General features: G+C 40.8%; 5 protein-coding genes across 9 annotated transcripts; 3 read left to right on the top strand and 2 right to left on the bottom strand.

Annotated features, from left to right (window-relative positions):
• Window positions 1–2,742: 2,742 nt before the first annotated feature.
• On the top strand, window positions 2,743–17,112 carry tfdp1a (transcription factor Dp-1, a). Of its 4 annotated transcripts, XM_074658923.1 has the most exons (13): window positions 2,743–2,905; window positions 5,154–5,242; window positions 5,478–5,544; window positions 7,197–7,318; window positions 8,397–8,518; window positions 8,666–8,831; window positions 8,970–9,116; window positions 9,216–9,284; window positions 9,484–9,635; window positions 12,543–12,709; window positions 13,965–14,043; window positions 14,145–14,202; window positions 15,919–17,112. In XM_074658923.1, exons 2-12 carry the CDS (start codon window positions 5,231–5,233, stop codon window positions 14,194–14,196), a joined length of 1,155 nt encoding a protein of 384 aa, XP_074515024.1. In that variant the 5' UTR covers window positions 2,743–2,905; window positions 5,154–5,230; the 3' UTR covers window positions 14,197–14,202; window positions 15,919–17,112. The 4 variants fall into 4 exon arrangements, with proteins under 4 accessions (XP_074515024.1, XP_074515020.1, XP_074515021.1 ...); XM_074658919.1 differs by lacking the exon at window positions 14,145–14,202 and having other exon boundaries at window positions 2,747–2,905; XM_074658920.1 differs by lacking the exons at window positions 2,743–2,905; window positions 14,145–14,202 and adding an exon at window positions 4,284–4,352.
• Window positions 17,113–19,462: 2,350 nt separating this feature from the next.
• On the top strand, window positions 19,463–22,918 carry LOC141782495 (rhodopsin kinase GRK1-like). Its single transcript, XM_074658918.1, has 7 exons — window positions 19,463–20,484; window positions 21,205–21,332; window positions 21,541–21,698; window positions 21,791–21,874; window positions 21,996–22,120; window positions 22,231–22,432; window positions 22,607–22,918. The coding sequence occupies exons 1-7, from the start codon at window positions 19,789–19,791 to the stop codon at window positions 22,894–22,896; spliced, it is 1,683 nt and encodes a 560-aa protein (XP_074515019.1). The 5' UTR covers window positions 19,463–19,788; the 3' UTR covers window positions 22,897–22,918.
• A 1,610-nt stretch (window positions 22,919–24,528) lies between these two features.
• On the bottom strand, window positions 24,529–27,708 carry mettl21cb (methyltransferase 21C, AARS1 lysine b). Its single transcript, XM_074658924.1, has 4 exons — window positions 27,582–27,708; window positions 27,281–27,444; window positions 27,080–27,197; window positions 24,529–25,959 (listed from the first exon to the last, which is right to left on the bottom strand). Exons 1-4 carry the CDS (start codon window positions 27,706–27,708, stop codon window positions 25,562–25,564), a joined length of 807 nt encoding a protein of 268 aa, XP_074515025.1. The 3' UTR covers window positions 24,529–25,561.
• Window positions 27,709–32,715: 5,007 nt separating this feature from the next.
• LOC141782493 (uncharacterized) lies at window positions 32,716–37,528 on the bottom strand. 2 transcript variants are annotated; one of them, XM_074658916.1, is made up of 7 exons: window positions 37,367–37,528; window positions 34,982–36,123; window positions 33,952–34,495; window positions 33,694–33,776; window positions 33,430–33,570; window positions 33,157–33,268; window positions 32,716–33,033 (listed from the first exon to the last, which is right to left on the bottom strand). In XM_074658916.1, exons 1-7 carry the CDS (start codon window positions 37,401–37,403, stop codon window positions 32,966–32,968), a joined length of 2,127 nt encoding a protein of 708 aa, XP_074515017.1. In that variant the 5' UTR covers window positions 37,404–37,528; the 3' UTR covers window positions 32,716–32,965. The 2 variants fall into 2 exon arrangements, with proteins under 2 accessions (XP_074515017.1, XP_074515016.1); XM_074658915.1 differs by having other exon boundaries at window positions 33,952–36,123.
• A 5,862-nt stretch (window positions 37,529–43,390) lies between these two features.
• jam2b (junctional adhesion molecule 2b) lies at window positions 43,391–54,589 on the top strand. The gene is made up of 10 exons (XM_074658126.1): window positions 43,391–43,627; window positions 47,065–47,130; window positions 48,199–48,309; window positions 48,461–48,610; window positions 50,981–51,162; window positions 51,264–51,372; window positions 51,466–51,573; window positions 52,793–52,811; window positions 52,897–52,939; window positions 53,082–54,589. The coding sequence occupies exons 1-10, from the start codon at window positions 43,585–43,587 to the stop codon at window positions 53,118–53,120; spliced, it is 870 nt and encodes a 289-aa protein (XP_074514227.1). The 5' UTR covers window positions 43,391–43,584; the 3' UTR covers window positions 53,121–54,589.
• Window positions 54,590–55,327: the final 738 nt, after the last annotated feature.

The following is a 55,327-nucleotide window of genomic DNA, read 5'->3' as shown; positions in this document are numbered from 1 at the left end:
ACAACGATATATGACTTTTATACTGGATCTACAGTATGTGTAAAATGGTGAAAAAAGATGGAAACATTTTAATGATGGAGGGATGAAAAAAGGAGTGATAGCACGTAGAAAGCTACCATTGCTGCAATGCTATCATGCATTTTCCAACACTAGGGACATAAACCTTTAAAAAAATCACTATGAGACATGGTCCCTCCAAAGTGGCACAACCAACCCCCTGGATCATGGACTATATATGTTTGTGTTGGACAATGTGGGACACGTTACCAAGGCTGAGAGGTAGTCTACAGATATAATGTAACTTAAAGGGACTGTTTGTAAGAATCAGAAATGCTTGTTAACAGCGACACCTGTGGCCGTTAAGTTAATGAAAGTCAGCGTGGTGCTCGCGATTGCTCGCTCTAAATAGACATGAACGAGCATCGCTCAAAACAGTGAGGCAACACACGTCAGCTAAAACCACAATACCACTCTATATTTCGCCTGCTTGGCAGTAATGTTAGCTGACCAGACGAAGGTCTCTCCATGAATCAATGCTGATCCTAGAGTTGGCTTTTCCTGCCTCAGCCTCCCGACCACGGCCGGAGGGAAAATGCAAAAATGTTTTGCCCCATTCACTGTTGTGTAATATTTAGTGAACAATGAGGAATTAACGTCCCCGTATAACATGAGAAAATATAAGAAAAATGAAATATCAGTCTGTGAGGGCGGACTCAGCTGAGTTTTATCTCATGTGAAAAGGAATACACCCTTCAGCAGTGTGAAGGGTGTATAGATAACTGATAGAGTATCTGTGCATGTCAGTCTTCCTTTTTGTGTTGTTTTACAGTGAAAATGCATGAATGGCAGCCTGGTCTGAGTACACTGGAACACTTGAATCAACACATCACAAAAAACAAAAACTGTACACTATAAAGTAGGATTTGATTTAGGGCTGTTGTTGCAATAGTTTTAGGTTATAATGTTCAGTTTGAGTTGAAACTGTTTTAAAGAGGTGTGTTAATTCAACTTTGTGGTCATTTTGGAGGATTTTGTGGTGCTGTTGAACTGAATTGCATTATACTGAGAGGTGTTTCTTACATATCAAACCCACTTATATCAACGAGGGTTGCGTAAATAATAGAAACATCTCTCAGTATAATGCAATAGGCCTACAGAATAGAAGGAATGTTTGACTTTTCATTCGCTAACTTTGTGAATCTCATTGGAAATTGACTAGCTGTTGAAGCGCATGTAGCAGACAACATACCGTATACCTCTAGTGCACCTGCATCTAATAACTCACTAGTTATGAGCTCCATGATGATCTGAGAGTTAAGAGGTCCTAAAATACAATGCAATTCTGAGAGACTCAGCAGGCATCATGGTAGACAAATGTCTAAAATAGGCATTACAGTAACAGAATATTGATTCATATTTGATCAGCGCTGCCTAGTTTGACTGTTTGATCGGAGTTCACGAGTGATTGACAGCTGCTCAGAGATGACAGGCTCCAGCTCGGCTCTGATTGGTTGTTTTCCTCCGGTCTGTGAAATCTTGCAAATGCCATTAGGAGCACTGGAGGACACAGAGGAACATGATTTTTTTTCCAGATTACCCGTCTCATACACCACTGACTAGACAGAGTGATCAGGAAGGCCAGCTTTGTCCTGGGATGCCCCTTCGACCCAGTGTAGGTGGTGGGAGAGAGGAGGATGATGGTTAAGCTGTCATCCATGATAGAGAATGACTCCCACCCCATGAAGGACACCATCTCAGCACTGGAGAGCTCCTTCAGCGACAGGCTGCTCCATCCAAAGTGTGTGAAGGAGCTCTATCGCAGGTCCTTCCCTCCTGCAGCTGTCAGACTCCAAAACCAGCACTGCTCCCAGTAGACCACAACCAGCACTGCTCCCAGTAGACCACTTACATTTACACACCAAAAACTGACAATAACCTGATATTTTCAGGTGGAATTTAATTAATTCATTCATTCATTCATTCTCACTGTGCAATATCATTTTACACTTGTGCAATTTTGTTAGTTGTCTGTTTATTGTCAATACTGTATAAACTGCTCCTATTTTTATACTTCCTTCTATTTAAATGGTTCATATGTTGTTACACTTTGTTTAGCTCTTTTTTTACTGTGTTAGCTGATGCATCTTGTTTTTTGCACTATCCCCTTTGCTGCTATTTCGCTAACATCAAATAAATAAAAGGTTCAATGTTGGATAAATACAAAGTCCCTTTAACATTTATGGTAAAAAGAAGTTGTTGCTTGTTCTGTTTTTATATGTTTTTGTATTTTGACATAATATGCTATGGTCCAACCACTAATGAATCATATTGACCTCTATACTCTGTGAATAGTATTAACTTGAACCTATAGGTCCTGTGTTGTGTGTTGGGTTGTGTCTTGAATATTGTGTTTTGTTGCTGTCGCTTTTGATGTTGTGGTCATTGCTGGTAAAGATTGTAATGTGATTGTGTACTGAAATGTAGTCTAACAGTTCAAAGTGATTTAAGTGGACTCCAGGAAGAATAGCTGGGCTTCAGCCACAGCTAATGGAGATCTGAATAAAAGATAAACACTGCACATTTCTAATATAGGCACTAATAAAGGAATATCTTATCTTTCTGCCCACTGCAGCTTTAATAAGAAGCACAGGAGTAACACGTGTCCTCCTGTACAGCAGATGGCGGTACATGTATATCTGAAGCTGGTTTGGTAGGAGAAGCAGGTTTGTGGGCATGAACTAACTCGACTGCTCTGCTTTCGTCTCCTCGCTGCCGTCCAATCAGACTCCTCTAAACCGAGACACCGCCAAGATCAGATTGTGAGACGCGCTGCTTGTAGCTCAGCTAGCAGAGAGAGGGCAGAAAGGAGGCTAACAGACGAGCTACTCACTGGTGAAGTGCATCGGTAAGTAAGCTGTATTTAATAAACTACTCGGCTGTCGCAAATGAAAGCTATTGATGTTAAATATCTGGTATTGTGTTTTTAAATGTCTTGCCTGCAAACAGACAGAAAGCTCACATAGTAATGTTGCAGCTAGTTCTGTCAGTGTTGTGGATGACAGCTGTGGATTAGCACATTAGCTGCTAAGTTGGCTAACAAAGCGCCGGTTGGTCCTGGCTTTACCAACCGCTATTGCCAGTTAGCTCGTTGCTAAGATACTCATTGCTAACTAGCAGAACACTTACCAGTCGGTTACTGCACTTTATGCTTTCACTTTAACGAATCCTCTGACAAAGTTGGCTTACTTACCCGTTATCGTTTGCTACATAACGCTAATTGGTTAGTTTAACATAACTAACGGTTGATTATGATCGAGTTGATTGACGTTAACGTCTGACGTCCTGAGACATTATAAAAAGCAACCGTTTAAAATGTGTGTTCCAACGGCTGAACAAATCACCCTAGTAACGGTTACTTAGCTACAGTTATTCATCGTCAGGTTGATATAGTATTCATAGAAAGTAATCAGGCTAGTTAGGTTTGTCTGTATGTACTTATTATTATAATGCGAACAAGCTCAGTTATTATGTGTGTTTGTTGACAAGTAACGCTATCTGACAATAAGAGACCAAAGACTGTCAATAAACCACAATAAAACATCCACTCAGCAGAAAGTAACAGATATATTAGAAGCTGTCATTTTACAGTTACAGTCTGAATTAAACTCACATTGCTTCTTTTTCATTGTTAACTTTATCTGTTAACTTTATTCTTCATTTGAAAACGACCACTTTTAATAATACAGCTTCAATTCCCCACCAAAACAGGCAAATCCTGGCATTACTAAATGTGTGAAATTCAGGTGTCAAAGCAGCAAACAGAGTGAAACACAGGAGAGGTATAAAGATATACACAAAATATAAAAACAACACATATATCTGCAACCATGTTGGACTCAAACCACTGGCGCACTTTACACTATACATCCTATAAACCACTTTATAGACTGCACATATGTACATATTGCATTTATTTATTGAGGGATTGCACACACTATGTTCACCCATTCACTCTGTATCTTTTACATCTCTAATAATGCATGTTTAAAGTCCTTAAAGTCCTCATAGTTCTCATATGGGGGTCAGTCTTGGTAGTGGAGCCTGATTTCTACCAGCATCCTGACATTACTAAATGTGAAAAACACAGAAAGTTGAGGATAACAAAAAAAATGAACTCCAGAGTTAAACACTCACAACAATAATATACATATTTAACCCGCTGAATTAAGCACATAATGAATGATAAAGTAGTATTTTAGTTAGTTTCCTGTCTGGTAGGGATTTAGACCTCCTCTTCCTCCATTCTCTCTCTAATGCCAACAACAACAGCCCGTCGAAGAAACAAGCATCGAGTAAGTGCACAGAAACATTACATTAGAACTTCATTCACCAACCATCAATGCACACGCGTTATCTCAAAATGTTAACTTAACTTTGTCTGTAATCTGCAGCACGGAACCAAACGATCTGCTAAATGTGATCCTTTCAAAACGTGCAGTGAGCTAACTAGCTACTAGCTGACTCTAATGCTAACAGTGAGCTAGCTGCATTCAACAAAAGAGTGTTCATTATACTATGGTTGTGTGATGTGTGAATGATGTTACTACCGCACGCTACAGGGATATCTGTAACCACGTGGTGCTATCTCGTTAGTTGTGTTAGTAGTTTAGCGCTGGTGGGATAAAAGTTAGCATGGTTTGCGTGACCTGTAGCAGAAGTTAGACGATGCCTCTCCTCTCCTCCGGACGTGCTCGGTACCTGAAGTAGTAGGCCTTGTGCACACTTCGTGGAGTAAAAAGTTGTGAGCATCAAGGGGTGTTTTATTGTCTGCATACATGCTGCATCCAGAAATGCCCTCTCAATGGTTCATACAGTCGAGATTGGTCTGAAATACACACATTTACACGTCAATTTGAGTCTTGTACGAACAATACCCGGTTACTCAAGCTAGTGCTGTAGCTTTAGTACAGTGTGCTGGCAGCAAGCACTTCAAATGGGCCTCAGGAATAATAACTTTGGTTTAATTAAACACCAAAAAAACAGAGTGAATTATATTTAGACTTGGGGAAATATTATGGAAAATGTGATGTTTTTGTTGGAAGTGGAAACTGCACCACTATGATTTAATGGTTTGCCTTCTTTCTGTCTTTTAGGGGTCTGAAAAGTGACAAATAGAAGAACATTTCTTTTTTTTTAGTCTGAAGCTTCGCTCCTCCGGTCCTTTGGGATCATGGCTAAAGATGTAAGTAACTATATACATGTTTTTTTGTTGTTTTTTTTTCTACTGGGAAGATGTTTAGTTTATAGGCACTGTATCTCTGATGTTAGATGAAGGTAAATGTGTTAAATTGCTATAAATTAAGAGATTCCCCCCCCCATAACCTCATGTTTCTTCTTTTGTACTTTTCTTTAACTGGACTCATGCAGCATCTTTAATGTTGTGATGTTTGAGTGTATTAAGTTCTTGTCCTTTGCAGGTTGGTCTGATAGAAACAAACGGAGAGCTGAAGGTTTTCATCGATCAGAATCTGAGCCCTAGCAAAGGTATTACTAGAAATTGCCGTAGACAGCAGATGCACACGGTGCACATTATTTTCTTTACATCAACGTCACTGTGTCCTGACTGACACTTTTTTGCAAATATTTCACTTTAACTACTAATACAAAGATTGTCTAATGTTTTCAGTTAATTTAATTAGGGATGCGCATGCGCCGATACGACTCTGTATCGATCCGATACTGGCCAAAATCACTGGATCGGATATTGGAGGGAAAAAAAGTATAATCCGATCCATTTCCGTCACATACGCTCTTCTATGTCAGCATTTGTGCCGGGGCTGCCCCGGGCTCAGTCCGTCACCTACACTCTTTTAAATCTGTGCTGCTGGGTCATTTTGCTGGGGCTAAAGCCCCGAATGTTTTGAGTGTAGCCTTGACAGAAAACGTAATGTGCGATAGTGTTCATTACAGAACCGACTGTAAACGTAAATTCAGGTCTCTAAACCAACTGTGTGTGCTGGGGTCTGACGGTGAGCAGTGATTGACTCACAGCGGGAAGAGGAGAGGAGAAATGGCAGTGTTTTGTCGTCTTCATGATTGTAGCTGCTGTTTTATTTTATTTTATTTTATAAACCTTACATTGCATAACATTACGACATCCAAAACAAATTAAAAAGGTAAACGACTCATTTTACTAGATGTAAAAACTCTGAGATGTGAAAACACTTTGGAGACAGACTGCAACAGTAGATGATGGAGAGGTAAACAGTGCACACACTACACTGTATTAACTCTATCTGAAAATGGTGTGCATGTGAGTGAAAGGAAATCCATTTAATATATCAATAAACTAATATTAACATACAGAGATGGAAGAAAAACTCAGATCTCTACTTGAGTAAAAGTAGTGATACTCCAGTGTAAAATACTAGCTACAAGTCAAAGTTCAGTATTCAAAATATTAGGCTACTCAAGTAAAAGTACACAAGTATTAGCATCAACATATACTTAAAGTACCAAAAGTAAAAATACTCAATATGCAGAATAATGTGTATTATATTATTGTATTCTAATCCTTGATGCATTAACGTATTCATTGCTTTAATGTTGCAGCTGGTAAATGTGGAGGTCATTTTTAATGATTTAATATACTGCTGGGTAGTTTAATCTATAATAATACATCTTCATTTATTAGTTAATTATATTTTGTATTAATAACATGAATTTGCGAAGTAATTAAAGCTATTCATTTATAAAAGTTAAATAAATTAAACTTAATTGTTTTAAGAGAGGGAAAAAGACGGTAACGGATTGTTATCGCTATCGGCAGATACTGAAGTTTGCGGTATCGGTATCGAGCCATCTCTATATTTAATGGTGTAAAAGTAAAGTCTAACTTCTTACCTTTCCAGTCAAATTTCGTTTTAATCATGTACTTTAACTTTGTCTTTACCGAGTCGGGCAAAAGTACGCTATTGCCGGCGATTTAGATTTAGTTCTGCTACCTGTCAGATTGGATGTGTTCGACAATAGAAGCAGACGTCACATACAGTCTGGTTTAAATGATTGCTTGTCCCACAAAGGAAACAGTGTTTCTTCAGGTGTAGGCCTATGTGCTTGTCGTTGGACGACAGGGGGCAATGGAGTATCAATCCAGAGCTTTACTCACTACTGGTCTTCTCATGTCTTCTATTTAGGTGTCCTATCTTTGGTTACTGTCCAGCCTACAGCTGTCCCCGTGGCCAAACAGCTACTACCCAAAACTCTTGGGCCATCCAATGTGAACATTGCTGCACACATGCAACATCTGCCACACATGGTGAGTGATGCTCCACACAACTACCTCACTATATGGTTCTTACAATGCCAGACTTTCTTAACCACATCTGTATGAGAGTTTAGAACTTCTCAGTAGATATAAAAAAAGTTCAGTTTTCTAAATTGTCAGTGACCCGCAGATGCATCTGTGTATAGTTTTGCTTGCTGGGTTTCTGTGCGGTGTCTTACTGTTGTGTAAGCCCCTCCATTATCATAGTGAGGTGACCGGGCGGCAGGTAGATGGAGGCAGTTGATCCTAAGCTTATCAACTCTCCAGTCAGCAGGATTACACCCATCATCCCATTATATACATAGAATGTATACATAACGGGAATCAGCTTAGATATCACCTTAGTGAAGGAAGAGTGAAGGAATGGATCACCTATCTCCTAAATGACTCAAATTACTATTGAGGATGACATTTTAAGCAGTTTCTTTAATTGATTTTCAGCCATGTTCACGACCAATAATTGATAAATTAAATAAAGATTTCTGAAATACTTAATGTGTTCTACCTCTATTAAAGCTTTCTTTAAACAATTGTCTTTGGCTATTGTTGCGGCCCAATCCAAATTTATTGGGGAATTTGAAACATAAATAATGTGAAATTTGTTGAGTCACAATTTAAATAAAGCATTTGTCATTCAACCTTGCCGCTTCTGCTCCACCTGTCATTATTCAACAAATGGCCAAACAAATTCAAAGGACTAAACAATAATTCTAGTTTGTATTGAGAGTAATTACATACAGCGTTCCTATTATTATGAGCTCAACCCATCCTTGTATCAACAAAACGGGGCTGTAGCCTACAACATCATGTGTGAATGAAGTCGTCAAGGACAACATCCTGTCTCTTAATGTCGACAAGACAAAGGAGATAATTGTGGTCTTCAGGAGAGCAAGGGACGGCCACTAGCAACTGCACACCAGTGGTTCCACAAAGGGTCAAAATCAAACAGATTCTTTGGTGTTCACATAACCAATGACTCCCAATGGTCCCTGAACACCAGCGAGCCACAACTCGAGATCCACTATGATTTAATATTTACTTTCCTTTCTTTTGCTTTGTCGTTTTGTAGGTGATAGGAACGCCCCAGAGGCCTACAGTGTCTAATACCATTTTGGTAAACAGTCCACATACACCCAGTTCCCAGTTCCTCACTCAAAGTCAACCATCGGACGCCTCTCCGTGGTCATCAGGGTAAGTCCTTAAAAGGTCCTTAACTGTGGAGTGTAGTGTAGTGTTTTTAGCTTTAACAAGTCAGGGATAAAAAAAAAAAATGACAAACTAATCATTGTGTTTGATGTGAAAATCGAGTGACGTGGGGGGGATCTGCTGTGTCCGTAGAAAACGCGGCAAGAAAGGGGAAAAGAATGGGAAGGGCTTGCGGCATTTCTCCATGAAAGTGTGCGAGAAGGTACAGAAGAAAGGAGTAACGACCTACAACGAAGTGGCAGATGAACTGGTCGCAGAATTCAGCTCTGCAGACAGCCACATGTCACCCAATGACGCAGTGAGTGCTGCAGGACATTTTCTCAGTGATGCAGAAATATTATAAGAATCGCATATAGTGTAGTGCTAGATTGTCGGGTTATCTTAACAATTTTGAGGTTTTTGTTAATATTTTTGAATCTTGTTTTTTCCATTTTAGCACGTGTACGACCAGAAGAACATTCGGCGGCGTGTGTACGATGCACTTAATGTGCTTATGGCCATGAACATTATCTCGAAAGAGAAGAAGGAAATCAAATGGATTGGCCTTCCCACCAACTCAGCGCAAGAGTGCCAAAACCTAGAGGTAGAAACACACAGTGAAGACCGTTCTCTCAGTAGCTTGTGTCTTGCCATTTTACCCATGTTATAATTCTTCGTCATTATTCCTTTATTTCAACTGCAGGTGGAGAGACAAAGGCGGCTGGAGAGGATTAAGCAGAAACAATCGCAGCTTCAGGAGCTCATACTGCAGGTGGGAATGAACTGAGTGTTTGCACTTGTTTGTACCAGGGGGGTCTTCAGTTGCTTTGCTGGAGACATTTACAGCGGGACTGGTACAAACAGTGGTAAAATCCAGCTAAAGCATTGCTGAACAAAGTAGAAATGTTGAATGTTCTAAGCTCTCTGTAGCTGCTTCAAAGTTTTCATCTTTCTTTGATCTCGTCTTACAGCAAATAGCTTTTAAGAACCTGGTTCAGCGGAACAGACAGACAGAGCAGCAGGCAAACAGACCTCCACCTCCCAACTCCATCATCCACCTCCCCTTCATTATCGTCAACACCAGCAAGAAAACTGTCATCGACTGCAGCATCTCGAACGACAAGTATGTGATTGTGCTACTCTTCAGTTTCAGCACTTTTATGTGAGAACTTGTAACTTTACCTTCAGGGCTCATATTGTTTTTTTTATATTGATAGCAAATAACATTGTATATTGTAGGGATACATTTAAACTATTTACCTCTCTAGCTAGGTTTTCATTTAAGGGTTATTATCACTAGCAATCCTGGGTTAGTTGGAGAAAATACCTACTAGTCGAGGCAAATTGTTACTAACCCAATACACATTTCCTGTGACATAGTTGCAAGGTCTGAAATTAAGTTGTTTTTTTTCCTCACCTAACACTGTGGCAGGCCACTAAACATTTCTACCAGCCACTCATTTTTTTTTGTCTGCCACTTCTGAAATCTATTTAGAATGCTTTAGATTTGTAAACACTGAGTCAGTGCTACCAGACAGTAGAAACATGGAATATATCATGTAACCTAATTCACTGACGGTTTTAACTAATATAATATATAAATCCTATTTCTTAAAGGAACAGTGTGTAACATTTTGGGGGATCTATTCGCAGAAATGGAATATAATATTCATAACTACTAAGCTTAGAATGAGCCCTTCATATCTATATAGGGAGCGGGTCCTCTTCACGGAGTCTGCCATGTTGTTCCACCATATCTCTACAGTAGCCCAGAACGGACAAACCAAACACTGGCACTAGAGAGAGACTTTCACGTTTTTATGTTACCTGAAGGCCACCGTAGTTCTCCGACACGCTTGTGAAACTGCAGTAATGTGAGCAGCAGAGTGTAAAACCGTGGTTCCGCCAGCTGCCGTCTGACTTCTGTTGCCCCTAAAGTAGTGTTATTATGATAAGGATGGCCTCTGAGCGAGGCGAACGGTGTTACCACAGTTTTGCCCTTGGCGGCTCATGTTACCACAGTCTTGGAAAGAGAGGGGTGAGTGGAGGGGTACTCGGTTGGTTTCAATCTGAAACCACACCATTAGATAACGCCAAATCCTACACACTGTACCTTTTAATAAAGGAAAACATTTTTGCCATGGTGGCAGGTGACCTGGAATTTTTACCTGCCACAGCCAAAATGTACCTTGTATTTGGCAGGTGCCATTTTCATTCCCTGCATAGTAGGGCTGGGCGAGATGGAGAATATCAAATATTACAATATTTTTTGCCGAATACCTCGGTATCGATATTGCAACGATATTGTAGGGTTGACCATTGATGCTTTAACAAATAGTTACAGAATGAGATTTTTGATAAATAATAATCAGTAATGTGGATATAATGACTAAATGGGTAAAGGCAAATGGAACAGCTAGAACAGTCTGGTAAGTTCAGATAATTACATCACTTTACTGTAACGCAGCCTTTAAAACCAGGAAAAGACAACGTTTATGCCATATCACGATATTTCAATATCCAAAATCTAGGACGATATCTTGTCTCATATCACAGTATTGATATATTGCCCAGCTCTACTGCATAGTTGTGTTTAGTGTCTTTTGGGGCTAGTAAAATGTATTGTTTGCAGGTTAATGGTTTTCCAGCCCTACGTCTTATTATTTGGAAATATTGAGTGCCAAGTTATTAAGGTCAGGCATCAGGATGAGCCTGATAAACGGAGACACAGTTTCCTGAGAAGGTGACTCAACAGTTCAGTATGTAGCTGTTAGCAGCTGACTTTGAATGTGAGACCTTCCCTCTGGCATCTAAAATAATTGAGGCTAATGTTGGATGGAAATACACCCACCTTTTCATGCAACATACTGTCATCCAGCACTTGTTAAAATGTTTTAACGGCTAACTATGGATAGATGAACAGTCCACTGACATGCCACTGAAGCCCTGTCCTGTCCTGTCCTGTCCTGCTCCCTAGCCCTTCAAACCCTGCACATGCCATGAATAAGGATTGTATGATACCGATGGTACTGCGGTGCACGGCTCGAATGTAGCTCTGTAGCAGTTTTTGGCTTAATGAATTACTGCAGTCTGGATTTTATTACCCTCGATGCAACCATAGAGGGATGATTGCATGCCTTTTGATGGTAAAAAGGAAATGGATTAAAACAGTAGTCCTTTCAGCACAGGTTAGGAGTATCACTAAACCGTCTGCAACAAACACATGCACTTAAAAGCACTACTCTTCAGTGCTTGTTTGAACATTATTTAGGTGGGAAATGTAAATAATACATACTAAATAAACTGCATAGAAATCAGTCATTGAAGCCCTAATGCACTGCTACAATTCCTCTCTCATTGTTGCCTCTGAAACCTTTATAGGACACTAGTGTAGACTAGTTTTTAACTCTTTACACAATAACCCTTGTTCAGACTGGCTGCAGCATTGGCCTATGAGAGCACAAGAAAAGAGGGGAGGAATAAACCAGGCTGGTTAGCTGGTAAATTCTGTTTAACTGAAATAAACAAAACCAGCCACACTTTGAAGCAGTTCTTGTACGCAGCCAATTGTGAGGAAATTGTAACCTTAAGGCTTTTTATGGCTTTAGAGTGTTTCAGAGTAACTCACCAAGTCTAAAGAACCAAGTGGTTTATAAACTTCCTCTCAGCCAACAACCTTAAAAAAATCTCCTGACTCCAAAATGTATCATTTAGGATGGATTCAGGGTAAAGTACTCTTACATTCTCTTCATAATGTCTCTTGGTTTCTATTAGCAGTTTTTGATGGCCGTCGGTGTATTTTGTATCTCTTGCCATCCGTACTTGAGAACTTACATTGTGGCACTTTTGTTAATTGATTGCCACCATCCTGCACTGTACTGCTCCTTAAAACATGGTTCATTTGTTTCCAAATTGCCTATTTTACTCAAAGCACCTTAAAGTTAAATTGGGAATAGATTTTTTCTTTAAAAAAAAAATTAATAATTCACCCTTTCTTATGTCTCCTGTTCTTCCTCTCTCGCTTCTGCAGGTTCGAGTATTTGTTCAATTTTGACAGCATGTTTGAGATCCATGATGACATCGAGGTGCTGAAACGTATGGGCATGGCCTGTGGTTTGGAGGTGGGAAAGTGTTCTCCAGAAGATTTGAAGGTTGCACGCAGCCTGGTGCCCAAAGCTCTGGAGCCCTACGTTATAGGTCAGTGCCACAGCCTCCAGTGTACATTTGGATCTATTAGTCAGTTGTTGGTAAGCTACTGTTAATGCAAACGTAGTCTGATTCACCGGACTGTGGGTATAAGCCTGCCATTGGCGGCCTATTTCAGCTGGCCTTCTCTTCTGCACCGTTGCTGCATCCTGAGCTTTAGCGCCACCCAAGACAAATGTGATTGGTTCAAAGTAGGGCTGTCAATCGATTAAAATATTGAATTACATGATTGTCCATAGTTAAGCGTGATTAATCACAAATTTATCACACATTTTTTATTTGTTTATAATGTACCTTAAAGGGACATTTGTCGACTATTTAATACTCTTATCAACATGGGAGTGGGCAAATATGCTTGTTTTATGCAAATGTATGTATATATTTATTACTGGAAATTGATTAATAACACAAACCAATGACAAATATTGTCCAGAAACCCTCACAGGTACTGCATTTAGCAATAATAAAAAAAAAAAAAAGCTCAAATCAGAGATATAGCCTTCTCTTTAGACAGTGCTGTGGAGATGAGGCTGGCTATGAGAGACTAGTGCAAACCAAACACAAACATTATTCTGCTTCACATTAAAAGCTCTTACTTGAACAGGCCTTTTAGTGCAAAGCAGCTACAGGAAGTGCAGCCTCTGACAGTACCAGAACAGTGTTTGTTGAACGTGGTCGTGGACATTTTTCATAGCTTTTTTGGTCAGCGGCTCAGTTTTAAGCCTCAGTTATACTACTGAACAGACACGGACAGCGGAGGACACCACGGACCTTTAGGAGTTCTGTTTTTTCACTGTCCTCTTGGAGGACGCGTTCCAGGCATGCGCAGTTGATCGCTGCGCTACCAATTGTAGCGTAGTGGCAACAAATTGATGGTACGCCCTCTAATGCTGAAATTTACAAGTGTCTTAAGTTCATGGAAGTATGACATACTATGAGTAAATGCTTTGCTTCTAAAATTACATTATTTAACCTTCAAAGCAAGTCCTGCCACTCACCCAGTCTAACTTTAGTCTTTACCTGCAGTGGATGAATGTCTGTGGAGGAGAAGATTATTATTGTATTTCCTGAGATCCCTTCTCTTTGTATGTCCCTTGCCTCCAGTATTACAGATACAAAGTTACATACATTGTTGGATAAAGTTGTACCGTGCTAATTTATGCAATGTTTGCGGAGGAGAGTGATGACGTTAGGAATCATCAAAGTCATATTTCTTTATGTTGATGTAGTTCCTTTTTTTCCCCAGAGATGGCAAAGGGTCCCATCAGTAACGTCTACATCACTGGAGGGTCCTCAGCAAATGGAGCCCGTTACCCTGCAAGCAGGTGAGACATCTTTCCTGTAATTCAACCTAGAAATGTGACATATGGCAGATGTTGTTATGCTGTTCGATCACCTTTTCCACCATTCACCCTCATCCTACCAGCCTATTTAACAACATAGGACTACCGACTGGGGTCCCTGGGGACCCAAGATAAACTACTGTAAGCAAAATGTTGACTTATTTCTTCTCAAAACATATTAGTTATGTAAATAATGTCATCTGTAGACAATAAACAGATTATTAATATTTTAGGAAAGTTACAGTTGATTTACATATTGTGTAAAATGAAAATTGACAGGGCATGAAAAAATCTGTGTCAGTCGGTCGTTACTCTGCACCCAGTCGGTCGCTACTCTCCATCCAGTCGGTCGCTACTCTCCATCCAGTCGGTCGTTACTCTCCACCCACCCAGTCGGTCGTTACTCTCCACCCACCCAGTCGGTCGTTACTCTCCACCCACCCAGTCGGTCGCTACTCTCCACCCGGTCGGTCGCTACTCTCCACCCACCCAGTCGGTCGTTACTCTCCACCCACCCAGTCGGTCGTTACTCTCCACCCACCCAGTCGGTCGTTACTCTCCACCCACCCAGTCGGTCGCTACTCTCCACCCGGTCGGTCGCTACTCTCCACCCGGTCGGTCGCTACTCTCCACCCATCCAGTCGGTCGCTACTCTCCATCCAGTCGGTCGCTACTCTCCACCCATCCAGTCGGTCGCTACTCTCCATCCAGTCGGTCGTTACTCTCCATCCAGTCGGTCGTTACTCTCCATCCAGTCGGTCGTTACTCTCCATCCAGTCGGTCGTTACTCTCCATCCAGTCGGTCGTTACTCTCCATCCAGTCGGTCGTTATTCTCCATCCAGTCGGTCGTTACTCTCCATCCAGTCGGTCGCTACTCTCCATCCAGTCGGTCGTTACTCTCCATCCAGTCGGTCGTTATTCTCCATCCAGTCGGTCGTTATTCTCCATCCAGTCGGTCGTTACTCTCCATCCAGTCGGTCGCTATTCTCCATCCAGTCGGTCGCTACTCTCCATCCAGTCGGTCGTTACTCTCCATCCAGTCGGTCGCTATTCTCCATCCAGTCGGTCGTTATTCTCCATCCAGTCGGTCGTTACTCTCCATCCAGTCGGTCGTTACTCTCCATCCAGTCGGTCGCTATTCTCCATCCAGTCGGTCGCTATTCTCCAACCAGTCAGTTGCTGCTCTCCACCCACCCAGTCGGTCGCTACTACTCTCCACCCACCCAGTCGGTCGCTACTACTCTCCACCCACCCAGTCGGTCGCTACTCTCCACCCAGTCAGTCGCTACTACTCTCCACCCAGTCAGTCGCTACTACTCTCCACCCACCCAGTCGGTCGCTACTACTCTCCACCCACCCAGTCGGTCGCTACTACTCTCCACCCACCCAGTCGGTCGCTACTACTCTCCACCCACCCAGTCGGTCGCTACTACTCTCCACCCACCCAGTCGGTCGCTACTACTCTCCACCCACCCAGTCGGTCGCTACTACTCTCCACCCACCCAGTCAGTCGCTACTACTCTCCACCCACCCAGTCGGTCGCTACTCTCCACCCAGTCGGTCGCTACTCTCCACCCACCCAGTCGGTCCCTACTACTCTCCACCCAGTCGGTCGCTTTACTGTACAAGGATTACCGACTGGGGTCCCAAGAATAAACTACTGTAAAAAACAACCATCATAGCAAAATGTTATTTTATATTGTATATACCCCAATACATCTTTTCAAAAAGCACTAATTAAAACAGAAAGAAAACAATGATATGAAGTCACAAGGAACAAATCGATTGACAATAGTTGGTGTAATGAGGGTTAACGCGTAACAAATGATAAAACTTCACTCCTCCTCTCCTTGTAGTGATGGCTGCACTGACGGCACCATGGCCTCCAGCTCGAACGACTCTCACTACAGCGGGTCTCGTGTGGAGACTCCAGTGTCTTATATGGGGGATGATGACGACGAGGACGAGTATGACGAGAACGACGATGAAGACTAACCTGTCAACGCCTCGCCACTCCAACAAGCACAGTCCTTCAAAACCAACTTCACCGTGGGAATTTAGTCCCCTTTTGTGTGTGCTTTTTCAACCTTTTCCCCCCGTTTCCCATGCCTGTATTTCTGTCTGGCTTTCTCAGGGGTGTAGATGAATATTGAAAAGAACACAGGTGTATGTTGCACCCATCTTTTTCAGCTCCTGAATCACGTGCACCTGCACCACAGCTCTGGGGGAGGTGTCGTCCAAGGGAACTGTAGTCTGTGGCCCGGCCACCACGCTGAAATCTTTGTATGTTTAATCCACTTCTCAATAAGCCATCCCACTAAAAACAACCTCTGTAAAACCTACTGCTGTTGGAGAATGTATAATGTACCTGTTTGAATAGTTATTCCAATTATTTTGCAATTACATATGGCAGACATTATGATGATCAAAATGTTCCAAGATGGCCAAAGTGTCTGCTTTAACATGCCGTGTTAGTGCAACGCCATGGATTCTGAATGGTCTAATACAGTTGCCATGGCATCCCAGGATGGGGCTCCATCAGATGTGTTGATACTTTTTGTTTTGTGTTCTGGGCAATAATTTGAAATAGTTTCTTATCCTCCATTGTGTTGGGCTGGCTTCCTTCTGTTCTGTAGGCAGCTGCTTTCCTGATCTTGTTTGCTAGTTTTTTTTTGTTTTTGTTTTGTGTTCTGGAGTTGAGGAATTCTCCATCACCGCCCTGTCAACGCCTTGGTAGTGTTTACAAAATAATGGCACCAGCAAGGTAAAGACTTTTTATAACCCAGGCTCCTGATAGGTAAATAAGCTTTGTTTGTGAATTACGTATATGAATCCTACGACGATTGTAGCTTATAGTATCCTTTAGAGGCCAGTGGTAAAGATAGACCTTCAAAATTATTGATGTAACAAAATGTGTGGTTGCATAGGTCTTTATACTCCCTTCAAAGATCTCCCTTTTAAAACTTAGCAACACATGTACTGACTCTTCCAAAAACCTTTTCTGTAATCTAATATAAGTTTGCAAATTAAAATATAGATTGTTTTAATAATTTTGTATCTATAATTTGTGGGTTTTATGCAGATTTGTTATTTGTCAGGGCACAATGAATGATAATTGTAATTTGTTTGAAGGTAGGCAGAAATCTTAACATCACAGAATACATTATTTGATTTATTTACTTTTGCATGTCAAGCCCCGAGGCTTTTTATAAACGGTCACAACAGCTGTATTCCTCAAACATTTAATCTGCTAAAAGTCCTAACAGAATATTTCCGTTAAAGACACTCGACTGATTTGAGACTCGTGGTTCTTTTAAAAAGAGACTGGTTCCCAGGCTTGAGTGTGCTGGTGAAGGGTTTGTCAGAGCAAAGCCACAGGAAAACACGCTAGACACTCGAGAAGAGGATAGCTTTGAGGTGAGAACAATTAATTATATACTCCTTTACTCACTTATATTATGCAACCGTAGTTTCACAACAGCTTTTAATTTCAATATGCGGACAGAGTTACAAGAGCACTCGTTGACTTTAAGGAAAAAAAAAATTAGGTGCCCAAATGTTTTTGACATGGAGAACCAGTAAGGGCCAACATGAAACACATGCTGCAGGCACTGGATCATTTGGACGTTTTGTTCAGTGTCTGACATCTCCTTAATAAGCAAAATATGTCTGTTCATGACATTTAAGCTCCTTTTTCCCCCTAAAATGTCTTGTCCTTTTTAAAGGATTTTTTTTTTCATCTTAAAACAGACAGGGAAAGGGTTATTGGTTGCTGTCGTCTTCCCTCCTGTTCATACGGGCTGCACTGTAATCTCTCCTGAGAGCGATTTCAATGCAAGTGATGAGGGACAAAACACACACACCTAGTTCTGTGTAAAATTATATTGTAAAGTTAAAATGAGGCTTCATCAGTCTGAGTTTGTCAAATCAAGTGGCTATCCTCCAAAGTTGGTCTAAACTGCTATTGTTTTCACCTTGTGAGTCTATGTGTGACTCGTCATGGCAAAATGTTGTCTTGGAGACACCTACTGTAGCGGGAACAACCACAGAGGCCGTTTTGAGTACTTTGCCAGGTGTTTATATTTCTGTCTGTGGACAGATTTTGTCACTGCGATAGCGTCACAACTGTGGAAGATGCAGTCATGAAACGTTACAGGTGTGTAGTTGAGATCAAAGAGAAGGTAGATTTCTAAGATGGGTGTTGTCTGAGCTAGGGCACCGGAAGTAGGAGGGTAGGAAGTGGGGAAGGGGCCATTGGTCCGATTTGGAGTCATGGCTGGTGTGATTCCATCGCAAGATGGTCTCTAGTTGTCTCTCTAGTGGTCTCTGCCAAAGCTTCGTATTAGCTTCAGCTGAACTTGAGTATAATTATCCCCCCACGACAACGTAGTCGGGGGTATATAGCGTTCCGTGTGTCCTTCCTTCCGTCCGTCCGTTCGCATGTCACACTTTAGTTTCCGGAGCAGAACTCGGAAACTATTTAACTTAGGAACTTCAAATTTGGTATGATGGTTGACAGTGTGGTCTAGTTGTGCCTCTTTGGGGTTAGAAGTCCAGGGTGCCCATTAGTTAATTAGTTGATGCCCATTAATTCCATTAGTTACAAAAGGGCTAAACCTTTGGCCCTACTTTAGTAAGGGTCAAGCAGCGAGCGGGGGTATGTGAGCCATGCTCACTTTTGCCTTGTTTTACACAGTACAAGGACTCTAGACTTTGTCCCCTATCACTTGCATTGCATTTTTAGACAAGATGTCTTTGTGGCCAGTTTAGACAAGAGGAACAATTACAACAACCAACTAGAGACACCAGCCGCAATGCCAAATCAGACCGGTGCCCTTGCTCGGACCACGCCTGTCTTCTTACTCGGCCTTCATTTTGATCTAAACTACACACCTGGAAAGTTTCGTGACAGCATCTTGCACGGTTGTGACGCAATCGCAGTCACAATATCCGTCCACAGACAGAAACATAAACACCTGGCTGACTCACACACAGAGTCACAAGGTGAAAACAATACCAGCGTGCATGTGCATATTGACATTTCTCTTGCATTGAGAGATGTCAAGATGACATTTTGAACCTGCCCTTTAATATTTCCCTTTTCACAGAGTATTTTATCAAAATGAGGATTTAATATGATTTATTTTATGAATATAAACACCATCTGGTGTATTGAAAAAAAGAAAATCGTTCCAATGTATTTTGATTTGATGTGTAGGTTTCCGAGTTAATCACAAACATGATTGCTTTTCCATCTTTGCTTTGAACATCCAGCAACTGCTTGATTAGACTCCATGAATGTCCCACTGCTAATTGTGATTTGCCAGTTGACTGACTGGTAGCGCTCCAGCTGCATATACCGCCTATTGTTCTGTTACAGCATGTGCTCAACGTAGCACACTTTGTCTACTGGGGCATTAGGGTGTTAATGGATTACCAAAAGGTGTTGACTCAGGTGTGTGTGTGTGTGCGCGTGTGTAAATGAGGGGGATGCAGTGCTCAAAGTGTGCTGGGATCTAGTTGAGACACCAGTCTCAAGTTCCCATTTCTCTCTCATGCTGCTTCTCCCACTACTCTGTGATCTGTCTCTTGTTTTCTCATCTTTGCTTCTGCATCCCTTTTACCGCCTCACCCCTGCACATTAGTGAGCAGCATTTATCCTCTGCGTCTGTTTTCTCTTTGCAATGTCCGCTCTTTGTGTCGCCTAAAAGTCACCTGCCCTCAACATGGACATCGGAGGATTGACCACAGTGGTAGCAAATTCTGCTTACATCAATGCTCGTGGAAGCATCGATGGCTCAGCAGCAGCAGCTCGTGATAAGAAGTACCATTCTCGCCTCAAACTGCCCCACATCACCGTGTGTGAGGACCTGAGAGACACCTTGGATATTGCCTTTGACGTAGTCTGCGTGGAACAGCCCATTGGTAAACGCCTCTTTAGGGAATTCTTGGATGCGAATGCAGAGTATCACGGGGCTTGCCGTTTGTGGAAAGACATCGAGGGGTACGACCTGGCGGAGGATTCTGACCGGGCAAAGAAGGCCTCAAAGATTGTCGATCGTTACATGGACCCCGCTGCCAAACACTACTGCCCGTACCTGTCTGAGGACATCATAGCTAAGGTGAAGGAAAGCCAGGAGGCTGCAGGCGATGATTTGTTTGCGGCAGCATTGGCCACAACGTTGGACTTTCTGCGCGAGGCTCCCTACACTTTCTTCATGGAGAGTTTGTACCTGAAGAGGTATGTGCAGTGGAAGTGGCTTGAGATGCAGCCCATGGATGCAGACTGGTTCCTAGACTTCCGTGTGCTGGGGAAAGGTGGGTTTGGGGAGGTGTCTGCCTGTCAGATGAAAGCCACAGGAAAACTGTACGCCTGTAAGAAACTCAACAAGAAGAGGCTGAAGAAGAGGAAAGGCTTTGAGGTGAGAGAACTCTTAATCACTCTTAATTTGAATAGACATAGTTTTAAAACAGGGACTGCATTTATACATACATAAACATAAAGTAAAGTACAAAATTAAACCAATGCGGCAGATTTTGGGCACTTTATAGTTTGAAATATAATATTTTTCAGTGTCTTGTGCCCTTACTAATATTCATTTTATCTCAATATCAGTCAAATAGTAATAAATCCCGCCTCAATTTACATAATGTGCCACAAATTGAGCACCGTATTGTCGCATTTCCTCGAATGATATTTCAGGGAAACACAAAGCTCTTAGCTGGGATGCATGCAGTGATTCGATTAATAAAGGCATTTTTTTCTGGCTCCATGTTCCAGAGAAAGTGCCCAGCGCTGAGCTGACTGCGATGGTGCTAATCATCTTTGTCCCTGCCTCTGTCTCGTTTGGCTTTAGCCTGCAGTATTAAACACTGAGACAGGGATAGAGTGATTACTGGGAGCTTTAGTGGAAAGCTCTTCTGAATGGAACTCCTTGGCACAGTTACATCTTGCCCTTGACTTGTCTGAGGTCATTTTTAAAAAATGTACTTAACCTCTTTTTCAAACGGCATGTATATTTGCATATTCGTCTTTAACCCGATGGAAGAAAACTCTCTGTAGTTTTAAGCTTTTCTTTTTAAAAAAAAAAAAAAAGTGCTATTGTCTTTCAAAAATGGTCTTTTCTAATTTCCTCCTGTAGGGGGCGATGGTGGAGAAGAGGATTCTTGAGAAGGTTCACAGTCGCTTCATTGTGTCATTGGCGTATGCCTTCCAGACAAAGGACGAACTTTGCCTGGTCATGACCATCATGAATGGAGGAGACCTCAAGTAACTTCACATTCTGAAACACTGCAGTTTGCAAAATGAAAGCATAATGAGAACAGCATGATTCTTCTAGTATGCAAAATAAATATATTATATGTATAAACAACATATATGTGCTGTATATCCTGTATGCAATAGTGCAAATGTATGCAGATGACATACCTTTTTCACATGACGGAGCCAAAGCTCACCTGTCCTCTGTTCCCTGAAGGTACCATATCTACCTGGTGGATGAGAACAACCCGGGGTTTGACGAGCCCAGAGCCTGTTTTTACATCGCTCAGATCATCCAAGGCATGGAGCACCTCCACCAGAAAAGAATCATCTACAGAGATCTCAAACCAGAAAATGTTCTGCTAGATAATGATGGTAATGCATTTTTTTAGTTAAAGAGCACAATAAACCGTATTGTCCATGTGTAATTAATAGCTAATTAAGATAAATGTATGTTGTCCAACCAGGGAACGTGCGTATATCTGACCTGGGTCTTGCCGTGGAGCTAAAAGAAGGCAAAACACAGACCAAAGGATATGCTGGGACACCAGGTGAGGCTCATCTGTATCTACAAAGTAGTTGCTCATCAATTTCATATTTAGAGGTTTAATTTAGCTGTTTACGTACTTAGACAGAATTTGTTTTCCCATTGTTCGACTTTGGTTCTTGCAGGGTACATGGCTCCAGAGATGCTGAAAGGAGAGAAGTATGACTCCTCAGTCGACTACTTCACTCTCGGAGTGACACTGTTTGAGTTCATCGCTGCTAAGAACCCGTTCAGAAACAGGGGCGAGAAGGTCAGTCGCCTTTTATCAAACCTTGAGCTTCACCCTGCTTCACCACAACATGGCTAACATTGAGAAATAAATGAGTGGACGAGCATAAAGAATATTCGTCTCCTGTTTAGGTCGATCGTGAGGAGATGAAAGAGCGCATGCTGACACGGGAGGTGACATATCTGGAGAATTTCAGTGAGCATACAAAGACGCTCTGTGATGGGCTGATGGCTAAGGAGGTTGATAAGAGGATGGGTTTTAAGAATGGATGCTGTGATGAGATCAGAGCGCACCCATTTTTCAATGACATCAACTGGAGGAAACTGAATGCAGGTACAATCTGTTTTCTATACTTTCCCATCTTGTTCAGGGTTCTGTATTGTAGGTTGTATAACTTCTATAATTTGAAATAAACATTCGTATGAATAGACAAAATAAAAAGCTTTTTGAACATGGATTCAATTCTCCTACAGTTTGATTTTTGATTCCCATTTCTCACCCCTCCAGGTATTCTGCCTCCTCCTTTCGTCCCGGACTCTAAAGTGGTGTACGCTAAAAGTCTGGATGACGTCGGGGCTTTCTCCTCGGTGAAGGGAGTGGCCATCGATGACCCTGACAAGACCTTTTTTGACGAGTTTTCCTCCGGCAACATCCCCATCCCCTGGCAAGAGGAGATGATCGAAACGGGCATTTATGGAGAGCTCAACATTTGGGGTCCTAGTGGCAGCGTCCCGAACGACCTCCGCAGGGAGTCCATACTAGAGCAGCCAAAGTCATCAACCTGCTGCATATCGTAGAGTCATTGAAACACCTTGAAAATACATCAAGCATACAGCGTACAGACTTGTGCGGCATAAAGACTCAAATACTCAGGACACAAGTCTCTTCTGAACTTTATGACTGCAGAGTTAAAACAAGTTTGAGACTCTAAACTTTTATTGGCGAGCGCAGGAAAAAACAAGAACAGAATGGAGGTGGATTTTCAACCTCGAGTGGACTTAAACATAGATATAGCAGTGGGAAAGAAAAGAAAGAAATTTGAAACACTTTATTATAACCGTCATTTATAAATGGTAAATTGATAATTAATTAAGCTTAGTTACTGTTAAACAATGAAATGATAATGTTTACTAATTATTAGTAAGAGATACATAATTTATGTTATGCATCATTAGTTTGTGTAATATGAAATAGTTAATCAATTCTATATACAATTACATTTTTATTACATTAGTAAACTATTTATTAACAGTTTATTGTTGCGCGAAATGTTATTTACTATATTTAGTATTTGTTAGTGATTAACAAATGATTTGTAACTTTAAGAAATTGTTTATCTATAAACATAACATTGATAGATTATTAATTGATAATTATTAACCATTGATAAAGTGTTAACTATCTATCTAAATAATGCTTATAGACACTTTACAAGTTATTTATTAACCATTTAACAAGGTATTATCATAATCAGTAGCAACTTTATAATAACCATCCAAATAATGTTTATAGATGGTTTACAAACCAATTATTAACCATTAACAAAGTGTTGCAAATATCTATCTACTGTATGTAATGTTTATATATGTTTTAGAAACTATTTCTTTAAGGTTAACAAATAATATCTTAATCATTAACAAATAATTATGTATGTTACATAAAATGTTGTGTACAACAATAAAATGTTAAAATAACAATGAACATTATTAATTATAATTTTGTTGTTTGTTAACAGTAAAATAACTATTAACTAAGTTTAATTAAGTATCAATTTACTATTTATAAATGATGGTTATTATAAAGTGGTACCAAGAAAGTTATTGACATTATATCCTCTGCCCCCCCCCTCACTTCTTCTTCTCCTTCTTTGTCTTTCTATCAATCTGTTCACTCTCTTCTCTTTTTGTGTGCATGTAATGCTTTTAGATTTAAAATGCATTTTAAAAATCACATTTTTAAGCAGAGGGTTACTTCTGTGGTATATTTGGTGCCGTGTGAAAGTTGCATGTGTATGTTGACCATGTAAAATGTTGATTTCCCTCTCTTACATGTGCTCCCATAGAGTCATTTAATGGAAAGTGCTTCTTTCCTTATGAGTTTACTGTCCCTTTAGTTTTTACTCTAAACAGCTAAATTAACTGCTGCTGTTGAAATACCAAAAGCTACAGCACCAGAAACACAGTTTCATTTTTATTTTGGAAAACATTTTCTCATGTTTAAATCATGGTTCATAATTGACCCTTTGCATGAAAAAACCCCAAGAGCAGAGCACCTTTGATAAAAGTTCATGTAGTCTTGTTGTTATGAGGAAAATCTGTATATAGAGAAATGTTTACAGCAAATCAATTCATTTTTTAAAACAAATTGTTGAGTAAAAGTTGAATAAAGTCAGAAATATCAACTGTATGAAAAAGTGATGACAAATAAAACAGTTTATTGAAATGGAAATTTGAGCTTTCTTCTTTCTGCTTGACAACAGTTACAGCAATGTCAAGGAATGTCGTGTAAACGAAGATCGTAGGTTTCGTTTCAACATTGGGGGGAGAAACATATTAAGTGGGGGGATCTTGTTCTCCCCCTGGAAATTCTGACTTCATTTCCTGCATTCTGGTGATTTCTTTTTATGGTGGAAATGTCTTTATTAATGTAAAAGAAAACACAAAATTCAGGCAGCAGGTGACAATTCCAAATATAATGCAGTAAGGCTCTCGGGCATTCTGTATTATTATTCTCCTGTATTTGTCTACATAAAAATGTTATCAATATATCCTTTAATGTTATTTCTGCAGAGTCAACACACGTGTAGGCATGATTTACTAATCTGTCCTCTTTTTTGTCTTTTGTTTTGGGAATTGTTTGGGAATTCATCCATAAACCCCTTGAGTTTAGTAGCTCATATGTGCTTCAGAGAGATTTCCCCTCATGGTCAAAACTTTCGGCACATTCAAAACATATCCCACGTATCTGTGTTCTCTGAGAAGTCGTAATATTTTGAGAAAAAAGTAACATTACGAGAATAAAGTCAGAATATTTAAAGAAAAGACATATCTGCCCTATAGTCTGCTGTGCATTATGTTATAGCTCTGTGCTCTGCTGATGTCATCAGGCAGACTGCTCTGCGCTCCTCTTCTTCAAAGGTGGAAAACCATGAAACTTACTGAATCAATATGAGACATGATTTGTCCTGTATTTGTGTGCACAGAACTATTAGCATAAGGATAATGTCTATCTCACTTAGACAACAGTGTTATATTTAAAAAAATAGGGACATATTCAGTAGTTGCTGGATATTGGTAGGGACATGTCCCCCATTCCTAACAAAGTCTATCCATTGGTATAAACACAGATCAAAACCAGACGTTTCTCCACATTAAATCAGCGAGAGGAAAATGAAATTTCCTCAAAATTTAAACACAAAACCTTTAACATCTCAGGAATCTCCACCTCCTGAAGCTCTCCCTGTCACTCTTTCGCCGTGGCCTTGTATATCCTCACCTCCTGCTGTGGGAGCTCAACGACCAGCGTGGCGTTGAAACTGCTCTCGAAACACTCTGTGAACCTCAAGTCTGACTCAAACCGGATCTTGTTGGCCCACAGCAGCGTTGTGTGACTTCCCGGTCGGCAAAAGTGTCGCATGGTTTCCAGCAGCTCTTCGAGGCAGCCGTGGGGATAGACCACATCAGCTGCGAGCACGTAGTCGTAGTGGTGGGACGGGTAGGGAAAGTCTCGCTCCAGGTCCTGAGCCCAGGTAAGGGCAGCTACCTGAGGGGTGTAGCGGGACCGGCCCTTGGTGTTCCGCAGAAGGTTAAAGGTCAGATTGGACAAGATGTCTGGCAGGTCAGTAGCGGTCACCAAAGCACCTGGAGAAGAGTACAGAACAACAAGGCAGCTGAAGTACTGATAGAAAACTTTTTTTGGTGACTGGCATTTTAGCCCTAGAGATGAAGCGCTCTGAAGAGGACTTGTGGTGATCCCGTGACTTTTCCTCTACAGCAACATGAGGTTGACATTTGCGGTTTTGATGTGAAAGGTCTCAACAACTTTTGGATGGATTTCCCTGAAACGGTTCAGATATTCATGTCCCCCTCGGGTTGAATTGCGATAACTTTTCATCAAATTCAATTTCCAAAAACATTATATAACTTTTCACAGCTCAAATCGTAAATTTGATGAGGTAACTTGCAATTCCACTTTTCCGCATAATCACCAATAACGTGTGACTGACAGAATAGTCTCTGCAGGACCAGCTGTGTATTTAGAGAGAAGACATCCAGTGTTGGGTCTGTTTTGAAGGTCAGTGATGCTTGTGTTGGAATGAAGGAATAAAGAGAAATCAGAGAAAATGCGATTAGTCCCTTTGTGAGAACAGATGTTTTATATCATCTGGAATCAAATGACACTTGTGTTTCCACTGCATGATTAATGGAGGGACCAAAAGATTGCAATATCAGTCTGATAATCCCTTTGTTTGTCAAGATATCTTTACAGCTACTGGCCTGTTTGCGATGCAAAAATGTTGGTGTGGGTGGATATTCATGATCCTCAGACAGTGAATCTCAGTGTTTTAGTGACCCGCTGGTGTTTCCTTGAGTTCCACCAACAGGCCAAAATGTAAATTTTGCACAAAAGATGAGCAAACCCATAAAATATTCAGTGCATATTTATGCAATAAACCCTTCATGGCTTTCCCTCTAGCACCACAATGACAGATTACCACGGCTGTTCTTAGATAAGAAATCCAAAGCAAGCAGCAACTTCTATAAAAATATCATGATTATTATAAATTTGATATACAGCTAACTGTTATTGTAGCATTACAATTGTCAAAAAGCCTGAGTTATGTAGGGCTGACCCGAATGCTTCAAAGCTTCGACCGTTGCCATGGTAATCGATCTCCAAATCAGTATTCAAATGCTTCGTTTTGTTTTTTATATGTATGTAATAACAAGGTATAAATGTACTCTATTATCATAGACTTACCAAGCAGACTGGCCACTATTGAGAGCAAGCCAGTCCCAGCGCCAATCTCCAGCACCGCTTTGTCCTTCAGGTTCACTTGTTGCTGGTTATTCTCCAAGAACTGGCTCAAAGCTATCGCCTACAAAATAAATTGTCATTATCACATTTGCAACAACAGTGGAGGTCAGAGAAGGTGCAGATACACACAGTAGCAGGGCGTACCCCGGGCCAGATCAGAGCACCAAAAGTGTCCACAGACTCGCGGATGCTGATGTCATGACCTGCAATATAAAAAGACTCCTTCTCCAGCGCGTAGTAAACACTCGGCTCCCGGATGCTCCTCCTGTACAAAGCCTCTCCTCCTATCACTTTCCGGTCTGTTAACGCTGTAGAGGAGAGTGTTAACATGAAGGTGACAATGCTGCAGACTTAAAGCACTCATCAGTGTAACAAATCTATCTGTTTCTCTGCAATACAGAAACCAGGCTAGTGATGGCAGTGCTCAATGCATACAGACACATACTCTTGGTTCCCTGATCTGCGGTCTCCTGCTCCACTGGTAGTTTCCCATCCTGTTTGTCATCCACCTCCTTTTTCTTTCCATGATGCTTCTGTCGGACATGTTGGCTGACTGTGGACGATCTCTCCATGATCTGAAAACGGTTGTAGGGAAAGTTGTTTAATCAAACGTTTCTGTGACACGTGCACCATAACAGTGTATAGCTTTTGATTATGATTAATACATCTTAAAGGACTACTCGGAATAGCTGGGGGACTCAAAATTGGTGCAGCAGAGGCAGAGATGTCCTGGTTTTTAGTCCCCATTATGGGTAAAAAAACACTTGGTCCTCCCCTTCCCATAATGCAACTCAGTCTTTAATAAATGGAAGCAATAGACAGGTGTGCAGTCAGGGGGCAAAACCGCTTTGGCAGCCGTTGAAATCAAGATAGATTTTGCATTGTTTGTTCATTCTTGTCGCTAAATATATATACATATTTCTTATAGTGTGGGTCAATCACCCTGTTGTTGATACATTCATTTTTATCGGTGTGGGGCATGATAGCTCACCATGACCACCTGCTGCTTTGCTGGCGCTGTGTGACTAGAATGCTTTTGCCCATCAGGCCTGGAGGCATAATCTCCTCCTGTTTTTAGCAAAGACATGTGATCCCCTCTGAATATTAAATATTTTCAATCCATCTTTTCTGTGGTTGGTGCAGTTTACTGCACAACAACTCCTTGTCATGCCGTGCTTTCTGCCCTCCAACTGCGCGCATCTCTGTGATGACGTTGCACAGGAACCCATCTATAGATAGGTAAACTAACTTTTATGTGTAAAATCGGTGGAGTTCAACCTATTGCTATAATACAAGTCTTTTCTATTTAAGCACAACAGGCTGTAAAACATGTTCAGACATGTATATCCTGTATGCTTTACTATCTAACATAAGTATGTGTTGAAATAATCATTGTTGAATTTGCATTCTCTGCTTATTGCTCAGTTGGGCGTATAAACCTTGTTGACCAGATGCAAATCTTTACTTTTGAGTTATCTGGATTATCGCAAACATTTGCATTGTTTCTCTGGCTTGGAATTGTGTTTTATTTTTAGTGTGCATCTTTAAATGATTTGTGTGTTTGTGACTTATTTTAAGCTCAGTAAAAGTTGGAATGGGTTCAGAACGGACTAGATTTAGAGCATTAGTCTCTCTGGCGGTCACTGGACTCCAGTCTGGAGCCCAGAAACACAGCTGGTTAAACCCCCGGGTCAACAGGCTTCCTACTGGCATACAGAGGACACGTTGGGTTGCTCTTTGCCTCTGATGCACATCACATTCAGCTGGATCTCCATGCAATTATGAAGGACACAGTTTGATGCAATTTAAAAAATTATCATTGACATCATAAATATGTGAAAGTGATTTACTTCTTGTCTTCTTCTTATTCTTCTCATTCACTGAAAAATCCCCAAAACAAAAAAGCCTTTAAATATGCTGCTGAAACGTACCTGTATGAAGCAAATGTCTCTTGTTCCTCTTTGCTCTTTGTGTCTGAACTTCTCTCAGCTGTGTTCTTGGGTTTATAGAAGCAGTATTGTCAATGACACACCCCTGAGCGGGGCCGAGGTATTTGGGCAGACAAAAGCAGATTTATAATCTCTGACAGGGAGATCAGCAATCCTGACCCCTCCCAGAACTTTAGTATCAACTCTTGTTGCCAGTGCGTATATTATGAGGGGTGGAAATAACAAAAATGAATTGATCAATATGGAGGTGATGAAAATGCATGTGAATTGAAAAATGGAGTGATAAATTAAGTGATTTGATTAATTTAAAATCGATTTCAAAATCGAAACAGTCTTCATAAAATGAAAACAGAGCCATGTTTGATCATTTTCCCTGTCTTACATTCACCATTCACAACACAAAACTGCCATTCATTTTTATCAACAAATTTTGTTATTTCAACCCCTCATGGTATATCTTCTACTGTACACGATTGTGGCTTTAAAATCAGATCCAGCAACATTTTGTCTGCAGATTTGCTTCTCATTGTTCCCTCCTTTCATCCTTAATGAACCAGACATCTGGCTTTAAACAGGAGTTTCAGGTAGGGCTGTAGGGACATGCAAATATTTGAGAACAACATGTATTCACACTCTGCAAGGTGCCAACAGATTTGCATGTTTATGTGTATCCTGGTAGGGAGATCTGTATGAAGTTTGTCGATGGATGTGTGCCACCTGGCAGGCTACATGGAAAATAGAGTTAATTTCTAAAGCAATCAGCAGGAAAGTGAGCAAACTGTTTACACGGGCCTGACCTGGAACTGACACAACCACCTTTTAATAGCGATGGTGGAGAGATGCAACAAAAGTCCCCAGCAAGATTTGAACCAGGGACGTTGCAAACCTGCAAAACCCTGATACTGAGACAGAATATATAAATATAAAAATTAGGGCTTTCAAAGTTAACATGATAACGCATTCTAATTTCTTTAACGCATTAATGCAATCGAATTTCAGAGGTTGTAGCGGGCTCAGTTTTAAAGCTAGAGTTAAGATACTGGCATCATATGAAACTAAAAAAGCTAAGGAATCCATTGGTACCAACCATGGCATACTAGGTTGTCACGAAGGAGGCTAAATAACGCTCCAAACTTGCACTAAATTCCTGCGAGGTAAAACTGTCATGGGCATTTTCAGAGGGGTCCCTTGACCTCTGACCTCAAGTGAATGAAAATGGGTTCTATGGGTACCCACGAGTCTCCCCTTTACAGACATGCACACTATTTGATAATCACATGCAGTTTTGGGCAAGTCATAGTCAAGTCAGCACACTGACCCTAACCCTAACCTGTGAGGGTCTCTGGACAATATTTGTCATTGTTTTGTGTTAATTGATTTCCAATAATAAGTATATACACATATTTTCACAATGCGGCATATTTGCCCACTCCCATGTTGTTAAGAGTATTAAATACTTGACAAATCTCCCTTTAAGGTACATTTCGAAAAGATAAAAAATGTGCGATTAATTTGCGATTAATCGTGAAACTATGGATAATTGTGGGATTAATCACAGTTAAATATTTTAATTGATTAACAGCCCTAATAAATATAATAACATAATATAAAATATCCTCCCCTGCTCTCCCAAAAGCTACCATTACCCCTTTTTCTGACCCCCTGCTCCTCCTCCTGTCTGTTATTCGTACATTGACATGAAGAAAAACACACAGATTAGTGCTGGTATGTATCTGCAGCACTATAAAAGGCTGTGGTGTGAACATTGTTTACAGACTTGTTTTTGTCCAGTCTGTAATGCAAAGTTTATGCCTGAGCACGGATACAGTGGTATTCACCGTGCCGAGTGATGGTAAGCCGGGCTGCGGGGCTCAGTTGGGCTCAGCCTCGGTGCGTTAACACACACTCGCACACAAACAAGTCAGCAGACAACTGGTTGTGAAGCTAGAAAATGACTTGAACTGACAGATGGAAAGCAGCAACACTGATCTCATCTAGACAGCAACAATACAATAAGCAGTAGGTATTAGGGGATTTCCAGAGCATCAGGGGCTCGACACCAGGAATCCACAGCTCTCTATTTCATTTATCAATCATTGTTGATGAATGATGTATTGTGCAGGTGTTCTTGTTTTGCCAAAATGGTTCCCATTTTTTTTTTCATTTCTTATTCATCTGTTTCAAAATAACCGCCTGATGATGACCAACCAGGTCTAATTATATCCCAAGTCTAAAAATATGATTTTGTGTGTCCACACAATGGCCAGCAAAGCCAATTATAGAGTGGAGATGCACATTCAACTGTGATCTCTTAAACCCGGCAAAAGTCATTTTTCCAGGTAGCGTAACAATGGAGCATGTGCAACGCTCACATGTGTCATATATAGTGTTTCTCATACAATAGCTTATGTAGGATTCTAACATGTTTTCATATTAGTGAATGAGTTTGTGTGCTGGTGGATGTACTGTATATACTGTATAAGCAGAGCAATTGAAATAGAAGGATGAAGAGCTGCCAGTCATCACCTTAGAGGTGGTAATCCTCACCTCCGCGTCCAAAGGTCAGGAAAAGGTTGTATAGGCTATTGGAAAATGAGTCACAGTCACACACAGCAACATGTGAGTCCTGGCAGGCTTTACAGTAGCCGCATGTGCCGCGGGAGTGTGTAAATACATCAGTTAATAGGCGCTAAGCTCCTGTAATTTGAAATGGGAAGGCGAGGATTGAAATTCAATGAGTCTAGATGCCACGTTGACAGAAGAACATAAACATATACTGTATATCCAGACAGCAATGTTGCAGACAGTAAACATGAAATCTGAAATCTCGGTGTGAACAGTTTTTATCTCCATGACTGATTTTTGGCACCATGAACAGATCGGTCTCTTCGACAGAGCGACTCTTCTGACAAAATAAGCCTGAATTCCTGGACTCCATGAGTTGGGTGAGGTGGGCCGGCCGTATATGGGTCCTGGATGGACTGGAGATTTAGATACACCCAACGGACTGATGGTTGTGTCACTGTTTCCTGGTAAACACTCATTACCTAAACTTCCTCCCCCCAACAGTGCTGCTCTAACTGCGAGGGAATAAACACTCAGTTGCCAGTTTATTAGGTACACCTTGATATATCTAATTCAGGCTAACACAACAGTCCTTCAGTAAATCCTACCTTCATGAAGGTCATAATGTTCAGTTTGTGTTAAAACTGCACGGCCATTCTTGAGGCTGCAGTTTGTGGTGCTGTTGAACTGTATTGCATTATACAGAGAGGTGTTTCTAATATGTCCAACTCACTTATATCAATGAGGGTTGAGTAAATAATAGAAACATCTCTCAGTATAATGCATTAGGCCTTCAGAATAGAAGGAATGTTTGACTTTTCATTTCCAAACTTTGTGAATCTCATTGGAAATTGACTAGCTGTTGAAGCAATATCAATGAGGGTTGAGTAAATAATTAAAAAAACATCTACTACAGGACTGTTGCATTAGACTGCACTATTTTAGCTTGGTGTACCTAAAAAACTGGCAACTGAGGGTAAAGCTTGAATCTACTCAAATCACATTTTCAGGTGCTTCAAGGGCAATTTTGTCTACTTTTCCATAAGGGTACAAAAAGTAAAACAATTCAATAACATGTTTTCTTTATTTACAGGATATTAGTTTGTTATCAAAAACAAATAAAACCCACATTTGAATATAATTTACAACATGATTAGAAGTCGATTTTCCAGTCGTATTCAATACAAAATTTGATGGTCCTTTAAGTCAGTCAGTTCCAATATTAGTCAGTCCATTTGGTTTCCAAGATGTGATTTCAAAAGAAAACGTAACAAACTCAAAGAAGCAGATATGAAATGAGCTCACTGTACATTCACTAATAAGGGTAGGAGCAGATGAAAGCCTGAGGTTCCCGGCATGTGAAGTCATTGAACTTTCCATTTCCTGAAAGACAAACAATCAGCAGATAAGAAACCCAGCGGCACAGTGGTCGAGTCATCTTTGGTGCAATATAAAAGTATCTTTGTCCCTTCCGTTCAGCTACAAGAACAACAATCTGACTCCTACCATGTGCCAGTACTTCCACACAGTCCTCAACATCAGATGTGTTATTGGGCTCCCCGGACAGCCAATCAGCATAGCTCCAGCGGGATCCATCCAACCACAGAAAGCGACCGGTCTGACAGATAACAGGAGATTAATGAGGGGAAAACAGACAGTGAGGTAATTTATTTAATTCATTCTCCTCAGCAATGAAATCAATCACACTCATGGTGTGGTTAGTGACGGCTAAATTATTAACAGATTTATGACCCTTTACTCCCTGACTGAGATACAAACCTCCAAAAATCGTAGTCCTCCAATCCAGGTGCGTGTATATGCCCCGTTTTGCCGCAGCATCATGTTCATCACCTCTCTGTGGATGTGTTGGCTCGTGATGGAGGCCAGGTGGCCACCAGCGAAATGTTCCTGGCAGAAGAACTGCAATGAAACAGAGAAGACATTATTGACTGTGTGTTGCTAAAGAAGTCTAACTTAAATACATAAAAAACATAAAGATTTCATAGTGCATCTATGAGATAGTGGAGAACATAATGTAAATACCTCAGCATCTGCAGCCCTCTTTGGCTCTTTGAAGAACTGGTAACACTTCTCCTCAAGTATCACCCCAGGACAATGGCTCTTCCCTGTGGCCAAAAGGTAGAATTACAGTATTTGCAATCTTGTTTCTCTTTAAAGGGTAGGGTCACAGTTTTTCTCTATCTAAAAATAAAACTCACATGCACCTATGAAACACTGATTTTTGGTCACTGTAATCATTCCTTTAGTCCGTGTGAGCATAATATTTAATTTACACTTTACCATTCATCATCAAAGCCCGTCTTTCTCTTTTAGGCGCCACACCGATCTGAACTCCTCCATCAAGTGCAGGGCCGTAGTTCATGTCTGGTTCCTCAAAGAGCGCCATTGGAGACAGCTCCTCCTCCCTGACAAACTCACTCCCTGGTTCCTCCATCATCAAATAGTCTGAACCCTCTGTGCGAGAGTCTTGTTGTTTGCCTGGCTCCATGCCCATCCGAGCCTCTTCATTTGGGAAATACTCCTCTAAAGATGGCATCTGCTGCCCCATTATGTCCAATGCTGGCCCTGACCCGTACATGATAGCAGCATCTGGCATGACATGCTGATGTAAAGAAGGCTCTTCCTCTTCAGGCTCCAGCTCCATGATTGGTTCTCCATCTAAAACATTGTCCCTCTTCCTCATAACCCCCTCCTCCTCCTCCTCCTCTGACAGAGGTTGATTGACAGGATCTTGATTCTGAAATGCCGCCCTCAAAGACTTTTCCGTGTCTGACATCTCCGTGTTGTCGTCATCCAGTGGTTCCAACTCCATGATTGGTTCTTCCTCATAATCATAGTCCATCTCACTCATAAGCAACCCTCCCTCCGCTGGCAGACGGTGATTGACAGGATTTTTATTCGTAAATGCCGCCCTCAAAGACTCTTCCTCTTCTGAGAGCTCCATGTTGTCGTCATCCAGTGGCTCCAACTCCATGTTTGGCTCGCCCACCATTTCAGATTTTCCCTCCATGTCAATGTGCCTCTCTTCGATCTCCTGACCCGTTTCAGTCCCTTCCTCCAAGTTCATTTTCCCCTGAAACTCCTCTTGAACATCTGGCTCCACATCAACCTCTGATTTAACCTCTGGCTCCAGCTCCATGATTGGTTCTCCATCTAAATTGTTCCTCTCCCTCATAAGCCCCTCCTCCTCCGGCATAGGTTGAATGACATGATCTTGATTCGTAAATGCCGCCCTCAAAGACTCTTCCTCTTCTGAGAGCTCCATGTTGTCGTCATCCAGTGGCTCCAACTCCATGTTTGGCTCGCCCACCATTTCAGATTTTCCCTCCATGTCAATGTGCCTCTCTTCGATCTCCTGACCCGTTTCAGTCCCTTCCTCCAAGTTCATTTCCCCCTGAAACTCCTCTTGAACATCTGGCTCCACATCAACCTCTGATTTAACCTCTGGCTCCAGCTCCATGATTGGTTCTCCATCTAAATTGTTCCTCTCCCTCATAAGCCCCTCCTCCTCCGGCAGAGGTTGAATGACATGATCTTGATTCGTAAATGCCGCCCTCAAAGACTCTTCCTCTTCTGAGAGCTCCATGTTGTCGTCATCCAGTGGCTCCAACTCCATGTTTGGCTCGCCCACCATTTCAGATTTTCCCTCCATGTCAATGTGCCTCTCTTCGATCTCTTGACCTGTTTCAGTCTCGGCCTCAAGGTTCATTTGCACCTGAAACTCCTCTTTAACCTCTGGCTCTGCTTTTAGCTCTTGCTCCACCTCTACCTCTTGCTCTGCTTTAACATCTGGCTCTGGTTTAGCCTCTGGCTCTGCTTTTAACTTCTGCTCCACATTTACCTCTGGCTCGGCTTTATCATCTGGCTCTGTTTCAACCTCTGGCTCTGCTTTTAGCTTCTGCTCTACCTTTACCTCTGGTTCTGCTTTAACATCTGGCTCTGGTTTAACCTCTGGCTCTGCTTTTAGCTTCTGCTCCACATTTACCTCTGGCTCTGCTTTAACATCTGGCACTGGTTCAACTTCTGGCTCTGCTTTTAGCTTCTGCTCCACATTTACCTCTGGCTCTGCTTTAACATCTGGCTCTGGTTTAACCTCTGGCTCTGCTTTTAGCTCTTGCTTCACCTCTACCTCTGGCTCTGCTTTAACTTCTGGCTCTGGTTTAACCTCTGGCTCCTTCTTAACCTCTGTCTTTACTTCACCCTCGTGCTCCTCTCCAACTTGTGGCTTCACTTTGATCTCTAGCTCCACCATATTCTGCTCCGTGTCCACTGGTACCGCAGCCAGTTTTTCCTGGTGCTCCTCGGATCCTGGCCTGACTTGTGGCGCAGGATCTTCCACCACCACATGACCCTGCACAGGAACCCAGTCTCTCTGCAGCGGGATCTGGTCTTCTTCAGTCAACACAGGGTTTTGTGCCACACCCGGAGCAATTGGTGGCATTCCCAGAGCGACTGCAAAGATAAAAGATAAAATTACTGATAAAATAAAGCAAATTCCTTTACCACGGATTAGGAGACAAAGGGCCTTTGGGCACAAACATGTGAAAGGCCCCTCAGACTGAAAGAGACACAAAACTGCTGTGTCATTTGTAGTCGTGCGTGTTTCCTTGTAGTCATTTAGAATTTTTTTAGGTTATTTGATTGACTTTTCAGCAAGAAATGTCAAGAGTGAAGGAACTGGCCTTCTACCTCCAAGAGGTCAAGGCCCAGTTACGTGTTGGTTAATCTTGTGTGACAAAGAGAATTTCCAAACAGATGAGTTAAAGCATAATGATTAAATTTATTCCGAACAATCAATGTTGCATAAGTAAAATAAAAGAGTTTACAGATATCTGGATCCAATCAACGTGTCCCTGACAACATACAGTGCATGGGTCAGTTCGTGAAGTCTGAACCCCGAGCTATCCCTGATCCAGCCTATTCATGGTTTACACAATAGTAATATTCATGAGCTTATGACACGTGATATTTTTGCTGCATATCTTCTTCTTTGTTATCTCCTTCTGACTCCTTCCTCTTCTTGACCTTGCAAAAAGAACAGCACCTGCCACCTCCCTTTCCTCGCAATCACTCCATTCACAACAAATCCAACAGTCAGGTTATTGCAGGTCATTGTAAGCACTTTTGTACATAATAAATCCAACAAGAGTCACTTCAAGGCTCTGGTCCCCCTGAACCTTCTGGCCTCAGGCCCATTCAGTAATCCATCCATGCCTACACCAATCATTTGGTATAGGCATAAAGCAAAAACAACTAGAATCATGTTGATATGCAGTTTACAGCATGAATAAGAGGTAAGACCATTTAGTGCCAAAATACAATTGCCTCAAATATTCACATTATTTACTTTTATTTATAGTTTTATTTCTTGCAAAAGCAGTGACAGTGTGACGAGTTAATGTGGCGTGTAAAGCATTACCATTGTAAATCCTGAACACTTACAAATAACAGAATGATTTGTTCATGATATGATGAGATAAACACGGCGTTGATAATTAACTAGACTTTCTTTAAGCATGTGACAAAGCTCATAGACCAAATCATTGGCAGATATGTTTTAACTTCAGTCATCATAACAAAGAAGTGATTGGAATTTTGTTGAGACTAAGTGCAGAATCTTCAGCGCCTGGGAAGTGTTAACAGAAAAATGCAAAACTTAACGGAGTAAATTAACACACTCGAAGAAATCTCTTACCTGCTAGGCTCAGTGAGAGCAGTGCCAGCGTCTTCATCTTGATCTGTTTGACTAAATCTGTATTAAGGATTGTAGACTGTGATTTACTGTCAAATGTGCCTTGTACCCGTGAGTTATTACCACCTGTTCATGAGTTCTTCTCTTTGCGACTGCTATTTATCTATTGAATTATGGTACACCTAATCTTTATGAACCATAAGTCCTACCCCTTTTATTTCTACTTTCTGTCAGCAAGTCATAAAACAGGGCCTTTCCGTTACCTTATCTTGTCCAAAGAACATATTTTTTCTCTTTTGTTTCCTCTTGGCATGCAGTCCATCATAATTAAGAGGGTAGAAAGTTCATATTGTCAAGGCTCTTCCAAAGAATTAAAGAAAGTAAAGACAGATCAAATCAATAAACTATTATAGACTCTCAGTATAGAGATATTAAAGTGATATATTTTCACTGTGTATTTATCTGTTTTAGATGTTTGCAAAATACTGAAAGTATCGATGGTGTTTATTGATTCTTGAATTAAAATTGGGTAAATATGAAGATTGGTTGGAGACCAAAGGTTAAACTGGCACCTAATGTAAAAACAACAAAGGATATAATCAAAAAGAATACACAATTTTTATATATTAGCTAACAAACTAACCACAAAGTTGAAATAATCGACATGTAATTCCCACAACAACCTTCCACTGACTCAGATCTTCTAGATCTGGACTCTGACCTGTTAAATTACAGTAAATAATTAATCATAATTGAGTGGTATTGTTAATAACACATTTTATGTCTGGCATGACCGAAACTGTTTTATATTTTATGTCTCTCTTGAACGCTGCTGTAGATAAGCTATGGAAAGGGGTGGACTGTGTCCAGAAGGAAATGCACCATAATAAACATCTGTTCGAAGTGACACTCAAACCATGAGCATGAATATTTATGGCTTTAGTGTGTGTCAATGTATTTCCTCATTAGGGTTCAATGAATCACAATGATTATTTCCTCCCTCTAGATATCCAGTTTTGGTGAGCCCGGTCTTGTCTCAACTATAAATTTAACTAGTGCAGTGCCCGCTCGGAGCGTGTGCCCATCTGGCACGGGCCGATTGCTTGGCTCCCAGAAGTGCTGCTTGCAGCGTTGTCGAGAACCGCAGTATGGCTGCTTGCATCCACCAAGGGAGAAGTTTAGATGAATGTTTTTTTAGATATGTGAAGGACAGTCATACATAGACAGACAGACAGAGATTTCTTCCTTTATAGTTAGATGATGCTGCTACAATGCCAACTAGAGGCCAAATGGCACCGATTTTGTCAAGGTCACTCAGACATCATATTTACACATGTCAACCAAATGCGGTCGTAATAGCACAAAGTGTTTAGGAGATATGACATTGTTTTGTAATATAAGCCCTGCCCACAGCATTTGAGCAAATTGTGAGGGCTACCTATAGCAAAACTGTGTGGAACATCAAAACGATTAACTAGTAACTATTTCTGACTTAGTCCAGAGATGTTCTGTACCAAATTTTGTGACGATAGCTAAACCTTTGTAAGAGGAGTAGCAAAAAATCTGATTTGGACACAATTCAAAATGGCAGAAAATCAATCCAGATGCAATGGGACGTGGCTTATATTGATAGATTTGTCTAGACCCGAAAAATCCAGAAAACCCAGGAATTTTGTTTCTGAGACTAATGGTTAAAAAGTTATGGGCCAAAACATAAAGTTCATTATTATAGCGCCACCATCTGGCCAAATTACACCACACTCGACACTGCACTCCCTTGGATCCTGTGCAATGCACCCGCCAAGTGTGAAGTCGATCGGAAGAACAGTTCTTGACATATGCGAAGGACATACAGACAGAGATTGCTTGCTTTATAGTTAAAATTTCAGAATTTGTCATGGCCATGGTTGTGCCTCCAGTTGTTCCTTGTTTCCTGTGCTCCCCTGTTTGTCTCTCTGTGTTTGTGTGTGTGTGTGTGTGGCAACTCTCTCTCGGCTCCCTGATTGCTGTCCTGCCTACTCACCTGCTTCAAGCCACACACCTGCATCCATCAACTCATCAGCTCTACCCCAGTTCTTCATCCACTTAGCACCAGATTGTTGATTCAGCTACAGTGCTATTCTCGAGCTCTAGACAGCTTGAAGTTGTGTGTTAAAGTTTACTTTCCTTGTGTTTATTCTGAATGGCTCTAACCTGCTTTTCTGTGCCACAGGATCACTGCCTGCCTGAACTCTTGCCTGCTGTCGTGCCACATTCCCATCCAGCCATCTCTCCTTGCTCTACCTTTCTTTATTATTCCAAACCTAGTGTTTGAGTCGTGCATTTGGGTTCCCCCTGATCGTGACAGAATTTTCAGATTTATAAGGGCTGCCTTAACAAAACTTGCACAAGCTGGGTTTATGGAGGGGTTGTACTGATTGGCTTGTAGGGAGTTGGGTGGTTAGGTAAGCTACTATGTGGTTTGGTCCTTGGGATGTTTTTTTGTTGTTTTCCTGGGGAGCATTTTTGCCTTTATTTGATATAGACCTTTTTTCACAGCAGATATTTTGACATGTTGCATGCGATTAATAATATTAATGATGGCTGCATTCCATTTAGGTTTGCCACATCCAGAGCCCTTGCATTGTGCTCGCTGACTCAAAGCTTACTGGAACCCTTAAATGGAACAGAGCCATCTTTAATGTAATGTCTCAACCGTGTTTCCTAAAAATTGGGGAAATTGGGAAACCTATTTTCTCTCGAATTACGGTCGCAGGTTTAAACACGTGGTTAACATTGTGAATCTGAAATAAAAGAAAAACGCAACAAAACTACTTGGTTAGGGTTAGTAAAAGATCATGGTTTGGCTTAAAATAAGTACGGTTTATTATGAAACTTCAAATAGGTCAAATTAGACTTCGTTTCACGCGGAACACGATCAGCGGCCTCCTGGGCGGAAGTCCCATATTTGTTTGACCCACCCTGACCTCTTACCTATGTGGACTTACGCAAACTTGACAATGCACTTTCATTGCATGGGAATGTATTTTTTTGGAGACAAGGCTGAATGAGTTACACCTGTCTCTCTGCTGCTTCACAGAGCTGAAGAAAACAACCAATCAGAGCCGAGCTGGAGCCTGCCGTCTCTGAGCAGCTGTCAATCACTCACAAGCTCCGATCTGTTACTGTAATGCCTATTTCTCACATAAAATGTTTTCAGAAACATCTTGTAGTCTACTGTTTAGCTGTAAAATGAGAAAGTTTGTGACCCGTCAGCCATGTTGAGATCAGTTGAGGAAATACCGAGCACCGCCCGCCAGCCAGAGCACAGCCAATAGGAACGTTCTCTCTGAAATGACCTGTGATAGATTTTTTAAAGCCTGAAAACAGAGCCATGAGGTGCAGAAGTCTAGTTTTCTCTCAGAACACTTGAATTACAATATGCTGAAAGGTTATTATGGAATTTTTGTCCAATGATGCCAAAAAACATTCTGCCTACTGAAGCTTTAAAGTCACCCCTTCATGTTTGATTCATAAGATTCACTATCTGGGAGGGTCAGTGGTCTCTGAGCTGTGTTGTTATGGATATGTGTTTAACATGACATCAGTGTATCCTGCTCAAAGCAGAGCAGCTGGGATGTCTGATTGTGAACAGGTGCTGCAACAGAGATTTTTTTGACTTTGTATTTCTCTCGTATGTGTATGCACACGTGTCTGCATGGAGGGCCCCTGTGTGTGTCGTTGTGTGTGCATATGGCCACAAATGTAAGCATGTGTGCCCATTAACCAGAATGAGCGACAATGAGCTGTTGTGTGGCCCGCTGCTGGTGGTGAGAAACCTAATAGCCAAGGACACAGTAGCTCAACCAGCAGCTGTCCCATCTCTGCACCTCCTATTACACTCACAACTCTAACCAGAGTGATTTTTGTCTTTTAAATTCAGATGGAGGATTACATGTTTTAAAGAAACAATGTCAAGGTAGATGTAGTTAAGAGTAAGATTGCTCCTAAAGGGCTGACTTAGTTTTCTCTGCAGAAGTCTCAACAAGGAGAACGTCATGTGTCATTTTATAAACTGATCACATGTTTTCTTCGTAAAATCTTAATCTGCAACTTAACTAGTAACTACAACTGTCAGATAAGTGGAGAAAAAAGGACTTTATTTGTGAAATATAGAGGAATATAAGTATAAGTAGCATAGAATAGAAATACTCAATGAAGGTACAAGTACCTTAAAATTGTACTTGAATGTGCCACTTGGAGGCAGCACAAACAAGTTGTAAACACAACACAGACCTTTTAAGTTGATTTTGGTGAACTTGGTTTGCAAACAGTTGCTTATTTACATCCAGCATTTACGTGCAACTTTATCATTAATTTCCTGTGTTAGGGCTGGGCGATCAAACGATCTTCCACAATAGCGATGATAAATTCGAGATTTATTTTTGTATCCGCTTTCCTACAAAGACACTACACAGTCAGCTGGAGCGGTTGTAGCCTACTCCGTCGTTACTGTTGTGGCTGTGATGCCAAATTCACACCAGGAAGCAGCGAAAACAAAAATTTTTTTCTGCAGCTGGGAGGTGTGTTCATGTGTTTCAGGTGGGAAAAAAATCTTTGTAACATAGGTCAACATCTCTAAAGTGCCCGTAGGTGCCTCTATGTGTTGGCCCTGTGATAGGCTGGCAACCTCTCCAGGGTGTTCTCTGCCTTCGCCGAATGTCAGTGGATGGATCGGCTCCAGCCCCACAAACGACCATGAATAGGATAAGCCAGTGAGAGTCAGAGGATCTGTTTACTGATTGGCTGCAGGTACTCTCTGGCCGCACTTCGCCGCTAAAAGTTAAACTTTTCCCGACTTTTAGTTCGGCTGCACTTTGCCGCAGAATCAAATGGCAGCAACTCGCTGAGCTCAGGAGCATCTGCCGCAACTTTCCATAAACACTTCATGGCAGCTCGCCACAGGCTGCACTTTTTGGTGTGAATTTGGCGTAAAAGCGAGAAAGTCTGCTAAGGGCTGTTGGGTTAGTGGTGGATGGGACAAACAAACAGGACTTTCTCTCATTCGTGTCCTGCGTGAAACCAAAAGTTGAATTATTTTTACTGACGACGTTATGTGACGCTATGTCAGTCACATGACTTCACGCCCGTAGCTTAAGTTATGTTACAAGCACACTTATCATATTTTTTCTAACCCTAACCAAATAGTTTTGTTGCCTAAATCACAACCTCTTCACAACGAACCACGTGTTACATTAACCGCGACCATTTCACGACATCAACCACTCGCGATCCTTCTGCGATAGATTCTCCGCAAAAGGCTGTGCTTCTGCCCAAGCGGCATAATACGACTAGTAGGGATGAGCTGACGTTGATTATACCGACCTTGATAAATTAACTTTGTTACTTGTTTTATGGTGGCATGATGCTGCCTTTACTTTGCTGTGTTTGCACCAAGGACCACAATGGAAATCAGTCTTGGACGTCATTGTGGCATCGTGGACATTTTTTAACTTGTAATATTGTCTTTCTCATAATGTCAACTAGAACAGTGATTCCCAAACTTGTTCACATCAAGGACCCCTAAACAGACATATACAGTAGTAGACCACGGACCCCCATTTGATAAGATTTTTGCTTTTCTATATTTCATTACAGAAAGTGTATGAAACCCACAACCAAAATGGTAATACATTCTGTCATTGTGTTAGGCTGCTTATGGATGTAATAGTGAAAGTAAATGGTTCCTCTTTTAGCTATGGGGACCCCCTCTACGCCACTTTGAAAACCACTGAAATAGGAAATATCGGTGTTTGAACATTGTCCTAATGAAAGCCTACTGTATACTAACAGAACAGATCAAATGACTACAGAAGTGGAATGCATTCATTGAGAAAAAAAATATTTGCCCTGTTTTCCTGAATGATAATTATTTCTGTAACTCTGAGAAAAGTTTTCTCTAAAATACTGAGAAAATAACGCTTACGTAATGAACAAACCCTTTTCAAAATAAAAGGAGCCCGTGTTTCCCCTTCCTGCTCTGCCTGCTGAGAGACCAGAGACCAGAGGTGTCCCTGAACGTCTCAGGACTGTGCGCGCTCCCTATCCAGGATACGCGAGAGTGCGCGTGCTGGAGATGAAACCTGAAGAAGCTGAGGACAGTTTGGAGTAAAACTAATCTCATCCAGACTCAGAAGACACACACAAACCTCAGGACGGATCTGAACTCACCCTGACTAAACATGAAGATGTTGCTGCTGCCTCTTCTCATCACTTTAATGCACAGTGAGTTTTTGTTTTCTGCTTTTAGAAACTTTATTAAACAAGTTGCTAAAGTTATTTATCACAGGAAAAGAGACTGTAATAGGCTAATAGATCTATTGCTAGAAGAGTTCAACAGTTCAACGGAGTATGTGCAGACCAATTTATAGTGCAAACAGGCACGTGTTAAGAGCTTCTGCTAGTCTATATTTTCACAGTCTGTGGTGTATTTTTTTTAATATAAATGCTTCTATAATATTCTCCAAGGTTGAAATGCATGAAGTTTGTTGTCTCATATTTTATTTCACATGGTCTATAACAGTAAAATTAATTTAAGAAAAAAAAGGTAAAGTGCATAGAAAAAACAGAATAAAATGTCAATTATAGAAGCCAAGCAAGCAAGACCATCCACAGTGTTAACATTTTATTTGGACCCTGCTCTTGGGAAGAAAAACTGCAATACCCTCACCCCAATATCTCTTAAAGAGGACCTATGATGATTTTGTACTTTTTTTCCTTGTGTGTTATATATATATATTTGTGCATGTTAAAGGTCTGCAAAGTTACAAAGTCCACGCCGAAGGGAGTTACTCTCCCTTTGCAACCCGTTCTCACTCCCAACTCGTCAAGTACCGCCAGTTAGTAAGTGCCCCATGGCATCGGATACCAACTCACGTTAGCGACTGTAGCGCACCGGGCTTTCAACTAACTCCAATATAAACCCACCCATTATCGGACAGTCAGAGCAACTTATGGGGGGCGGGGCGGGACGGACTTTCAACCAGGAGGCCGCTGTTCGTGACCCGTATGAAACTAAAAGTAATGTTGACTTATTTTGTCATGCCAATTGTTAGTCACATAACTCGTTAATATCGTTAGTATCGTTAGTATCGTTAGTATCGTTAGTCCCGTGAGTCCCGTGAGTCGTTAGTCAGTGAAGTTAATCTCAACCAGGACCGTTTCCTAAAGTGGTTGTTTTGCTTACACCTAACTTCCTGTGAAAACAGAAGTTTATTTTGAAAGGACACTATGCATATAACGAGCGTATATCGACACTGACACGTCCAAAAGTAACGAAGGAGAGGTTCTCCGTGCGTCGGTCTCCGATGCCGAGGGGCACTGATAAAGCGGCAGTACTTGATGAGTTGGGAGTGAGAATGTGTTGCTCCTCCACAGAAACACTGCTCCTGAACTGCCTGAAACGCCTTGCTTGAAGTCCCGTCTTTTCACCCGTAATGTCGTGATATCACCAAGTACACATTTGCATGATACCTGCCTAGCAGATAGTTTGGCACGCTCTCATACAAAGCTAGTTAGAGCGGAGTCCGAAGAGTTTGGTTCAATTGACCAATCACAACACAAGAGTGTTTCAGACAGAGGGTGAAAATAGGTGCTGCAGCACAGCCGGTATGAGAAAAGTAAAGCTTTTTTTTAACATTAAAGCATGTAAGCAGCAAGTATGCATGTGAAAATAAGCAGAATAGAACAGCAAATTAGTTTTTGTTTGACTTTTTTTGGTTACAACTATTTTGCAAAGGAGAAATGAAAAGATAAAAAAACGTTTATTTTTTTCATCAAAAATAAAAAAGGAATATTCCTCTTTTTTTTTTTTTACCTCCCTTCCTCCCTAATACTTGTTCTACAGTCCCTCATAAATGCAGGATAATGATGTGATTTTTGAACACTTGACTATTTAATTAAAGGAAAGTGTTTTGATAAAAGCAACATTTCCTTTAAGTGATCCATGTGTGGCCTTGTGCAACAAATTAGTTGAGATTTGGTTTATTGTTATGGTTTATGTTTTGTCGATCAGTAGTTTTTGTGATTTAGTTTGTGCATGTTAAGAGGAGGAGGTGTGATGTGTTCAGGAACTGCATCAGAGGCTGAGATTGTGCAGGGAGTGGTTGGGCTTCGTGTTTACGTCGAACCCGCTCTGATGGCGTTTGATCCCAAGATCCACAGGGTGATGAAACACATATCGTGGCCCCACGGACAAGTCTGAGATCCCAAAGTTTCAGTTTGAAGATAGCCCCCAACTGACTCTGTTGTTGATTGGACAGAGATGAAAACGGTCACTTGCTATCTGGAAAAATGTATTTGAAGTTGCTGTGGGATTTCTAAGGGGCAGCGGCTGCCAACAACAACATCAACATCAACAACATGCTTTGTTGATAATTGCAGCTTTGACGTGCGTTTTGACCAAATTTCCTCACAGATGTTAAAGATTGAGATCCTTATCCTCAGTTAAGACAAGACTAGTGTAGAAATCTATTTCATTAGTGTCCAGTCAATGGTAATGGCATGGCGTGTTTGGTAATACTGAAATTAAAATAGATTTTAAACACTTTAATGCTTTTAAAATGCTAAAACAATGCATTTTAATATGCATTGAAATGATCAAAAATCTAATGATATTTCATTGAAAACATCAATGACATTAAATCTAACATGAACTAGACATGTATTGTTTGCATTGTATTAAAATATATTGCATGTGTGTTCAAATGTGCTCGGTTTACATACTGTAGGTTATGATTAGTTCATGGCAAAGATTCAGATCTACTGTTAAAATCAGGCTGAGGGTCAGGGTTAAAGGTTCAATCAGTGTAGAGCCTCACAAGTGTGTCGTACAGATATCTGTGTGTGTGTGCGTGTGTGGTGTGTGTGTGTTGTGCCAGCTGAGAAGGGTAAGGTTACTGTCACAAAGAGCTGCTTTGTCTGCGCAAGAAATACATGCTTTCCACGCATGTGTGCGCCACACACACACACACACACACACACACACACACACACACACACACACACACGCACGCACACACGCACACACGCACACTCCTTGCTCCCAAATGTTCTCTTCATAATGCCAAACAAGATTTGTGCGTTGCGTTGTGCTGAACTTTTTTGTGTGTTTACAGCATGTTTGTGTACTTCTATGTATTTTTTGTGGGGGAATATAGGCTCTGCTGTGCGTGAGTGTGCTGAGGGGACAGTTCACTAAAAGAGGTTATCAGGTCGGATAAAGCAGCTTGTCAGAGAGTCATCCATCACCTGCATTCCTACACACCACCGTTCCTGGTACCACCAGGACACATGCTATATGTCTCTCAGTGTGTGTGTGTGTGTGCATCCACACAATAAGAAAGCAGATATGCACATATTCTGTTGTGGGAAATTGATGTTGTACTTTTTTTTCTATATGATGTATCCATGCCTGGTATGTGCAGGCTGTGACTCATTCTCTTGGGCTTATTATTCTGTTTACATGTCTGTGTTTCGGGCCAAAAAGCTCCAACACATTCTGCAACTATAGATATATTTAGCATGTCAAATACAGTGAGATGTAATTCTGGTTCTAGTCAATAATGTGAGCGGAAGAAAGATGGTTGTACTCAAAGTAAAAACTGTAACTGTGTAGTGAAAAAACAATTTACAACAACTGATTGATCCTTTCACTCCTGCAGGTTCTGTCTGTCTGTCAGTGACAGTAAGCAGCAGTAAACCCAATGTGGAGGTCCACGAGCACACGGGTGAGACTATGCTATATCATTTATTTATCTTTTAAAATTACCACAACTTTAAAGAACAACATCGTCTAACATGATTTGAAGTTTTTGGTCTCTTTAAACTAGGGCTGTCAAAGTTAACACGATAATAACGCTTTAACGCAAATTTTAACGCCACTTATTTCTTTAACGCATTAACACAACTTGTGATTTTTAGGTTGTAGCGGGCTCAGTTTTAAAGCTGGAGTGATGATACTGACATCATGTGAGACTTAAAAACCTAAGGAAACAAACTGGACAAACTGAAGCCTGTTGGGCTTGAGTTTGTCATGTTATGATTTGAGCGCACTTTTTATGCTAAATGCAGTACCTGTGAGGGTTTCTGGACAATATTTGTCATTGTTTTTTGTTGTTAATTGATTTCCAATAATAAATATATACGTATATTTGCATAAAGCTAACATATTTGACCACTCCCTTGTTGATAAGAGTTTAATGTTTCATTGATTTGCTTTGATTAAAGAGCAACTTAACAACCCGTTTCAGCCTCAACAAATTGAAACCATATTTTTCATTGATAACTATGAAAAAAAAGTTGACGTTCACATTATGCATAGGTGCATCTGAACAGTAATATCAGATGACACAGTTTTATATTTTCAAGTAGGAGTAGTGGAGTTCAGTGTTTGGTGTTGGAAAAATATATATATTATGGTGCACATTTAGTAACAATTTGAAGCAAATATTAGACAGGAGGAAGGATATTACATCTGATATCTGCTTTTCTGTTTTACTTGTCATTCCCAAACATTTTAGTAAAATCAACAGACAAACCAATGGACATAACTAAACTTAGGCTATATGACCCCCGTCTTCTTTAATGAGAATAGCAAATGCAACATATTTCAGATTATTTTCTTGAAAAAAAACAGAAGTCGCTGTAGAATTGTCCTTTAAACCTCCTCAACACATCCAGTATTACTTAATGCTGACCACTTTTCATACACAGTTGTGATAAAAAGGCAACATAACACTATACACTGTATAATGTTTTCAAAAAATTCACTTTGCTGTGGTGTTTTCTGTCCTCAGATGCTGTGCTCTCCTGTGAGTTCAGGACAGAGAAAGATCAGAGCCCTCGAATCGAGTGGAAGAAGAAAGGAAAGGGGGTGACGTTTGTGTACTTTAACCACAAATTTACTGGTGAGTGACCGACCTTTACTGCATGAATTCACTTGACTTCTCTGAACTGAAATGGCTGATTTTGCTGCTCTTGTATCCATCGTGCTCTCATACTTACCGTTTTTAAGCACTTAGTTAAGCTTTGGCCATTCTCCATCTCCTTCCACTATAGGGTCTTATGCAGGACGGGCAAAGATGGAGGGAGCGACTCTGACAATACACTCGGTTAATCAGAAAGACTCTGGGGAATACCGCTGTGAGGTGACTGCCAGCGAGGACCACGTCAACCTCGGAGAAGCTACTGTAACCCTCAATGTGCTCGGTATGATGGGACACGTGTTTATGTGAATATATAAATACTAGGGCTGTCAATCAATTACAATTTTTAATCGCGATTAATTGCTTGATTGTCCATAGTTAATCATGACTCATCGCAAATTAATTGCACATTTTTTATCTGTTCAAAATGTACCATAAAGGGAGATTTGTCAAGTATTTAATACTCTTATCAATGTGGGAGTGGGTAAATATGCTGCTTTATGGAAATGTATGTATATATTTATTATTGGAAATCAATTAACAACACAAAACAATGACACATATTGTCCAGAAACCCTCACAGGTACTGCATTTAGCATAAAAAAATATGTTAAAATTATAAAATGGCAAACTGCAGCCCAACAGGCAACAACAGCTGTCAGTGTGTCAGTGTGCTGAGTTGACTATGACTTGCCCCAAACTGCATGTGATTATCATCAAGTTCAAGATGAATCATCAAAATATTTTTTTACAGGAAGTTCAAAGAGAGAGATTTGGATATAAAAATGGTCATGTCTAGAATATCATCCGCAAATTGCTAAAACTTGAAAAAACTCTTGCAAGACTCGCTGCCCGACAACCTATTCTAACCTTAACCTTTCAAGGTCAATGCCTAACCTTTACCATCTGGTGAGAGTTTTGCAATTTGCGTGTTACCTTCTAGCCACGACCTATGAAAATACTCAAAACATATTTTTTAAGACATATTTAGCATAGCCTATAACAGGAGATAATTGAGCAATGAACACAGGGACACTAGATTAGAACTTAGACAATGTATTTTTCTCTAAGGTGTCTTTAATCAAGACATATGTGCTGCTTTCAAAGGGAACTCCTAACATGTCCTTGACAGTAAGTGAGATCCTGCTACATGTGAATACGACCTGCGTTCAAGTGGTTTAACTTGTGAGATCACCGTTGCTAGGCAACTGACAGCAAAAATGCATGCCACCTTGTTACCCTTTCAAAAAGGGTAATTGGTTTTGTGTTGTCTGCATTTCAGCGTCATGCATATGAATGGTATGAATGGTATCTGATGATGGCTCAATGGTTCGCACTGCCACTTCCAGCAAAAAGGTCCTGGGCTTGAATCTGACAGTCAGTTGGCTCTTCTAGATTGTTTGTAGGTGTGAGCGTGAATGGTTTCTGAATGTCAGCCCTGTAATAGACAGGTGACCTCTCATGGGTGAACCCTTCCTCTCTCCTAGTGTGTGCTGGGATGGGCTCCAGCACCCAGTCATCAAGTGGGAAGGTGGATGGTATCTGACTTTTTTTAAATTTATGGAGAGATTTTGTATTTCTGAAGAGAATCTGGGGGTTTTGCAGTGCCATGTTGCAAATCAATAATCAGGACTGCTTTATGGTAATATTGGATTTTTATGCCTCTGCTCTGGCGAGACATGTGGCCGGAGGCATTATGTTTTCGGGTTGGTTGTCTGTCCAGTCCGTTCTCGTGAATGTGATATAGGAACACCTGGAGGGAATTTCTTCAGATTTGGCTTAAATGTTCACTTGGACTCAAGGATGAACTATTCAGATTTTGGTAGTCAAAGGTCAAAGATCAAGGTCAAGGTGACCTTACGTCCGTCCCATTCTCGTGGAAGCGATACCTCAGGAACTGATTAGGTTTTGGAGGTCAAAGGTCACTGTGTTCTCACGAAACCCGTTTTTGGCCATTACTCAAGAATTCATATGCAAATTATGACAATTTCACACAAATGTCTAACAGGATAAAATGATGAAGTGATGACATTTTGGACAGACATGGATGCAAACTGCAACTTGACTTGGCGGTAATTTTGATTTCTGCATTAACGTGATGAAGTTCCTAATCTGTAATATTGAGTTAGTTATATTAGCCCAAAACAGGCATTATCATTTGGTTACTTTACAGTTTCGAGGTTGATTTAAAAAAAAAAAAAAGCACAATATCATCATTTATACTGATTAGGCAACATAAAATTACACACACAGAGATCGAGGATTTATCACCCACTCTTACTTTAAGTTGGCAGGTAAATTCAAAAGTGACAATTCTTTCTGTATTTTCCTTGTATCTGTTATGCAACTACATATTCACCTACTGTTTTACCATTTAATGGAAATAGTAATATGTAATTAAAACATTAAAATAAAATGGCAGAACTAGTTTCAGCTTCTCAGTCCTGGTAGAAGAGGGAGTAGATTTGGTCCAGTTTGGTGTATTGAGTATTGCTGAAAATGATGCAGAAAAATTCATCATTGGACCCCTCTACATCCAGTGCATCAACCAAAGTAATATTTGAAGTGTTTTAGTGTGGACAAAATGACACATCGTATATTTTTGTATATCTTTTTGCTGTAACTGGAGCTGTTTTCCTCTCTGCCTCCTTAGTGCCTCCTCATGTCCCGTTCTGCGATGTGCCGAGCTCTGTGTTTGTTGGCTCAGGCCTGGAGCTTCTCTGTAAGGACAAGCTCAGTGTGCCTCCTGCCACTTACCGCTGGTACAAAGACAACAACGCTCTGATGGCTACAGAAGATACTCCATACAACGTTGACTCAAACAAGGGCACTCTGGTGAGTACACACTAAATTATACAAACACTTAAATGCACCCAGAAGTATATAACACACAACCCTTTACAATTGAACTCTCACCTTGTCTTTGTCTGGAGCAGAAGTTTAAGAGTGTGTCCAAAACAGACACAGGGTTGTACCGCTGTGAGTCCTCAAACAACGTGGGGGCGCCTAAGAGCTGTGTGGCCCAAAAGCTGAAAGTTATTGAATGTAAGTGGTTTTAGTACAACTCCTCTTTAAAGTTTACATGTCTCGCTCCACACGACAAAGACTGAGAGAATCCTCTCTTTCCTCTCCTTCTAGATCCTTTGAATATGACGATTATGATAGCAGGTGCTGCAGGTTTTCTGACGCTCATCCTTTTGTGCTGCATCTGTGTGTGTGTCTGCCGACACCGAGGCTGCTGCAAGAGTGAGTAGTGTGATGATGCTACTCTGTGTTTGGTTGTTTGAATGTGTGTCTGTGTGAGAGAGAGGTCCCAGTTTGTGTCTGTCATTTGAGGCCTTTGCATTTATAAATACATTTGAATTTGAGAAATAAAGTATAAAAGTTAATAGAGGTAAAAACCTGGCATAGGTTATTTAATAAATCTGTTTTTTTGTGAAAGCATATCCATAAATCTCAACTTCTCTATCGTGCTGATGCATTATATATTCCCTTTTTTCTGCAGTGAAAATTAGAGTTTTGGCTTGTTTCTCAGTGTTTGCCTATTCATTGACCGTAGACAAATATGGCAACCAGATCAGTAAACAGTACTGATTTCCATCTTTTATCTTTCATCTCTGTTTGGGGTCAAGGACTGAAGATGCATCTTGTGAAAAAAGTTATACTTCTAATTAATTTAACACCAGAGAAAAAGTTTTGGAAATGTCCTGAAATGTTACACACTGTTCCTTTAATGGAGTATTTTTACATTGTAGTATTGCTAATTGTATTTAAGTAAAGGATCATGGTGTAGCAACATAGCGTACTCTGCGAAGAGGACCCGCTCCCTATGTAGATATGAAGGGCTCATTCTAAGCTAACGAAAACACAACGATTCCTAGTTTCAGGTGATTATACACTAATGAAAACATAGTTATTAATATTATAATCCATTTCTGCTAATAAATCCCCGAAATCCTACACACTGTTCCTTTAAGTAAAAGTACCGCAAAACGCACTGATGAATATTTTTATATAAACAAACACAGATAATTATTAACCGTCAATTTGATCCGTCTGTTTTGGTTTGACGACAACTCAACTGTTTTGGTTCGGTTTAACTGCTCTTATCAGCCTTGTTTACAGTGATAAAGCTCTGATAAACCCACTGTACACTAACGGCTCAGCACCAAACAGCAGACAGACAAAATTAGACACTAGCTGGTGAACATAGTGGAGCTTTTAGTGGCTAAAGAGACAGATATTTCCCTCGGGAGGGCTAAAAGAGAGTGAATATTGGACTTACATTTATCAGGGGGACAGAAACAGGAGTCTCATTGCAGACTTGAGTAAATGTACCAATTACAATCCATTATTGCCAACAGATTAAGAGACAAATGTACAAATTAACTTCTTTGGCAAGTATACTGTATCATAATGACCATGACAAATGTAAACTTTTCTTCTTTGTTGTTTCTTTGAACAGAGGAGAAGAAAACAAAAAGGTGAGGGTTTCACTTGTTTTGCGTGTAGCTGTGTGATACTGTCTGGTAATGAGCTCAGACTGAACTGCCACCCTTTCTCTTTCAGCACCAAGTCCTACAACCCTCCTCCTCCTCCTCCCATCCGCAACGTGAGTGATCAGAGGGATTGTTATCGTTTCCGGGCTTGTTTTGCTCGCTGGGTTACCGTTAAGTTCTGTTAAATTGCTGATAACACTGGTCCCAAACTAATTAAAGGAAATGATTCATTGTATGTTTCTCTGCTCTCTACAGATCAAGCACTACAAGCAAGCTCACTCCTTCATGATCTGAGGGTGTAACACTCTCGCTTTGACTTCAAACCATCCAGGAAGTATACACTTATTCTCCAACACACTGGAAAGTTACTCGACCGTCGATTTGCTTTTGGATGGCTGCTTTCTGGGATGGACAGATTTTCAGATATTAAGCAAAAACAAAGATTTTGTAAAAACCTTGTTGCTTCCTAAACAGGGATTTATGTGTTGTTAGTTTGTAAGTGGACTCCTACTTTCATATCTACGACAAAGTAGCCTACTGTAAATTCAGGGTTCAACTCAGCTCTCTCAAACACCATGAATTATGCTTCATTATCATATTTTTCTTGTGTTTCAAGAAATTCAAAACATATTTTTTTAAAGCTATTTTTCCAACTTCTGTCAGACTTTCCGGGCCAAGGTCAGCGCTTCAGTCTAAGTTTTAACTCTCTTACGCCACCTATAGGCAATTAACTGTTGTTCATCCACACTGATAATGACAAATACTGTATATATTTATCCTCTTTATTGCCTTTCATTTATATTTAGATGCAGAGATGTTGTTTTATTTGACGTTATTTTTTTTCTGTCATTTTTATATATTTTTTAAAAGCATGTTTGTGTGTTAGCATAACTGTTTAATCTTTGGCTGTATAAATTCAAATAACGAGAATTGAGTGACAAATGAACGGGTGTCTGCACACACTGAACGGTGCTTTTGATGAGTTTATATCTTGTTCAATAAAAAAAGATGGAAAAATAGCCCATTGGAGTTTATTGGCTTATTGGTGGTAAAAATCCAGGCAGATGGAGTAGGAGGTTTAATGAGTATTTGACCAATGTCATTAAAATCAGCCTGTGTTAAAAAAGCATCTTCAAACAACCCTCCATAAATGTTTGGATATAGTATGTGTCATATTTACCAGCCGCGACCACAGTGCTGGTATCGTTTTCACCTTGTGAGTCTGTGTGTGTGTCTGTGGACAGAGTTTTGTCACCGTGATAGCGTTTTGTACCATTTGTCACTTTGGCCATGTTTAATATGAACATCTGACATTGTGTGTGTGTATATACATATATGTGTGAGAAAATAAGGAAAAGCATAGTAAGTCCCCTTTAATGGAATAGTAGTATGCCTTTGAGTTTTGTCTGAGGAAGACCAGTCTGCCAGTGAAACCAATAAACAAGAAATCTTGACTTCCAGCGTTAAAAAATAGTTGTAATCTTTTTTTTCTTTTTTAATTTCTTTATATCAAGTAGTAGAGTTTTTGGATGTACAAAATATAAGTGCTTCCCTTGACCAGACAACATTTGTTGTCTGTGATCGACGTTTCTCTTTTGACCACTAGATGACACCACAGCACTGACTGTATCTGCTCACAGCAGCTCAGACTACAGGCCCACAGCTACACCATGCCAGCCGTTCTCCATTATTTGTCTATGAACAGTAGCACGATTGTTCTCCGCCTTTTGTACTCGTTTTGTACTGCCGCCCATAAATTAAATGTCTTGAAAAGCACTGATTTCCTGCCGCTTCACTTCCATGCGGTTTTAAAGTAGATGCATTGTCTGTGCATGGACTCATGATGTAAATATCTGACTCATGTTCATGACTACACATTTTGGATATTGTCTCATCTGGCTTGCGCATGATGTGTAACTGCTACAATGCAAACATTGTCAGGAACCAGTAACAGATCTATTCTCGGACATGGTCATAACCCTCTCTAATGATTACATTAAGTGGCTCATATTGATCTGCTAATATGGCTGTTTGGTAGCTCAAACCTCTCTGATCAACCACTCTGGCTGCAAAGAAAGGACATCAGCCGAGCTCTGAAATATGCAAATGTTCTTTCACAGTCTGTGTGAAAACTGAACCCTCAGTGGGAACTGCACTGGTTGTATGGTTGTAGCAAAGTAACAACGCTATTTGAATTCGTAGAGTGTGGTTTATTGGAGGTATTCATAAGCCCAGGAAGTCTGAGTCCCAAAAAAACCCTCATTCATTAACTATTTCAGGGATTTCTGTGTAAAGGACAATATAGTGTGTAGTTGGCAAAATGCAAAAAACAAAAAACAACCTGTGGGACACTAATCAGGTCATTTCTTTCATCTGGCATTTGTTGTGCAAACTATTTTTTTCCCCTCTTATGCAATTCATGATTGTAGTTGGCTCTCAATTAGTGACAGTCAGTTATACTCAACAGTACACTTTGTCCATTGTGTAGGGCAGGGGTCACC

This window comes from Sebastes fasciatus, chromosome 14 (genome assembly GCF_043250625.1).
Source record: "Sebastes fasciatus isolate fSebFas1 chromosome 14, fSebFas1.pri, whole genome shotgun sequence".
NCBI lineage: Eukaryota > Metazoa > Chordata > Actinopteri > Perciformes > Sebastidae > Sebastes > Sebastes fasciatus.
The sequence above is the reverse complement of the archived record's forward strand: the minus strand, read 5'-3'. Positions and strand labels throughout refer to the sequence as shown.

Excerpts from the sequence above, each read along its gene's own strand:
- tfdp1a (XM_074658919.1), top strand. Across the intron at positions 9,285-9,483 it reads TTCAGGAGCTCATACTGCAG|CAAATAGCTTTTAAGAACCT; the intron begins GTGGGAATGAAC and ends CTCGTCTTACAG. Across the intron at positions 14,044-15,918 it reads GCCCGTTACCCTGCAAGCAG|TGATGGCTGCACTGACGGCA; the intron begins GTGAGACATCTT and ends CTCTCCTTGTAG.
- LOC141782495 (XM_074658918.1), top strand. The coding sequence starts at position 19,789 with ATGGACATCGGAGGATTGACCACAGTGGTAGCAAATTCTGCTTACATC. Across the intron at positions 21,699-21,790 it reads TGTTCTGCTAGATAATGATG|GGAACGTGCGTATATCTGAC; the intron begins GTAATGCATTTT and ends TTGTCCAACCAG. Across the intron at positions 22,433-22,606 it reads CTGGAGGAAACTGAATGCAG|GTATTCTGCCTCCTCCTTTC; the intron begins GTACAATCTGTT and ends TCACCCCTCCAG.
- mettl21cb (XM_074658924.1), bottom strand. The coding sequence starts at position 27,708 with ATGGAGAGATCGTCCACAGTCAGCCAACATGTCCGACAGAAGCATCAT. Across the intron at positions 27,198-27,280 it reads GTGCTCTGATCTGGCCCGGG|GCGATAGCTTTGAGCCAGTT; the intron begins GTACGCCCTGCT and ends TTTATTTTGTAG. Across the intron at positions 25,960-27,079 it reads AATAGTGGCCAGTCTGCTTG|GTGCTTTGGTGACCGCTACT; the intron begins GTAAGTCTATGA and ends ACTCTTCTCCAG.
- LOC141782493 (XM_074658915.1), bottom strand. The coding sequence starts at position 37,403 with ATGAAGACGCTGGCACTGCTCTCACTGAGCCTAGCAG. Across the intron at positions 36,124-37,366 it reads GCTCTCACTGAGCCTAGCAG|TCGCTCTGGGAATGCCACCA; the intron begins GTAAGAGATTTC and ends TTATCTTTGCAG. Across the intron at positions 33,571-33,693 it reads AGAGGGCTGCAGATGCTGAG|TTCTTCTGCCAGGAACATTT; the intron begins GTATTTACATTA and ends GTTTCATTGCAG.
- jam2b (XM_074658126.1), top strand. The coding sequence starts at position 43,585 with ATGAAGATGTTGCTGCTGCCTCTTCTCATCACTTTAATGCACA. Across the intron at positions 47,131-48,198 it reads GGAGGTCCACGAGCACACGG|ATGCTGTGCTCTCCTGTGAG; the intron begins GTGAGACTATGC and ends TTCTGTCCTCAG. Across the intron at positions 51,373-51,465 it reads AAAGCTGAAAGTTATTGAAT|ATCCTTTGAATATGACGATT; the intron begins GTAAGTGGTTTT and ends CTCTCCTTCTAG.